Below are 67,005 nucleotides of genomic sequence, written 5' to 3'. Positions count from 1 at the left end.
CCATGTTTGGGGAATTGTTTTCTACAGGACCAGACTCTTACTATGCAAACCTAATAAATGAATTCCAGATGTATCTGTCTGCTTACCTCTTAGCTGGGGAGCCAGACTTCGACCTGCCATGAGACCTTGACCTACAGCAAGGAGAAGAAACACAGCTCAGCAGGGAGCCTGGGGTGCTGCATGTCCTCAGCAAGGCAAACATTCACACAGTGGGTTGGGCTGGAAGGGACCTTAAAGCTCATCCAGTTCCAACTCCCCTGACACGGGCAGGGACACCTCCCACTAGACCAGGTAGCTCCAGGCCTCATCTACCCTTGCACCTCCACAGAGGGACTACATCTACTACTACAGGGTGAGCTTGCAGTTCAGAAGGCAAATCACAGCCTGGGCTGCAGCATTGCCAGCAGAGCCAGAGAGCTGATTCTGACACTTGTGAGACCTCACCTGCAGTACTGTGTGCAGCTCTGGAGCCCTCAGCACAGGAAGGTCATGGACCTGATGGAGAGGGGCCAGAGGAAGGCCAAGAAAATGCTCAGGGGGTTGGAGCAGCTTTGCTATGGGAGAGGCTGAGGGAGCTGGGGGTGTTCAGCCTGGAGAAGAGAAGACTCCAGGCAGACCTAACAGCAGCCTGCCAGGACCTGAAGGGGGCTACGAGAAGGCTGCAGAGGGACTGCTCCCAAAGGCCTGCAGGGACAGGACCAGGGGCAATGGTTTGAAATGAGAGCAGAGCAGAGCAGAGTCTCTTGCACCAGGAGGCTGCTGGAACACTGCAACAGGTTGCCCAGGGAGGTAGTTGAGACCCCACCCCTGGAGATACTCAAGGTGAGGCTGGACAGGGCTGTGGGCAACCTGCTCTAGTGGAGGATGTCCCTGCTGAGTGCAGGGGGTTGGACTGGATGAGCTCTGGAGGTCCCTTCTGGCCTGAACCATTCTATGATTCTATGACTCTACTACAGTTGGAACTGACTGCAGGCAGCATGTTCCACCAAGTCTCTTCTCAGTGCACTTCATCTTAGACATGCACTTCTCCAAACATCTTTTTTACACCTGTCCAGACTTACACCTTGTGAGGAAGTATCCAAACCCTCAGTCTGAGGCAAGACTGCAGCACCATGAGAACAATAATGTCACCTGAAAGAACAACTGAAGTGCTCAAGTGGCTTTGATGCTGTCAAACATCACATCATACCCGTTCAGTCTGTCTCCTTGAGGAACCAAGAGCCTGGCTCTGGGTGCTGTCCATTTGATTCTTCTGTAAGGAAACCACCTTTACATTGCCTCAGGTGGAAGTTTCATAGTGACTTCATGAGCTAAGCATCAACATTTTCCCACTTGTACTGTACTTGTCCATCCCTAATTTCTTCTGAGAGAACAATCCTGGGTGCCTTTAGAATCTGAATTGTTACTCTCAGGGCAGATTTGTTGGTAGGAAATGATTCTGTCAGGCATTGCTATCAAACTTCCTTCAGCTGCTGTGGATTGGTGTGCAACAGAACTAGAAACAGCTGCAACACTCAGGTCACCAGCAAGCCCTTTAGGACTTGCCTGCCTACACACATCAGTAACACCCTGCTGGAAGGGCATCCTGGTTTCTCTGACCGTCTTGTGTACACAAACAGAAAGAATCCAAAACTTTTCATCTTAATTCTCAATGTGTTTGCTAGAGCAGCTGATTGAAACAGTGCCTGTGGTCATGATCAGGACCTGGCTACCAGTGAGGAAGACAAACAACCACTTTCTGCACTGCTTTTTGTAGCTACAGACCCTTGAGTGCACAGATTCACAAAATGGTTTGGGTTGGAAGGGACCTTAAAGCTCATCCAGTTCCAACCCCGCTGCCTGCCATGGGCAGGGACACATCCCCCAGCCCAGGCTGCTCAAGGCCTCATCCAGCCTGGCCTTCAACACCTCCAGGGAGGGGGCCAGAAGTTAGTGCAGAGAAAACAGCACTTCTGAAAAACATTAACAGCCCTCAGAAAGCTTAAGGAGGCTTTCAGGCAACTTGTAGACATAGTCATGGAAAAGATCTTACCTGCTACGGGGCCACGTAACAGATCTGGATCTAGATCTGGATCTTGATCTAGACCTGGAAAGAAAAATCAAAGAAGTCAACTCAACCAGAGGCAAAAGACAATTACAGCACTACTTAGATGAATGCCTATGTGTTGCACCCAAGAGCTACACATTCCCTGGCCACTGTGGACACCAACATTCATCAGGGGATATGCAGCTGGGTTAGCTCTCAAAACTAACCCCATGGCCAGGCCTGGAAGATCAACTTTGTGTGTTCTGGGCACTCCAGCTCAAGAAGGACAGGGATCTGCTGGAGAGAGTCCAAGGATGCTGAAGGGACTGGAGCACTGCCTGGTGAGGAAAGGCTGGGGCCTGGGGCTGTTTAGTCTGGAGAGGGGAAGGCTGAGAGGGATCTGATCAATGTCTATCAATAGCTGAGGGCTGGGGGTCAGGAGGCAGGGGACAGGGACAGGGACAGGCTCTGCTCAGTTGTGCTCTGGGATAGGCCAAGGGGCAATGGATGGAAACTGCAGCACAGGAGGTTCCACCTCAACAGGAGGAGGAACTTCTTCCCTGGGAGGGTCCCAGAGGCCTGGAGCAGGCTGCCCAGAGAGGTTGTGGAATCTCCTTCTCTGGAGACTTCCCAGCCCTGTCTGGATGTGTTCCTGTGTGCCCTGTGCTGGATTCTCTGGTCCTGCTCTGGCAGTGGGCTTGGATTGGAAGCTCTCCAGAGATCCCTTCCAACCCCTAACATCCTGTGAGCCTGTGAACTACTATTTCCAGCAGCTTTTTGAGGCTGACTTCTTGAGGCCAAGGCCTTCTGAAGCCCTACTACCCAGACACCCTTGAAGAAGTTGAAAAAGATCACAAGGCTCTCCAATCTTGTTCCTCAATTACCTGGATCTCTTCAGGGAAGCCGAGCGGGACCGGCGAGGAGACACAGACCGAGACCTACGAGGAGAAATGGAGCGGGACCTGCGATAGGAAGCAGACCTGGACCTGCAGAAAAACATAAACAGCCACAAAAAAATATTAAAAAAGGGCCAACTAAAGAGTTGGCCAAAGCACAGCTTTATGAACATGCTGGAAGGTGTTCAGAGAAGGGCCATGAATACGAGCAGAGGGCTGGAGCTGCTCTGCTTTGGAGACAGCCTGAGAGAGTTGGGGTTGTGCAGGCTGGAGAGGAGAAGGCTCCCAGGAGAACTTCTTGTGGCCTTCCAGGATGTGAAAAGGGCTCCAAGAAAGCTGGGGAGGGACTTTTGAGGGTGTCAAGGAAGGGTAGGACTGGGAGGAATGGAAGAAAATCAGAAGTGGGGAGATTCAGATTGGATGTTAGGAAGAAGTTGCTCCCCATGAGGGTGGTGAGAGCCTGGCAGAGGTTGCCCAGGGTGGTGGAAGCCTCATCCCTGGAGGTTTTTGCAGCCAGGCTGGATGTGGCTGTGAGCAACCTGCTGTACTGTGAGGTGTCCCTGCCCATGGCAGGGGGGTTGGAACTGGCTGAGCCTTGAGGTCCCTTCCAACCTTAACAATTCTGGGATTTATCTAAGCAGAAGAACAAATAGGAATAATAAAAAAAAAACAAAACAAAACAACTAAAGCTCACCTCCTACCCCGACTGCGGCTGCGGGAGCGAGAATACCTCCTGCCACGGGACCTGGAGCGAGATCTAGACCGGGACCTGGGTTTAGGTTAGAGAAAAGAGGTATCAGGAAGCAGCAAGCAGCAGCAGCAAGCTGTGCACGTGAGGCCCTGCTGAAGTCAAAACTGATTTCAGACAACTAAAGAACTAACATCTGTCAGTTGTTGGAAAAAGAAAAAATAAATCATCTCTGGGCCTACTCGTCTTTTGAGCATTTTTACTAGCCTAGAAAAATCGTTTAAAAAAAAGCTGAATGACATTGCAGAATTTAACATTTAGAATAGAAAACACTGTAATGTGGATGTATAAAATAAACCTTGCAAGTTTGCAGGTCGACCCTCTTTGGCCCAAGGTCTAGCAGATCTAGACGGTCTAGAAGTATCTATAGCCGATCGCTGCATCTAGGTGTTCTCTTCAATCTAACGACGATCAAACTGACAGCCCAGAGAGCCAGGGGGAGGCTTGATTGACGCAAGAAGATTTGTCTAGCTGGGCATGTGGTCAATCTGCTGTTCCTCTTTCTAAACCGGAGGGGGGGGCCCCAATTGAAAGCCAAATTTACTGCTACGGCGATCACCGTCTCAAACTTTCTGCCCTCAAAGTATAAGGTGAAGCTACGTGTAGATGGCTCGAGGGGATCTGGCCTCTTATGCTGATCACCTCAAGGTCTAGGAGGATCTTAAGTGTCGGATTTGCAAGGCGCCTCAGCAAGAAATCTTAAGGCTCGTGACATTCTGAATCAAGGCGACTGACTCAAACGAAGAAACCTGAAAGGTTTTGACCAGGTTGATTATTAAGATAGTAACATTCGGTAGAAATAGCAACAAATTGTCATATACACCTATACATTTATTCTAGCATTAAAAAAAAAAAAAAAAGGCTTAAATTAAAAAAAAAAAATAAAAATGGTACAACATTGTCTTCTTTGCTAACAAGAGCTACACACCAGCCGAACTGGCGAAGCAAAGGCGGCCGCGCCGGCCCCACACGTACCTGCTCCTCCTGCGGCGGCTGTAGCGGTGACAGTCGTATGCGTAGTGGCCTTTCTCCCCGCACTCGTAGCATCTGTCGTTAGGGTCGAAGGGGCGCCGCGCAGGAGGCCTGTCGTAACGGGAGCGACGGGGCATGCCCGTCGACACTTCCACCCTGACCCTGGAGCCGCAGATCACCCTGCAACGAGCCCAGGGCGGCCGTTAAGCGTAACGGGGTGGTACCGCTCACGGCACAGCCGCCAAGGAGCGGACGAGCCAGGGGGAAAGCCCAGAGGCCTTTGTCCGGGCTTCAAAGCGCTTGCGGCTCCTGCCGACACCTGAACTGCACACGTACTTCCCATCCAGTCCGCGGACCGCATCCTCGGCATCCCGCGGGTCTTCGAACTCCACGAAGGCGAACCCCGGTGGGTTCCTGGCGATCCACACGGTTCTAAGCGGCCCATAGTAGCTGAAGGCTCTCTCCAGCTCGCCTTTGCCGGCGCCTGTGCCCAGGTTGCCCACGTACACCTTGGTCTCTGCCGGGAGCAAAAGCGCTATCACCGCGGGATCGGACTAAAGCGGCTCGGCCCCCTCCCGTGTGTGAGCCGACACCCCCCCGCGCCCCCGAGGGTGCCGCCATCTTGTCGGCGCGGCCCGTTCCCGCCTTAACCACGAGAAGCGGCACGCGCGGGCGCACCCCCTCCCCCAACGGCCGCTGACGCAAAATGGCGGCGGCGACGACAACGGCGGCCAAGGCCGCCTTGCCTTCCTGCCGCCTCGCCGGCTGCCCCGCTCCCCCGCGGCTATCGCCTCCGCACCTCCTCCCCCCCCCCCTTCCGCAGCCCACCCTCGCATTCCGCTCCGCACGGCCGCCCCGCGGTCGGCGAGACACGAGAGCTCACCGCCTCCATAGCGGCCATAACGCGACATCCTGACGGCCCCTCCGCCCGCCGCTTCGCGCGCACGCGCCACACGCCCCCTGCCCCCCCTCTTGCCCTCCTCCCGCGGCCGGCGGCGCGCATGCGCGCGAGGCGGTGGGGCGCGGGGCGGAGGGGCCGCTGGTTGCCGCGGCGACCGCGGGGTAGGGCCGGGAACGCCCGAGTGGGCGGACCGGGGGCTTGCGGCGGGAGCTGGGTCTGGGTGGTTTCCTCCACGCGTTCTTGTACCCAGCACCACTTCAGGTATTGCCCGGTAGCTGCTGCGTCACCGAGGAGAGCTTCCGGCGGCGGCAACAGGAGGGCCTCGTGGCGAGCGAACGGGACGAGGGCAGGAAGCCGCTTCCCGAGCGGGGGCCACTGCTCCTGCCGGTCTGTCTCTGCCGCGGGGCTGAGGGAAGCGCTTCGGGTCCGCTCCCATGCTCCCGAAAGGGCCGCTGTAAGCTCGCGAAGGCGGTGCGGTATACCGGCAGAGCTGCCCTCCCCGGGAAAGCGCCGAGCTCTTTTTATTTCCCGAATTGCGTATGTGGGACTGGGTCCGCGCCAGGTGCTTGCGCAGCTCTAGCTAAAGCTGCTGGAGCTGGGAGAACGGCACCTCTTCGGGACCGTGATCATGGTTAAACGTACAGAGCCTAGAGACGGCCCACGGTAGTGACCGGTATCCATCACACACGGCTTAGACCGCAGCATCCCAGCGCAGTGGGGTCGGAAGGGACCTCTGGAGATCGTCACCTGCTAGAGCAGGTAAGCTTAGGTAGGTTGTACAGGCAGGTTTGGAAAGTCTCTAGAGAAGGAGACTCCACAATCTCTCTGGGAAACCTGTGGCGGTGCTCTGGCACCCTTGGAAGCTTTCCTTATGTTTAAGTAAAAAGCTCCTGTGTCTTAGTGACTAGCTAGGATAAAATACCAGCTTAAGAACTGCGTGGGTTAGGAAAATTAAATAACCACCCTGGCAGTACCAGAGAAGGAAAAGCCAAAACAGTAGGGAATGAGGCTAGCGGGAATGAAAACCAAAGATGTTTGGAATCTTTTGCTCAAAAGGGACTTTGGAATGAACCACCCTCCACACAGATCCAGAATGGGTCCTTTTAGGAAGCTGTTGGGACAATAAACCACTTTCATTCTTTCCACTACTTCCAACAGAAGCTAAGGGCTTGCATTGTGTTGCTTACTCTGAGAATAAAAGCAATTAGATCTGCTAATCAACAAACTGAAAGGAAAATAGTAGCTGGATACAGTGGCATAGCCTTTCATCAATAGTTCCCATAGTGCTGGATGGTGAACTGAAAAATAGAAACTTCACCAGAAGAAACAAAAAATAACAAAACTCCCCAAAACAAACAAAAAAAGAAAAAAAAAAGAATGAAATTAGCTCTTTGTGCCTGCAAAATAAGACAACCTCATTTTCCACCCTTGATGGTTTTGTTTTATGCTTGCTTTCACTTAAAATTACTGAAATTATGGTGGCTTTGTTTGCTTCAACAAGGGACTTCAACAGGTGGTGTCCCTCAAGGGTCTGAACTGGGAGCCAGTGCCTTCGTCAATGATACAGTGAGGTGGAGGCACCCTCAGTGCATGTGCAGATGGCACCAGGCTGAGTGGTGTGCTTGATAAGGCTGAAGGATGGGATGGGAGCCATCCAGAGGCACCTGGGCAGGCTGCAGAGCTGGGCTGAGGAGAACCTCAGGAGCTTCAAGAAGGCCAAGGGCAAGGTCCTGCACCTAGGGCAGGGCAAGCCTCGGTCCCAATGCAGGTTGGGGGGGATGAGATTGAGAGCAGCCCTGCAGAGAAGGACTTGGGGGGGAGAAGCTGGATAGGAGCCAGCAATGGGCACTGGCAGCACAGAAGGCCAAGGGCAGCCTGGGCTGCAGCCAAAGCAGTGTGGGCAGAGCTGGAGAGAGAGGATCCTGCTCCTCTGCTCTGCTCTGCTCTGGGGAGACCTCACCTGCAGGGCTGTGTCCAGCTCTGGGGCCACCAACACAAGAGAGACCTAGAGCTGCTGGAGAGGGTCCAGAGGAGGCCACAATTCTATGATCTGTAGGAAGCTTTTCATCAGTATTTAGAACAGCTTTCTTGGGGAGGGTGGTGGGGATCTGTGTGTGTCTGGGAACAAAAAGAGCTTATTTTTGTGGAGCTGATACACACATCCATGCCAGTTTACACACAGGTTTTTGGAACAGGCTTGCAGGCTCTTCTAGGCTCTCTACCTGGCTCTGCAAACCCTACTGAAGTGAGGCAGAAGGTGCCAGGTGGCTTTCAGTGCTTTGCCATCCTCCTTTTGCATCCTGGCCCCGTCTATAAAAACCTATCTGATCTCTGTGCACACTCGGGTTTGTGCAGCGCTCCAGACCCGTGCGTTTCTCCGCCTCAGAAGCTTCCCATCTCCTGCTCAAAGCACCCTCCAAGTGCCGCCGCCGAGGTCCCGCCCGGGAACACAGGGCCAGGCGCTCCCCGCCGCCCGCGGTCGGAAGCGGGCGGCTGGCGGACACCGGCTCGGTGAGCGGGCTTGCGGGGGGAACCCCGGGGAGCGACCCCTTCCTGCCGCCGTGGAGCCGGCAGCAGGCGGGCACGGAGGCGGGTGGCAGCGCCAGGGAGCCGGGAGGGCAGATCGCGGAGCTTCTTCCCTCCTTTTGCCTTCCCTGGAGGGCGCTGCCACATTCCTCTCCAGCCCCCTCCGGGGAGGGATCCCGGGATGGAGGCAGTTGAAAAACTGCCAAGCACTCGTGTGAAGGTTTGCTTTTAAAAGCAGACTCTGCTTCAGATCTTTACCTGCAGGTAAAGGCACATCTGATGTGGAAGGAAAAAAAAAAAAAAGGCAAAATGATTCATTGCTTCTGACAACGGTTCTGGCCTGTTTTCTGTGTTCTGGGTGTAGGAAAGATGAATGAGTGGCAGAAGAAAAGCCCTCTGGACTGGGAAAAGTATCTGAACAAAATGGTGAAAGTTGCTGCAGTTGAGAAACTCGACTATGAAGGGTGGGTGGTAACAGTGGATCCAGTTTCTGCCAGGTGAGTATCAAAGCTTGTGTGTTTCTGTAAAGCTAAGAGAAAACAAGGTTGCCAGGAAGAGAAAGATCCCAGGAGTGAAGCAAACCTATTCCGGAGCCAAAGCTGCAAGGAAGGGCTTATGTGCCCTGTTCTTGTAACTGACAAGGTCTAGGAGAAAGCAGTAGAGTCAGAGAACCATAGAATGGGCTGGGCTGGAAACGACCTCCAAAGCTCATCCAGTCTGACCCCTTGCACTCAGCAGGGATATCCTCCACTAGAGCAGGTTGCTCAGGGCCTTGTCCAGCTTCACCTTGAATATCTCCAGGGGTGGGACCCCAAGCACCTCCCTGGGCAACCTGTTGCAGAACTTCTTCCTCACATCCAATCTCAATCTGCTCTGCTCTAGTTTGAAGCCATTGCCCCTGGTCCTGTCCCTGCAGGCCTTTGGGATCAGTCCCTCTGCAGCCTTCTTGTAGCCCCTTCAGGTACTTTCTATTAGGTGTCCCTGGAACCTTCTCCAGGCTGAACAGCCCCAACTCTCCCAGCCTATCCCCACAGCAGAGCTTCTCCAGCCCTCTAAGCATCTCTCTGGCCTCCTCTGGACCCTCTCCATCACATCTATGTCCTTCCTGTGTTGAGGGCTCCAGAGCTGGACGCAGCCCTGCAGGTGAGGTCTCCCCAGAGCAGAGCAGAGGGGCAGGATCCTCTCTCTCCAGCTCTGCCCACACTGCTTTGGCTGCAGCCCAGGCTGCCCTTGGCCTTCTGTGCTGCCAGTGCCCATTGCTGGCTCCTGTCCAGCTTCTCCCCCACGAGCACCCCCAGTATTGTAGCTGATCAGGCCCCTTGTTCTCAACCCACTTTAGTCTCATTCAAACAACTGAGAGTTTTGGGAATGGATGATGAATGGATTCAAGCTGTCTTCATTGTAGACATGAGGTTAGTCCTTTAAATTACATGCACATATTAATGATTGCTTTTAACCCTGCTTCATAAAGGGAGCAGGAATGTTTTTAATGCTAAATGTTGGAATCCTTATACCTCTGTCCCTGATTTTCACCCCTAGCCAGAGGGTTTAGTGCCTGATCTGGAGAGGAATCAGGGAAAATCAACAGGGGCATTGGGCAGATTGTGGTAGCACAGGTTTTTGGTATCTCCAGTGAGTGACTTCACACCAGGGTTTGAAAGGCAGAACACTCCAGGGAATAGGGAGAAGTTTGGCTCCTTGCTGCCAGAGCTTTTTCATAGCTTTTTGATTGTAAACTTGTCCCACATGAGCACAAGATGGAGGCTAGAGACTAAAATACCAGTTTCTGATGTGCTCCAGAAGAATTGGTTGTTACTTCAATTCTGGAATAGCTCCAATACTCTCAAATCTTCTCTTGGAGATGCTTATCATGTTAATAGGAAAGGTGTGTGCAGCTTGGAGTGAGACTGAAGATGGCCCAGGCTAAAATCAAGGCATGTTTCATGGCACTTTTCCAAAAAGTCATTCCACTGTTGCTGGCAGCAGCAGATTAGCAAAGGACTGACATCAAGTTCTAGAAATTTTCTGATCCTCTCTCTTCATATATGGAGTAGAGATCCTAGAAAGCTGCCTTCCTACCTCTGTTTTTTAGGACCTCTGGGATGTAAGTGCCCTTGGGAAAAGACTAAGCTCCCACCACACAAGCCTGAACTGTGCTGTGTTCCTGTTGTGATCCTGAAATAATAGTTTTCAGGTCAGAATCTAGCAACCCTCATTTTAAAGAAAATATATTACTGTTTTAGTAATGACCCATCAGGAAATATTAAGAATTTGTCATTAGAAGGTTCTGATGTTGTTGGCTGCTTTTGAAATGCTGAATGCATCAAGGTATTGTTGGTTTTGAAGTTTCTTCAGCAAGATTGGCAATCCTGCACAAAAATACTCAGCTGGTCAGCCCTGGTTTTAATGTGCACTTTGCTTTTTTAAAGTAACCTGCTGCTGCTTGAGAGCAATTGCACATCCAAGGTCAGAAGTGCCCTCAAAGCCCTTCATGTTCAGTATTTTAAGGGTATAGCAGCATGGATTTCAAGGAAAGGATAGGCCAAGGGGCAGTGGTTTGAAAGTGGAGCAGGGCAGCTTGAGGTTGGAGCTGAGGAGGAAGTTGTGCCCAAGGAGAGTGGTGAGACACTGGCACAGGCTGCCCAGGGCTGTGCTTGAGGCCCCAGCCCTGGAGCCATCCAAGCTCAGCCTGGCTGTGTCCCTGTGCAGCCTGCTCTAGCTGGAGGGGTCCCTGCTGAGTGCAGGGGGGTTGGACAAAATGCGCTGGGAGGCTCCCTCCCAACCCAGTGCAGGCTGTGAGTCTGTGAAAGGTGCTGGGTACTCTATATGGCCTCACTTACGCTGATGCCCCAAGAATCTTGGCCTGTGCTTCTCAGTCTTCAGTTAAGCACAGTGACAATCCCAAACACAAATACAAGCTGGGCTGGGACTGGCTGGAGAGCACCCCTGAGGAGAGGGCCTTGGGGGTGCTGGTGCACGAGAAGCTCAACAGGAGCTGTCAATGTGCACTTGCAGCCCAGAAAGCCAACCAGAGCCTGGGCTGCATCAGGAGAAGTGTGGCCAGCAGGGCCAGGGAGGTGATTTTTCCCCCTCTACTCCACTCTGTGAGACCCCACCTGGAGTACTGTGTCCAGTTCTGGAGCCTCTATTACAAGAGGGATCTGCAGGTGCTGGAAGGTGTCCAGAGAAGGGCCACCAGGATGAGCAGAGGGCTGGAGAACCTCTGCTATGAGGACAGACTGAAAGAGTTGGGGCTGTTTAGTCTGGAGAGGAGAAGGCTCTGAGGTGACCTTCTTGTGGCCTTCCAGTATCTGAAGGAGGCTCCAAGAAAGCTGGGGAGGGACTATTTAGGATCTTAGGTAGCGACAGGACAGGGGGGAATGGAACAAAGCTGGAAGTGGGGAGATTCAGATTGGACGTGAGGAAGAAGTTCTTCCCCATGAGAGTGCTGAGAGCCTGGAATGGGTTGTCCAGGGAGATGGTTGAGGCCCCATCCCTGGAGGTGTTTAAGGCCAGGCTGGATGAGGCTCTGGCCAGCCTGCTGTAGTGTGAGGTGTCCCTGCCCATGGCAGGGGGGTTGGAACTGGATGAGCCTTGTGGTCCCTTCTAACCCTGACTGATTCTATGAAACATCCCTCTTTCCTTGACAGTATTATCCTTGCAACATTCCTAGAGGATGAAAAAGTGTCCATCTCAGTTGTCCTGGGCCACGCCGTGCAGGAGGTCGAGATACTGCAAGAAGGGGACGAGGAAATGAGGCAGAAGCTTTCTACCATCTTCGCACCTGAAGAGAGCAAAGCCTACAGCCCAGAGGAGCTCGAGAAGAGGAAGAACAGCTTGAAGACTTGGTTAGAAACAAACCACATCCCTGTGACAGAGCAAAGCGAGTCAGGAGGGACTCTCTGTGTGGCTGGGGTGCTGACGATTGAGCCACCCTACGGGCCGGAAGCGTGCAGCAGCTCTAACGAAATCATTCTGTCTCGAGTTCAAGGCTTGGTACAGGGCTACCTGGAAAAACAACAGTGATGTCCTCTCTTGCGAGCAGTAGGAATGGGTGTCCCCACCCTGTTTTAGGAACTGTTGGCAAAAATGCTGGGGATTTGGGATGTTTTTATAGGAGTTTTGCAAGGGAAGAATGGGATGAACTAAACGGACAAAGCCTTTTTCCTGCCCTATTCTTTTGTTATCAAAATACAAGCCATGGGCTAATGGTGGTGGATGAAATGACCCTGGTACAGCTTACAGCTTACTCTCTCAGGTTCTTATATCAGCACTAAGTTGATGTAAAAGCTGAGTAAGTATTTTTTGTAACAGTATTGTAAAACAGGAGGATCAACTCGAACCTGTGTTTTTCTTCCACCTTCCTTTCAAGCTGATTCAATATTTTACCTACAGTTTGATTGATCTTGCTTACCAGATACTTTCAGTTAGTTTGTTTGTTTGTTTGTTTTTATTTTTGAAAAAGAATTGTGTCCCTTGGACTTCCCAGATGACAAAAAAAATTGTTCAGAAAGCCTTTTTTTGTTCATTTGGTTGTGTTTTTTTTTTTTTTCCCACAACCATTCTTCTGTTTCAGAACATGAATTAAAATGTAGGTCCAAACTGGTAAAGTTATTAGGGAAAGTTAGCAGGCAAACAGCAGGTTTTAAACCCAGATTTGTTAGTTTAGGGCAGCAGTGATTGAAAGACCTTTGTTCCTCAGAGAATTTCTTACCATTCCAAATGTTTGTGTTCCTTAATGCTTTGTGTTCAGCTTCCAGTGACACACAATGCAGAAGTCACTGTCATTAGATTATTAATCCAGGCAGCAGCAGCCTTTAGAGCCTTCATTTATCTCCTGGGGTATTTGTTCTTGAGATAGCACAAAACCACATCACTGTGCTCAAATGCATTTGAAAAGGCTTTTTAACCCTTGCTAATAAAACACCTTCCTCATTCCTGCTGTGGTTTGTTGGAAATTACTTCAGATCACTCAGGTTCCTGCTGATTTTCCTTTGAAATCCTTTGCTGGAGGTGTGCTGCTGCATGGGTCTCCCTGAAGAGGTTGGCAGGAGGCCTAGAAGAAGGCTGGGAAGGGAGTTTTTATGAGGGCTTGTTGTGATAGGACAATGGGGAATGGGTTGAAGCTTGGGGAGGGCAGATTGAGGCTGGAGATGAGGAAGAAATTCTTGCCAGTGAGGGTGGTGAGACACTGGCACAGGTTGCCCAGGGAGGCTGTGGATGCCTCCTGCCTGGAGGTGTTCAAGGCCAGGCTGGATGAGGCCTTGAGCATCCTGGGCTGGGGGGAGGTGTCCCTGCCCATGCCAGGGGTGGTTGGAACTTCAAGGTCCCTTCCAACCTAATCTATTCTGTGATTCTATGCCAATGTCACAAATTCTTCAGCTCTCCATCTGGATGACAACAGGAACAAATGGTTCTTGTCTCTTCTGCTCTTTCTTTGCACCACTGTTCAAATGATGGTGACAGATTTAGTTAGCTTGGGCATCTGGTGCCACCTCAACAATTTTACCACAACCTAATCACAGAACATTAGGGGTTGGAAGGAACCTCCTGAGATCACCCAGTGCAGCCTGCATGCCAAAGCGAGGTCACCTAGGATGGGTCACACAGGAACACATCCAGGTGGGTTTGGAGCCTGCAGAGAGGGAGACTTCACAACCTGAAGCTTCCCTTTCTGTACCAACAAAGAGTTATCAAAACCAGTGGGAACCAGGTGATAACAGTCAAGATTACAGTGATAGTGCTACCTCCTGATCCTGCACAGCATCCTAATAAACTTGATACATACCTTGTGTCTGTGTGGACCGGACTTTGCACACTGGCTGGAAAATCCGTTTGGGGGGACACCACCGTTTGAGTTAGAATCATAGAATCATTTAAGCTGGAAAAGCCCTTTAAGATCATCCAGTCCAATCATTCTCCAACTCCGCCAAGGCTGGGGCTACACCATGTCCCTCAGCACTGCATCCCTGCCTCTGTGAAACAGCTCCAGGGATGGGCATTCCACCTGGGGAGTCCATTCCAGTCTTTGAGATCTCTTTCAGTCCAAAAGTTTCTGCTGATATTTAACCCTAGCCTCTCTTAGTGCAACTGGAGGCCGTTTTTTCTCCTCCTAGGCTTGAATAGGCTACATTGGTGTTTTAGGGAGGACCACTGCTGTGGGGCTTCATGGTGTAAAGCTGGTCACTGTGGGCCTTGCTAGGAGTATAGCCCCAAAGGGGGGCCGAAAGATTGCTGCCGCCCGTCTGCTGCCGGCAATCCCCACCAGAGTCAAACAGCAGGCGGTAAGAAGGCACCAAGAACATCGAGACCTCGAGGCTGGAGAACTTGCTGTCAAGGGAAGTTTCTCAGCAAACCATGAGGACGTAAAGCTCTTGCACTGCGCTCCCAGTTGCACAACTCCGGCAGCCGGCGGAGCGCCGCCGCCTCTCAGACAGCTCTCGCATTTCTCGCGAGAGCCTCAGTTCTCGCGAGAGCCGCCCGAACCCGCCAAGCTGTGCTAGCCCGGCCCCGCCCGCCCCGCGTTGCCAGGCGCCCGCAGCCCCTCCCCTGAGCGGCAGTCGGCGTGCGCAGCCGCGGCCGTTAGTACCTTCACAGCGGTGGACTGCTCTGCGCTCGGCCTGTTGTCGGCAGCATGTCGCGATACGGACGATACGGTAATGGGGCGCGCGGAGCCGAGCGCGGGAAGTAAGGGGCTGGGCTGCGGCGTTCGAGCCGCGTTGGTGATGGCGGCCCGCGGCCGTCGCTGCGGACGGGCCGCTGTTGCTGGAGAAAGGGAAGCTGAGGAAGAAGGCGGTTGGGGCCAAGCCGTGGCGGCGGGGCCGTGGACAGGCGACCGGAGGAGAGTGGGCCCCGGTGACAGTGCGGGGAGGGAGAAGGCGGCCCCGGCGGGAGCGCCCCAAAATGGAGGCTGTGTCAAAGATGGCGGCAGCGGCGGGAGGGGGAGGGGAGGCGGCGGCCGCGTGTTTGGCGCCGCGGCTGCGCGGGCCGAGCCCTGCGGGCAGGACACGGCCCTGACATGGCAGTGTTCCGGGCAGAGACCAAGGTGTACGTGGGCAACCTGGGCACGGGCGCCGGCAAAGGCGAGCTGGAGAGAGCCTTCAGCTACTACGGGCCGCTGAGAACCGTGTGGATCGCCAGGAACCCGCCGGGGTTCGCCTTCGTGGAGTTCGAAGACCCGCGGGATGCCGAGGATGCTGTGCTGGGCCTTGACGGGAAGTATGTAGCACACCTAAAGCCCTTGATGCTCCGGCTGCGGCTCCGGACCCCAGGCCTTAACGGCTGTCGATATGCATGTCCCGTATGCAACGAATGCAGCGAGTGATAAACGCGTACCGGATCTTGCAGGATAATATGCGGCTCCAGGGTCAGGGTGGAAGTGTCGACGGGCATGCCCCGTCGCTCCCGTTACGACAGGCCTCCTGCGCGGCGCCCCTTCGACCCTAACGACAGATGCTACGAGTGCGGGGAGAAAGGCCACTACGCATACGACTGTCACCGCTACAGCCGCCGCAGGAGGAGCAGGTACGTGTGGGGCCGGCGCGGCCGCCTTTGCTTCGCCAATTCACTTTCGTGTAGCTCTTGTTAGCAAAGAACAGAATATTGCTCCAGTTTTAAACTCTTTAATGTTGTAAGCCGACAGGGTGTATATCGGTTTTTGGGTTTTTTTTCCTTTTTTTTTTAATTTTATTTTCTTTTTGCTAATAACATATCGAATGTTACTATCTTAATAATCAACCTGGTCAAAACCTTTCAGGTTTCTTCGTTTGAGTCAGTCGCCTTGATTCAGAATGTCACGAGCCTTAAGATTTCTTGCTGAGGCGCCTTGCAAATCCGACACTTAAGATCCTCCTAGACCTTGAGGTGATCAGCATAAGAGGCCAGATCCCCTCGAGCCATCTACACGTAGCTTCACCTTATACTTTGAGGGCAGAAAGTTTGAGACGGTGATCGCCGTAGCAGTAAATTTGGCTTTCAATTGGGGCCCCCCCCTCCGGTTTAGAAAGAGGAACAGCAGATTGACCACATGCCCAGCTAGACAAATCTTCTTGCGTCAATCAAGCCTCCCCCTGGCTCTCTGGGCTGTCAGTTTGATCGTCGTTAGATTGAAGAGAACACCTAGATGCAGCGATCGGCTATAGATACTTCTAGACCGTCTAGATCTGCTAGACCTTGGGCCAAAGAGGGTCGACCTGCAAACTTGCAAGGTTTATTTTATACATCCACATTACAGTGTTTTCTATTCTAAATGTTAAATTCTGCAATGTCATTCAGCTTTTTTAAAACGATTTTTCTAGGCTAGTAAAAATGCTCAAAAGATGAGTAGGCCCAGAGATGATTTTTTTTTTTTTCCAGCTGGCAGATGCTGGTGGTGTGGTTTTGTTGGTTTGGCTTTTTTTTTTTTTCCAATTATTTTTTCTTCCCCTCTTCCCCTTCCTCCACACCTTCTCCCCTTCCTCCCCCCTTTTTTTTTTTTAATTCCTTTTTAGTTGTCTGAAATCAGTTTTGACTTCAGCAGGGCCTCACGTGCACAGCTTGCTGCTGCTGCTTGCTGCTTCCTGATACCTCTTTTCTCTAACCTAAACCCAGGTCCCGGTCTAGATCTCGCTCCAGGTCCCGTGGCAGGAGGTATTCTCGCTCCCGCAGCCGCAGTCGGGGTAGGAGGTAAGGTTCTGGCTACTTCGTCTTCATCCTTCTTCTTACTCCTCCCTCTGCTCCACCCCTTTTTGTTGGAGGTGCCTTGCACTGACTTTGGTTGTTTCCCCCACTCCCCTCCTTTGTTTTGTAGATCGAGGTCAGCTTCCTACCGCAGGTCTAGATCAATCTCTCCTCGTAGGTATAGATCGTTCTCGCCCCGCAGATCTCGTTCTGGTTCTTTAAGGAGATCAAGGTAGGGGTTTTTCTGTTGAGCATTTGTTCAAGGGGACTTTTGGAGTGACCATGAAGCCTGTGTTTAGCAGCTCATGTGTCTGCAGGATCCTCTCTGGTATTTCATTTCATCCTGCATCTGGGTCGAGGCAATCCCAAGTGCAAATCCAGGCTGGGCCAGGGACTTGCTGGAGAGCAGCCCTGAAGAAAAGGCCTTGGGGGTGCTGAGGGAGGAGAAGCTCAGCAGGAGCCAGCAGTGAGCACTTGCAGCCCAGAGAGCCAAGCAGAGCCTGGGCTGCAGCAGAAGTGTGGCCAGCAGGGCCAGGGAGGGGATTCTCCCCCTCTGCTCCACTCTGCTGAGACCACACCTGGAGCTCTGGGTCCAGTTCTGGAGCCTCTGTTCCAGGAAGGCTCTGGAGGGGCTGGAAGGTGTCCAGAGAAGGGCCATGAGGATGAGCAGAGGGCTGGAGCACCTCTCCTATGAGGACAGCCTGAGAGAGTTGGGGTTGTGCAGTCTGGAGAGGAGAAGGCTCCCAGGAGACCTTCCAGGATCTGAAGGGGGCTCCAAGAAAGCTGAGGAGGGACTTTTTAGGATATCAGGTAGTGACAGGACCAGGGGGAATGGAACAAAGCTGGAAGTGGGGAGATTCAGACTGGATGTGAGGAAGAAGTTCATCCCCATGAGAGTGGTGAGAGCCTGGAATGGGTTGCCCAGGGCTGTGCTTGAGGCCCCATCCCTGGAGCCATCCAAGCTCAGCCTGGCTGTGTCCCTGTGCAGCCTGCTCTAGCTGGAGGTGTCCCTGCTGAGTGCAGGGGGGGTTGGGCAAGATGCCCTTGGAGGCTCCCTCCCAACCCAGAGCAATCTGTGACCCTGACTTACCCAGTCTCAGCTGTGTAAATCATGCAGTAGTGGTTCAGTGCTCACTTCTTTCCTCCAGGTCTAGATCCAGATCACGCTCAAGGTCTCGGTCTGTTGTGTGGCCTCGAAGCAGGTAAGAGCCTTGTTCCAGTTCAAGCTCAGAACAGTTTTGGGGTTTAGAGGTTTGAGATTTCTTCTTTTTTTTTTAACTTCCTCCGGGGAGTTTGGTGGAAGGGATTAAAAGGTTGTGCAGCATAGCAGTCCCTGCACTTCATGTTAATAATTCATGTCTTTTCACAGACCAAAGGAGTGATTGGTTGCTTGTAATAAACACCAGTGTGATCTGGGGCATGGATGTGATTGGAAGTCTGTGGAGAGAACTTACAGCTAGTTCTGGTGTATGCATGCAGGAAATGCTTGTCCTCAGGAAGTCCAATAAGGACAAGTGCAGACTCCTGCATCTGGGGGGGAACAACAGGAGGCACCAGTACAGACTAGGAGTGATCCTGCTGGGAATTAGCTCCTTGGAGAAAGATCTTGGAGTGGTGATGGGCAGCAAGTTCTGTATGGGACAGCAATATGCCCTTGTGGCCAAGAGGGCCAAGGGCATCCTGGGGTGGAGCAAGAAAAGTGTGGCCAGCAGGGCTAGGGAGGTTCTGCTGCCCCTCTGCTCTAGGAGTACCACACCTGGAATGCTGTGTCCCGTTTTGGTCTCCCCAGTGCAAGAGAGACAGGGACCTGCTGGAGAGAGTCCAGTGGAGGAGGACTGTAGGGCTTGAACATCTCTTCTGTGAAGAAAGGCTGAGAGCCCTGGGGCTGTTCAGTCTGGAGAGAAGAAGGCTGAGAGGGATCTGATCAATGTCTGTCAATAGCTGAGGGCTGGGGGTCAGGATGAAGGTTCCAGGCTCTGTTTGGTGGTGCCCAGGGACAGGACAAGGAACAGGTCCAAGCTGAGGAGAACATGAGGAGGAACTTCTTCAGTGTGAGGCTGCTGGAGGCCTGGAGCAGGCTGCCCAGAGAGGTTGTGGAGTCTCCTTCTCTGGAGCCTTTCCAACCCCACCTGGCTGTGTTCCTGTGTGCCCTGCCCTGGGTGCCCTGCTCTGGCAGGGGGGTTGGGCTGGGTGACCTCTGGAGGTCCCTTCCGACCCCCAACATTCTGTCATTCTGTGACCTTGTGTCCCAGAGGAAAATGCTGCCTAGGTTTTTCTTGGCAGCTCTCAGAAGCTGTGGGCAGGGGAAGAAAGCACTGCACAGGTTGCTGCTCTTGACTGACCATTTTAGTGACAGCTTCTCAGCTTTGTCAGTTGCAGCTCTGAGAGGTGGATCTGATTCCATTGGTGCTGTAGGGTGCTTGACTCTAGGGGGTTTGAGGGCTGAGTGAACAGGACCAGGAGCCCTAATGCTACAGTCTTTGAAGGACTTCCCTTACCTGGAATGCTGGTTTTGTGGATCTGGGTGTTAGCTGTGATGGAAGAGAAGATGGGTATTGACTGCTGGTTGCTGTGTTAGTTTTGACTCTGTCCTTTGTGATCAGCCTTGGTGGGATGAAGAGTGAAAGAGAGGATAAAAATGGGATGGATGTGAGCGCTGTTCAGTTGGACGAAGTTGCCTTTTGGTTTTGCATGAGCATGGAGGAAGAGAAATAGCTTTTAGGCATCTGTCTGCTGCTTTAAGGACTTGCAGTCTGAGCCTGTAAGAGGACAATGATTGTCGTGACTAGAGCTGTCCTGACTTAACTAGTGGTGTGCAGGCCTGTGCTGCAGGAGATGACTAGCTAGGCTGATGGAAGCATTGGGAAAACTCCAGCCTCTGCTGCTGCTGATGCTGCTCCTAGAGATTCTGCTCTGCACTCCTGCTTTGTTGCTGTGCCTCTTGGAAGGAGGATTTGTCAGCAGTTCCTGTAGTAAGCAGGCAGGTCCTGCTTGACCAACCTGATCTCCTCCTATGACCAGGTGACCCACCTGGTGGACATTGTCTACCAGAACTTTAGTAAAGCCTTTCACACCATCTCCCACAGCATTCCCCTTGAGACCCTTGTGGCCCATGGCATGGACAGGTGGACTCTTTGCTGGGTTCAAAACTGGCAAGGAGTTGTGATAAAGGAGTTAAACCCAGCTGGTGGCTGGGCACAGGTGGTGTCCCCCAGGGCTGGGTGCTGGGGTCAGTTCTGTTCAATGTCTTTATCCATCATCTGTTTGAGGGGATCCAGGCACCCTCAGTCAGCTTGCAGATGGCACTGAGCTGGGAGGCAATGTGGAGCTGCTGGAGGGCAGGAAGGCTCTGCAGAGGGACCTGCACAGGCTGCAGCCATGGGATGAGGCCAGTGGGAGGAGATCCAACGAGGCCAAGGGCTGGGTCCTGCTCTTGGGCCACAACAACCCCAGGAAGGCTGCAGGCTTGGGGCAGAGGGGCTGGAAAGTGCCCAGTGGAAAAGGATCTGGGGGTGTTGTGCTAAACATGAGCCAGCAGTGTGCCCAGCAGGCCAAGAAGGTCACCAGCATCCTGGCCTGGATCAAACCCAGTGTGGCCAGCAGGAGCAGGGCAGTGATGGTGTCCCTGTTCTGGGCGTGGGGAGGCCACAGCTTGAGCACTGAGTTCAGTTCTGGGCACCACAGCATGGGAAAGACATTGAGGGGCTGGAGGGTGTCCAGAGGAGGGCAGTGAGGCTGAGAGGGGTTTGGAGGGCATCATATGAGGAGTAGCTGAGGGAGCTTGGGGTTGGTTAGTGTGGAGAAAAGGAGGCTGAGGGGAGACCTCCTTGCTCTCTACAGCTCCCTGAGAGGAGGCTGGAGCCAGGTGAGGGTTGGTCTCTTCTCCCAAGTAACCAGTGACAGGATGAGAGGGAATGGGAGATGTGCCAGGGGAGAGTTAGGTTGGGCATTAGGTGCAATGTCTTTGCTGCAAGAGTGGTCAGGGATTGGCACAGGCTGCCCAGGGAGGTGGTGGAGTCCCCATCCCTGGAGGTGTTGAAGAAGCTGCAGATGTGGTGGTTCAGGATATGGCTTAGTGGTCATGGTAGTTGGGTTCCAGATGGACTGGATCTAAAAGGTCTTCTCCAACCTTCATGATTCTGTGCTAAGAGGCTGCTCTTGTGTGCTGCCTGGCCGTAGCTCTTATCAGCATGAATGACTTCCTTTGGTGCTACAGAATGCAAGCTCTCTGAGCAGCTCCATCCTGTGTGACTGTGAGACAATAACACAGTCCCTGGGTCTGGGAGGGAGGATGGCTCAGCAGTGCCCAGGAAGATTGTCTAAAGCAGTGGAAGGTAGCTGGCTCCATACTGCAAAAGGCCAGGTAAAGGTGAAGCTTGATCCATCACTCTTTGCAAACAGTTTCCAGCAGAAGTAAAGGAAAAGTTTCTTAGGTTTGTTTTTTTTGGCCAAGACATTTAAACAGCTGGGCTGCATCAGCAGCAGTGTGGCCAGCAGATGGAGGGGAGACCTCACTTTGCTCTGCTGAGACCTCATCTGCACTGCTGAGTCCAGCTCTGGAGCCCTCAGCACAGGAAGGACATGGGCCTGATGGAGAGGGGCCAGAGGAGAGGAGACAATGAGAATGCTCAGGGGGTTGGAGCAGCTCTGCTATGGGACAGGCTGAGGGAGCTGGGGGTGTTCAGCCTGGAGAAGAGAAGGCTCCAGGGAGGCCTAACAGCAGCCTGCCAGGACCTGAAGGGGGCTACAAGAAGGCTGCAGAGGGACTGATCCCAAAGGCCTGCATGGACAGCAACAGGGGCAATGGCTTCAAACTAGAGCAGAGCAGATTGAGATTGGATGTGAGGAACAAGTTCTGCAGCAGGAGGCTGCTGGAACACTGCAACAGGTTGCCCAGGGAGGTGGTTGAGGCTCCATGCCTGGAGATATTCAAGGGGAGGCTGGACAGGGCTGTGGGCAACCTGAGGATGTCCCTGCTGAGTGCAGGGGGTTGGACTGGATGAGCTTTGGAGGTCCCTTCCAACCCAGTCCATTTCTGTGCTCAACACTGGGCTCTCAGCTGCTCAGTAGTGGCACACAGCTGGCCCCTGGCCCATGAGAGGCACAAGCAGTTTCTAAATGAAGTCACATGGTCAGCCTTGGAGGAAGGGCTTCCTGGGTGGGCAGATTTGAATTCCTAAGACGAATTTGGGAATATTTGACACATCAGCATGCAGCTGTCAAAAAAGGGAGATGCTGGTTTCATTTGATAACTGATGGCAAAACTTTATGATGCTTGAAGAAAAGATGCTTGATGGAGGAACACATCAGCTCTTCAGCACCTGTGCTTGCCTGTGCCTCACTCCAGGCTCTTAGGGTGCTGGAAACTATGGAAACTCTTCAGTCTGGAGAGGAGAAGGCTCCCAGGAGACCTTCTTGTGGCCTTCCAGGATCTGAAGGGGGCTCCAAGAAAGCTGGGAAGGGACTTTTGAGGGTGTCTGGGAGTGACAGGACTGGGGGGAATGGAGCAAAAGTAGAAGTGGGGAGATTCAGATTGGATATGAGGAAGAAGTTGTTCCCCATGAGGGTGGTGAGAGCCTGGCAGAGGTTGCCCAGGGAGGTGGTGGAAGCCTCATCCCTGGAGGCTTTTACAGCCAGGCTGGATGTGGCTGTGAGCAACCTGCTGTGGTGTGAGGTGTCCCTGGCCATGGCAGGGGGGTTGGAACTGGCTGAGCCTTGAGGTCCCTTCTAAGCCTAACAATTCTGTGAGTCTCTGAAACTGTTACTTATTATTGCTTAGTGTTTGTTATTGAAACTATTGCTTGACACTGTTCTTCCCTTTATGGGGCAGGAAGAGAGTCTGGGAGCCTGCCAGAAGGTCTTTATTTTGTGTTAGCCATAGCTGAAGCTTTGCTGGGCAGCTTCTTATGCTCCTCTTATCTGCTGCTAAGCAGCTCCTCTGCAGCAAGAGCTAAAGGATTCTTCTGCAGCATCCTGAGAGCAACCTGCAGCACCAGAGGCTTCCTCTCTGGTCTGTGCTGCTGTGCAGTGAGGCTTTGCTGCTGGTGGTTCAGCTCATTGTCTGTGCCTGCCTCTGGCTGCTTTGCTGAGCTTTGTTTTTCTCCTGTTGTAGGTCTGGGTCCCATGGTAGATCTAAATCTGGCTTACCTGCTAAAAGGTGAGCATCTAAATACAGGAAGCACTTTGGGGGAGGGGCATTTTTTTGGTAGGGTTTGGTGTTTGCTGGTGGTTTGGTGGGGTTTTGGAGGTGGATTTTTTTTTTTTTTAATATTTTTCCCCTTTCTCCCCCCTTGCCCAAGTTTTAAGTATTTTTGTTACCTTTTTGGCTTTTGTTTTTGTCACTCAAACTACTTGATGGGAGTAGTATATGTGGAAGAGGGTTGGGTTTGTTTGTTTTGTTTTTTTTTTTTCCTACCAGTTGATTGAAAAGTATTTTTCATCCCTGATTTTTATATTAAGGAATTGATTTATCTTTTTTTCCTATCAGAAAAAAAAAAGAGGTGATTTTTTTCAGTGGTAAACCAGAAGCTCCTGCTGCTTTTTGTTGGGGGCAGCAGGCAGTGCTTGCAGAAGGCCTGTGGGCAACATTTGTTGTTGCTGTTTAACCCATGATGGGGACACAATATTTTTGACAGGCTTGGGACATGTATTTCCCTACCTTTTTATTCTCCATCTTCCTGCGTCTCCTCTGCTTGGTTCACTGCTCCTGCTTTGCAGGATTCCTGGGATCATTTTATAGCTGCTTCAAAGCTGTGTGTTGCTCTTTCCCCAAGGATTCCAGCTTTCAGCAGTTTCCTTCTTAACTGCAGCTTCTTGCTTGAAGCAGTTGGGTGTGGTTGCTGTCAGCAGCATTAAGGGTGGTGTGGTTTTGTGTGTTTAACAACATCCAACTCTTCTCACTGTTGTAAATGGGCAAAAGTACCTCCTGGCTCTGCCCAAGGTTCTCACACTGATTTATTTTCTTCTTAACAGTCGCTCCAAGTCCAGATCACCATCTCCAAAGAGAAGGTAAGGAACATCCTCAAAGTGCAGCATGCCAGGCAGCTCCATTGAGCCAAGGGCTGAAGTGGCTGCTGTACAAGTGAACTTGGGCAAGGAGCAAAGCTTGGAAGGGTTTCACTTGTCTTAAGTGAATTATTATGGGGACATCCTGCTATGAAAAGATGACAGGGAAGTGGTGGGGGCCTCATGCCCGGAGATGTTCAAGGTGAGGCTGGACAGGGCTGTGGGCAACCTGATCTAGTGGAGGATGTCCCTGCTGAGTGCAGGGGTTGGACTGGAGGAGCTTTGGAGGTCCCTTCCAGCCCAGAGCATTCTGTGACGTTTTATGGTCACTTCCTAAGTCAGACCTTCATGAGAAAAACTCTCAGGGAACCCACTAGAAGGAAATTTTGAAGGAGAACAGAAAATGTGGGCAGATTTGATTCCACTACCCCAAAGTTGCTGAGGAATTTAGAATCTGGGCAAGAAGAGTAATTTAAGGTATGGAGCAAACGTTGACTATATGGTAGGAATAAATTTTCAGAGGGATTTGGAGAGATTGGAGCCATGGCCAAGGTTACCAGGAGGAGCTGCAACAAAGCCAAGTGCCAGAGCCTGACCTTGGGCCACAACAACCCCAAGCAAGGCTGCAGGCTTGGGGCAGTGTGGCTGGAAAGCTGCTGGCAGAAAGGGACCTGGGGGTGCTGATGGCCAAGCAGCTGAAGAGGAGCCAGCAGTGTGCCCAGGTGGCCAAGAGAGCACAGGAGGAAGAATTGTTCCCAGCAAGAGTGGTCAGGCACTGGGATGAGCTGCCCAGGGAGGTGGTGGAGTCCCCAAGCCTGGAGGTGTTTCAAGGTGGTTTGGGGCTATGGTTCAGGGGTGAGCCTTGCAGAGTAGGGGCAGTGGTTGGACTTGGTGCTCCTGAGGGGCTCTTCCAACCTGAATGGTTCTGTGATTCTGTAAATTGCTGCTGGTGGCTCCTACTCAGTTGCACAGCTGCCAAGTTTCACTATGCACTGTGAAGCAGTAAGGAAGTTTTCCTCTGTAACCAGAGCAGTACCTGCTGGAATGGAGGTGGCCTGAGGCAGTGGCTCATGGCTAGCCTTGAGCTGCAGGCATGCAGGGTAAGGCAGAGCAAGGCTCCCTCTGCACAGCTGGAGCTGCTGCAGCCTCCCTTGGCCAACTTAGAAAAGTGTAAACCAAAACACTTAAGAGTTGATGAATAATGAGAAATGCAAACCCTGTGGGCAGAGGCATGATGAGGAGAGGGGGAGAGAGGGCCCCTGAGCAGAGGAACCCTGGGGTAGCAGTCCCAGTTCCTGTTAGGTTTGCTCTAGGAGCTGCTCATCCTCTGTCTCTTTCCCTTTCAGCCACTCACCATCGGGAAGCCCTTGAAGGAGGAGTGCTGGTCCTGAAAGAATGGATTCAAACTGCAAATGTTTCAGAAGAAAATTTATTTTGTTTACATGACTCTGAAGGGATTTTTTTGTGTGGTGTCTTTATAAATGTGAAGGGCTTCACCTGTTGTTAAGGCTGTTTCTATTGACTAACCATTGGCATGAACCCAGACCTTTGACAAGTCTTACAAGTAGACTGATGCAGACCTTTTCCTTGTGTTCCTGTTGTGTGATCTTGGAGGTGTTGGGCTTTTTTTATTGGCTCATTGAAATAAACTCTGCATTTCTAACGAAGAAGCAGGTTGTGGGCACCCTGCTGCTGCTTTTCTGGTGGGTGGCTGAAGCAGGTCACTGAAAAGCAAGAGGCAGTGACCTGGGGACTTAAGAGTGAGCCAGGAGCACCTCTCCTTCCTGCTCCCTGGGCTTGGCCATTATGGTGATCTGGAGCTTGTGGTTGTTACATTTGTACCTCCTCAGAGCTTAGTGAAGCTGAAAACTGGCTGGAGGTGATTGTCTGACCTAGAGAAGTGTCTACAAAGGGCATGAAGAGATGGAGGATGAATGCTCTTCTGCCTGTCCTGGTGGTTAGAAGCTGAGTGAACTTTCCTCACCTGAAGGCATTTGGAGGATCTTTGGAGGATCTTTGGTATGGGAACTGCTGAAGCCAAGCAAGAGTCCCACAAATATTTCTCCTGCTCATCCAACTAGCACCACAGCTGTGATAGTTGGGCTAAAGTGAGAGTTTTGGTGCAGAAGATGATGCATTTAGATATCATTTCAGGAAATTTGGGCTTTTCTTGCAGATCAAAGGTCACCAGCACCACCTGCAGGACATATGAGGGGGACATCCTACTGAAAAGATGACAGGGAGGTTGCTGGAACACTGCAACAGGTTGCCCAGGGAGGTGGTTGAGGTTCCATGGCTGGAGATCTTCAAGGTGAGGCTGGACAGGGCTCTGGGCAACCTGATCTAGTGGAGGATGTCCCTGCTGAGTGCAGAGGGGTTGGGCTGGATGACTTTGGAAGATCCCTTCTGCCCCAGACCATTGTGTGGTTCTAAGAAGCAGGCCATTGGGGGAATCAAGAATTCCTGTTGCATCTGTCTGACCTGCTCTGCCTGGTCACATCTGCTTTGGCAGTCAAGTGTGCTCAGGGGACTTGCTGTGTCCCCTCAGCTGCTCTGGCAAACTGCACTGCTGCCTGCATGCAGATGGTCCCCAGCTCCCATGGAGGAAGCTGGGGAGAGGGAACCACTCTTAAGTTGCTGCTGGAAGTGATGCTTCTCATACCCCACAGGGAGGCCACTGGTTACTGATAGCTCTGCCACTGTGCTTGGTCTTTGCCCTCTGTGTTTAACTGGGGGGGGGGGGCTCATCCTCCTCTTACAGACTGCTGTACTGTGGAGGGCTTGCAGTGCTCCTCCTGTGCTCTACAGCCAACACAAGCAGCATGTCCCAGAGTCACAGGATCATGGCAGCTGGAAAAGCCCTTTCAGATCAGTGAGTTCCAACCAAGCCTGGGGCTAAGCCATGGCCCTCAGCACCACAGCTCTGCCTCTTTCAAACACCTCCAGGAATGGGCATCAACAACCTCCATTCTTTGAGAACCCTTTCAAGCCAAGAAGTTTCTTCTAACTTCCAACCTGAACCTGCCCTGGGGTACCTTGAGGCCATTTTCTTCTCCTGTGCCTTGTTCCTGGAGAGCACAGCCCAGCCCCCACCTGGCTCCAGCCTCCTCTCAGGGAGCTGCAGAGGGCAATGAGGTCTCCCCTCAGCCTCCTCCACACTGCACACCCCCAGCTCCCTCAGCTGCTCCTCCCCATCCCTCTTCTCCAGACCCTTCCCCAGCTTCCTTGCCCTTCTCTGGACCCTCTACCTCTTACTGGCATGGCTGTGGGACACAGAGAGAGCGAGCTCCTGGCTGCCAGTGCTCTGTGTATGCCCCTGCAGGGCATAAATAACCTCTACAGCTTTTCACTAAAACCCCAGGAAAGCAACAAGTGCAAGCAGTTAGAGCTTGCACTTCCAGGTCCATGGTGCAACTGCTGAGCAACACTAGGCTCCTGCACAGCTTAGGCTCCTGCAGTTGAACCTGCTGAGACCTGCACTGCTCTCTTGGTTTGGGATCTCCACTGTGTTGCTGTGAAACTGCTACAAACATGCAAGTGTGGTTAAAAAAGTATCATTCACAGCCTGCACTGGGTTGGGAGGGAGCCTCCAAGGGCATCTTGTCCAACCCCCCTGCACTCAGCAGGGACACCTCCAGCTAGAGCAGGCTGCACAGGGACACAGCCAGGCTGAGCTTGGATGGCTCCAGGGCTGGGGCCTCAAGCACAGCCCTGGGCAGCCTGTGCCAGTGTCTCACCACTCTCCTTGGGCACAACTTCCTCCTCAGCTCCAACCTCAAGCTGCCCTGCTCCACTTTCAAAGCCCTGCCCCTGGGCCTAGCACTCCAAGCCCTTCTCAACAGTCCCTCCCCAGCCTGCCTGCAGCTCCCCTGCAGACATTGAAATGCAGCTCTGAGCTCTCCCTGCAGCCTTCTCCTCTGCAGGCTCAACAGCCCCAACTCTCCCAGCCTGTCCCCACAGCAGAGCTTCTCCAGCCCTCTCAGCATCTCTCTGGCCTCCTCTGGACCCTCTCCAGCAGCTCCAGGTCTCTCTTGTGTTGGGGGCCCCAGAGCTGGACACAGCCCTGCAGGTGAGGTCTCCCCAGAGCAGAGCAGAGGGGCAGGATCCTCTCTCTCCAGCTCTGCCCACACTGCTTTGGCTGCAGCCCAGGCTGCCCTTGGCCTTCTGTGCTGCCAAGGCTCCTGCCCCTTGTGTTGGGGACCTCAGAGCTGGACACAGCACACTTGAAGGGCTTTGGATTGAGCCACACGTAAGTGAATCTCTGCTGAGCCACGAGTGACCACCTCAGGGAAGAAGTCTTGGCCAAAACGTGGTAAGATGAAACCAATTCAGCAGTCAATGATGGCACTTCCTCCCCCCAGACCTCCTGGAAGCAGCAGGGACTTTTGTGATCAGAAAACAACTACTGGCAGTGTACAGCCCCAGAAGAAAACAACAAAACAAATCAAAGCAGCAAAACCACTTCAGTGACTTATTTGGAGGCTTCTTTCCCTCCTGCCATTTCCCCAGAGGGCTCTGCAGCCTCCCTCCCTTCCAGCAAAGGCAAACCCAACCGAACCCAACCACCCCCCCCCCAGAGACCTGCCACCACCACAGCTGCTGACGTGGGCTGCCAGAGCCCAGCACCGTGCCTGGGGGGGGACACAAATCCCTCGGGGCCCTGCTGCTGCCTGGGCTGTGTGGGCAGCTACTGGGTGGTGACCAGCTTGACGATCATGGAGATGATGCGTGAGCCCCGGGGGCACAGGCACAGGTCCAGGCTGGGCTTCCTGATCTTGTCCTGCAGCAGCTGGTCCAGCTCACAGCGCAGCTCCTTCACCAGCTCTGCCACCTGGCATGGGGTGGGGAGGGGGCAAAGGAGGAACCACAGCTGAGCCGCGGGGCCCCGTGCCCTGCCCCAGCACAGCACTGCAGCTGGGCAGGAGCCATGGAGGGCTGCCAGGAGCCATGCAGGAGCCGTGCAGCACTGCTAGGAGCCTTGCAGCACAGCCAGGAGCCTTGCAGGAGCTGTGCAGCACTGCTATGAGCCTTGCAGCACTGCCAGAAGCCTTGCAGGAGCTGTGCAGCACTGGTAAGAGCTATGCAGGGCTGCCAGGCCCTGTGCTGCAGTGCCGTGAGCCATGCAGGAGCCATGCAGGGCTGGCAGGAGGCATGGAGGGCTGGGGGCAGCAGTGCTCACCTGGTGGGAGGCAGCCACGAAGCGTATCCAGCCATCATCCAGGGAGATGAGGAAGTGGCCGTGGTGCAGCTGCATGTGGACCTGGCCGCCGCCCAGCAGCACCAGGGGGTAGACGGAGACCATGCTGCAGTCCCGGATGAACACCCTGCTGGTCTTCACCTTCTCGTGGTACACCAGGTAGGGGCTCTCAAAGTGCCGAGTCTGCAGCGGGGGAGGGTGGAGGGACTGCAGCACCGCCCCCGGGGACAGCCTGAGAGCCCTGGGGATGCTTAGGGTGGAGAGGAGAAGGCTGAGAGGGATCTGATCAATGTCTATCAATAGCTGAGGGCTGGGGGTCAGGAGGCAGGGGACAGGGACAGGCTCTGGTCGGTCAGAAACGGCCTGGGGGAGGTCTGGGGCAGCCTGGGGGAGGTCTGGGGCAGCCTGAGCTTTTCCAACCAAACCCATTCTATCATTCCAGGTATGAAGACCATCATGAAGGTCTCTGTCTCAGGCATCTAAAGGCACCCCCCTGACCCTCTGCCCTGCTCAAGCCAAGGTGACTTTTGCCCAGAAAGGAGCCTGCAGTGCAGAAAGAGAGGAGCCTGACCTGGTAGTTGACAGAGGAGGGGTGGATGTGGACATAGCCATCGTTTTTGGTAACAAACTTCAGCTCTTCTGCTTTGGGTTGCATTCTGACTGCTCCTGTGCTGGTCTTCTGGAATTTGCCCTCTGGCTTTTTCACCTGCATGGTCAGGTCAAGAGCTAGCAAGCCTGCTGCCACCAGCAAACATTTCCAACTGATGCTCTGGGGCCAGAAATTCTCAAGCAGGACCAGACTCTGGGTGCTGATCTTGCCTGTGTAACCTCAGCCTTCTGCTGGGATTTGAAGTGGCTTCTTCAGAACATTTGCTGCTGGCTTCTGTGTGACACTCAAACCAGCCCCCAGCAGCAGCAGCAGCCTCAAGGAGGACAAACTGGAGCTCAGCTGCCTGGCTCTAACATTGTAAGCAGAGCTTTGGCAACCCAGGCCAGGCTCAGAGCTGACACAGGCACAGCCCAGGCCGGAAGCTGCCTCAGTATCAATCCAGGCTGGGGGACTGGATGCCATCCAGAGGAACCTGGGCAGGGCTGAGGAGAACCTCAGGAGGTTCAAGAAGGCCAAGGGCAAGGTCCTGCACCTAGGTCAGGGCAAGCCTCGGTCCCAATGCAGGCTGGGGGTGAGGAGATTGAGAGCAGCCCTGCAGAGAAGGACTTGGGGGTGCTGGGGGTGGGGAGAAGCTGGAGAGGAGCCAGCAATGGGCAATGGCAGCACAGAAGGCCAAGGGCAGCCTGGGCTGCAGCCAAAGCAGTGTGGGCAGAGCTGGAGAGAGAGGATCCTGCCCCTCTCTGCTCTGCTCTGGGGAGACCTCACCTGCAGGGCTGTGTCCAGCTCTGGGGCCCCCAACACAAGAGAGACCTGGAGCTGCTGGAGAGGGTCCAGAGGAGGCCAGAGAGATGCTGAGAGGGCTGGAGAAGCTCTGCTGTGGGGACAGGCTGGGAGAGTTGGGGCTGTTGAGCCTGCAGAGGAGAAGGCTGCAGGGAGAGCTCAGAGCTGCATTTCAATGTCTGCAGGGGAGCTGCAGGCAGGCTGGGGAGGGACTGTTGAGAAGGGCTTGGAGTGCTAGGCCCAGGGGCAGGGCTTTGAAAGTGGAGCAGGGCAGCTTGAGGTTGGAGCTGAGGAGGAAGTTGTGCCCAAGGAGAGTGGTGAGACACTGGCACAGGCTGCCCAGGGCTGTGCTTGAGGCCCCAGCCCTGGAGCCATCCAAGCTCAGCCTGGCTGTGTCCCTGTGCAGCCTGCTCTAGCTGGAGGTGTCCCTGCTGAGTGCAGGGGGTTGGGCAAGATGCCCTTGGAGGCTCCCTCCCAACCCAGTGCAGGCTGTGAGGCTGTGAGTTGCTGCAGAGCAGCAGCATTCTCTTACCTGGACCACGTTGGGGTAGAGAGCAGCACACAGCATGGCTGAGATCAGCTTGAAGTTCTCTGCATTGGAGTTTGCCTGGGGAATGCAAGCATGCATGAGGCACCATCCAGGTGGGTCTGCAAGGGCAAAGCTTCTGGAATGAGGGAATTCCTGACACTGTTTCATGGGAGAATTCCTGACTCTGCTTAGAATCAGAGAATTGTTAGGGTTGGAAGGGACCTCAAGGCTCAGCCAGTTCCAACCCCCTTGCCATGGGCAGGGACACCTCACACTACAGCAGGTTGCTCACAGCCACCTCCAGCCTGGCTGCAAAAACCTCCAGGGATGAGGCTTCCACCACCTCCCTGGGCAACCTCTACCAGGCTCTCACCACACTCCTAAATTCATGAGGGAATTCCTGACACTGCTTTACTTTTGTAGCTGCCCTGCTGTGCTTCACAGGGCAAGGACCAGGGACTGCTCCTAAGGTCTCAGGTTGGGCCTAGGCAGTGTTCCCCCAGCTATGGATGGAGCAAACTGGACACCAACTGTGTGGACTCAGAGAATTCTTTTGGCTGGGGAAGCTCTCTCAGGTCATGGAGTCCAACCACTGGCCCATCACACCATGGCCACTAAACCATGGCCTCAGGTGCCATGGCCACAGGTTTCTGAACACCTCCAGGAATGGGGACTCCAGCATTGTGGAGATCACAGGCTCACAGGATGTTAGGGGTTGGAAGGGACCTCTGGAGAGCTTCCAGTCCAATCCAGGACCAGAGAATCCTGCACAGGGCACACAGGAACACATCCAGACAGGGCTGCAAAGGCTCCAGAGAAGAAGACTCCACAACCTCTCTGGGCAGCCTGCTCCAGGCCTCTGGGACCCTCCCAGGGAAGAAGTTCCTCCTCCTGTTGAGGTGGAACCTCCTGTGCTGCAGTTTCCATCCATTGCCCCTTGTCCTATCCCAGAGCACAACTGAGCAGAGCCTGTCCCTGTCCCCTCCCTCCTGACCCCCAGCCCTCAGCTATTGATAGACATTGATCAGATCCCTCTCAGCCTTCTCCTCTCCACACTAAACACCCCCAGGGCTCTCAGCCTCTCCTCCCCAGGCAGTGCTCCAGGCCCTTCAGCATCCTTGCAGCCCTCCCTTGCACTCTCTCCAGCAGATCCCTGTCCCTCCTGACCTGGGGAGCCCAGAGCTGGATGCAATATTCCAGGGGAGGTCTCAGCAGGGCAGAGGAGAGGGGGAGGAGAACCTCCCTGGCTCTGCTGGCCACACTCCTCTGAATGCAGCCCAGGCTCCCCTTGGCCTTCTTGGCCCCCAGGGCACATTGCTGTGCCATGCAGAACTTGCTGCCCACCAGCACTCCCAGCTCCTTCCTTCTCCTTGGGGCTGCTCTCCAGCAGATCCCTTCCTAACCATGGACAGGCTGCAGAGGGACTTCTCCTGAGGGTCTCTAGCAGCAGGCCAAGGGGGAATGGTTTGAAGCTGAGGCAGAGCAGGGTCAGACTGGAGCTGAAGAAGAAATTCTTCACTACCAGGTCAGTGAGACTCTGGCACAGGCTGCCCAGGGAGGCTGTGGCTGTGTTCCCTCCCTGGTGGTGTTCAAGGCCAGGCTGGATGAGACCTTGATCAGCCTGGGCTGGTTGAGAGGTGTCCCTGCCCATGGCAGGGGGTTGGAGTAGATGAGCTCTGAGGTCCCTTCCAGGCTGAGCCATTCTGTGATTCTCATCCCATCATGCAGCCCTAGGAGCTCTCTGGCTCTGGAGCTGCTGCCTTCTGCAGGTTGTCTGCAATGCTGACACACCTCCCTGCTGGCTCTGCAGTGTTAACAGAATGTGACCAAACCAAGGCTGCCATTCGATCCCAGCCAGCAGGCAGAGCCCTGCCTTCCCACCCCCTGCTGACTCCTTCCATGTCCAGGCAGCAATGTTTCACTGTCTCAAAGAGCAGCTCTCAGCTCACTCCCACATTTGGGGCTGTTCCTCCTGGGCACACCAGGCCTCATGCAGCTGAGGAGGATCCTAGAATGGCTCAGCTTGGAAGGCACCTCAGAGCTCATCTACTCCAACCCCCTGCCATGGGCAGGGACACCTCTCCACTAGCCCAGGCTGCTCAAGGACTCAGGAAGAAGAGTGCAGGCAGGAGGTGACTGTTGCCAGGGGGGGATTACAAAGCCAAGCTGTGGGGGGTAGCCCAGCAGCCTGGAGCCCACCCAGCAGCCTGGAGCCCACCCAGCCCCCAAGCCAAATGACCAAATGCAGCATTGCTCTCCAGGCCTGCAGAATTACCTCCTCTCCTGTGGCATCCAACACACCATCACCTCCTTGGGACCACTTCTTCTCCATGTCCCTGGCTCTCAAGCCCTCCTTCACAAAGCCAATGTCAGAGAGCAGCTCTGTGAATTGCCTCTTCAGGCTTGCAATTTCCTGCAGGCAGGCAGACAGACAGACAGACAGAGGGCTGTGGTGGGTGCCACATGCTGCCAGCAGAATGCTTCCCTGTGTCACTAGGACTCTGCCAGTGCCTGAAGGAGTCCCTCTGCCAGGTCAGCAAACCAGACTCACCTGAAGAACTCTCCCTGACAAGAAGTTCTCCCTGCAGTAGTTGTAGCTTGCCTGGGAGCCCTCCTGGACACTCAAACGCCAGCCCTAAGCCGGAGGATGAGAGGAAACCTCCCATCAAGTACTGCAGCTGGGCTCCCAGGCAGCTCAGGAAGCCCTGGGGGAGGCTGCTGAGCTGCAGCTCACCTTGTAGGCCTGCAGAAGAGCCAGGTAGTCACTGTTGCCCACTGCAAACTCCAGCTTTTTCCTGTTGGCTTCCTCCCTTTTATCCCACGGTGACACCTAGACGGGTGGAGAGAGCCTGGCTGAAAGTCACCGAAGGGCTCTGCTTGGCAAAGGCCTTTAAGATCTCCTGGAACAACCACTCTGTAACTCTGCCAGGGCTGGGGCTGAACCATGGCCCTCAGCACCACAGCTCTGCCTCTTTCAAACCCCTCCAGGGATGGGGCTTCAGCCACCTCCCTGCTTAAGCATGAGGTCCTCGCCTCGTGCCTTTAGAGAGGCTGCTGAGAGCTGCATGGCACAGAAGCTCTGCAGCTCCCACGGCAGCTCACAGCTTGGAGTCCAAATCTTCTCTGTGGGTAACAGTCAGAGAGTCACAGAATGGTAGGGGGTGGAAGAGATCATCTAGGCCAACCCCCCTGCCAGAGCAGGGGCACCCAGGAACACATCCAGACAGGGCTGGAAAGGCTGCAGAGAAGGAGACTCCACAACCTCTCTGGGCAGCCTGCTCCAGGCCTCCAGCAGCCTCACACCAAAGAAGTTTCTCCTCATGTTGAGGTGGAGCCTCCTGTGACTGAGTTTACTTCATTGTTCCTCATCCTGTCACTGGGCATCACTGAGCAGAGCCTGGCCCCATCCTCCTGACAGCCACCCTGCAGTGTTTGTAGACATTGATCTGATCCCCTCTCAGCCTTCTCCTCTCCAGACTGAACAGTCTCAGGGCTCTCAGCCTTCCCTTGTCAGAGAGATGCTGCAGTCCCTTCAGCATCCTTACAGCCTCTGTGGGACTCTATCCAGTAGTTCCCTGTCCCTCTTGAGCTGGGGAGCCCAGAACTGGACACAGGATTCCAGACATGGTCTAACTAGGGCTGAGTAGAGGGGGAACAGAACCTCCCTGCTGGCCACACTCTTCTTCCTGCCCCTGAGTCTCCTCTTGGCCTTCTTGGCCACCAGGACACATTGCTGTCCCATGGAGAGCTTCTCCTCACCCAGCACTCCCAGGTCCTGCTCTGGGAAGAAGGGAGGTTCTCCTCCCCCTCTCCTCTGCCCTGCTGAGACCTCCCCTGGAATATTGCATCCAGCTCTGGGCTCCCCAGGTCAGGAGGGACAGGGATCTGCTGGAGAGAGTGCAAGGGAGGGCTGCAAGGATGCTGAAGGGCCTGGAGCACTGCCTGGGGAGGAGAGGCTGAGAGCCCTGGGGGTGTTTAGTGTGGAGAGGAGAAGGCTGAGAGGGATCTGATCAATGTCTATCAATAGCTGAGGGCTGGGGGTCAGGAGGCAGGGGACAGGGACAGGCTCTGCTCAGTTGTGCTCTGGGATAGGCCAAGGGGCAATGGATGGAAACTGCACACAGGAGGTTCCACCTCAACAGGAGGAGGAACTTCTTCCCTGGGAGGGTCCCAGAGGCCTGGAGCAGGCTGCCCAGAGAGGTTGTGGAGTCTCCTTCTCTGGAGCCTTCCCAGCCCTGTCTGGATGTGTTCCTGTGTGCCCTGTGCTGAATTCTCTGGTCCTGCTCTGGCAGGGGGCTTGGACTGGAAGCTCTCCAGAGGTCCCTTCCAACCCCTAACCTCCTGTGAGCCTGTGAAGACTCCAACAACATCCCCCTTCAAGAACCACCCCACCTCCTGCCTGCCCAGGCAAACAGGGGCACCCCTGCCCTCTTCCACCCCTGCCCTCTTCCCCCCCTTTCTCTTCCACCCCTGCCCTCTTCCCCCCCTTTCTCTTCCACCCCTGCCCTCTTCCCCCCTTGCCATCTTCTACTCCTGCCCTCTTCCACCCCTGCTCTCTTCCACCCCTGCCCTCTTCTACTCCTGCCCTCTTCCCCCCTTGCCATCTTCTACTCCTGCCCTCTTCCACCCCTGCCTCTTCCCCCCCTGCCCCAGCAGAATCCCAGAATGGTCTGGGTTGGAAGGGACCTCCAAAGGCCATGCAGCCCAAGTCCCTGTGCAGTCAGCAGGGCCACCCTGAGGTGGGTGAGGCTGCCCAGAGCGCCTGGCTGAGCACACTCACGAAGGGGGACTTGAAGGCCAGGCTGGCTGCTATGGTGAGCGCAGGATCCAGGCAGCGGAAGATGGTGCCAAAGAGCATCAGCTTGCCAATCCTGACATCCACAGGCAGGGAGGCCAGGTGGTACCCCAGAGGGGTGAGCTTCTCATCTGCAGTCAGTGCTCCCAGGTCCTGCAGCCGCAGCTTGGAGGCTCGCAGGGACTCGGTTCTGGGCGGCTCGATCAGGCGGGAGAAGACGGAGTGCAGGCTCTGTGCTGAAAACATCTCCAGGATCTTGATTCTTCAGGAGGGAAAAACAAACAAACAACAGCCCTCCCCCCGCCAGAACAACCCAAACAACAAACCAACAACAAACCAAACCAACAAACCCGAAACAAAACCCAAACCGAACCCAACCCCAATCCAAACACCAAACCAACCCAACCAACCCAACCAACCAACCAACCCAACCAACCAACCAACCAACCCAACCCACCAACCAACCCAACCAACCAACCCAACCCAACCAACCCAACCAACCAACCCAACCAACCCAACCCAACCAACCAACCCAACCAACCAACCCAACCAACCCAAACAACCCACCCAACCCACCCACCAACCAACCCAACCCAACCAACCCAACCAACCAACCAACCCAACCCAACCAACCCAACCCAACCAACCCACCCAACCCACCAACCAACAAACCCAACCCAACCAACCAACCCAACCCAACCCAACCAACCCAACCCAACCCAACCAACCAACCCAACCCAACCAACCCAACCCAACCAACCAACCAACCCAACCACCCAACCAACCCAACCAACAAACCCAGCCCAACCACCAACAAACCCAACCCAACCAATAAACCAAACCAACCAACAAACCAAACACCCAAACCAAAACCCCAACCCAAACACCAAACCAAACCAACCAAAACCCAAACCAAAACCCAACCAAAACCCCAACCCAAACACCCAACCAAACCAACCGAAACCCCAACCCAAACCAATACCCCAAACCAAACACCAAACCAAACCAACAAACCCAAACCAAGCAAAACCCCCAAGCCAACCAAAAACCCCAAACCAACCAAAAAAAACCCCAGCCAATCAAAACACCAAATCAAAACCCAACCCAAACCAACCCAAAACCCCAACCCCAAACCAAACCCAAACCCAACCCAAACCCCCAAAACCAAAACAAGCCCCAAACCAACCCAAACACAAAACCCCAAACCAATCCAAAACCCCAACCAACCCAATCCAAACCCCAAACCAACCCAAGCCAACCCAAACCAACCCAAAACCCAAACCAACCCAAAACCCAAACCAACCAAAAAAAACCAAAAACCCAAACCAAAAACAAAAAATGAACCAACCAAAAAAAACAAACCAAACAAAAAACCCCCACCAAACCAAACCCCACAAATAAACAAAACCAACCAACCAACCAAAAAGGACCAAAACCCAAAACAAAACAACAAAGAAAACAGAGAGAGAGGAAAAAAAAAAAAGGAAAATTAATATAGATTAGAACAAAGCAGCTTGATGACAAAGGAAGTACATAAAAAGCAATCTCTCAGACCAACACAGCAACCAACAGGAACAAAGCTTTGAAGGAGAGAGTGGGAGGTGTCCTTGCCTATGGCAGGGGGTTGGAACTGGATGAACTTCAAGGCCCCTTCCAACCCAACCAATTCCATGGATCTATGAATCTGTGTTCCCTAGAAAAAGGTCTGGAATATGTAAATAACAGCTGGGGGAGGGGGGCAGAATACTTCATCCAGAATCACAGAACCATTCCGGCTGGAAGAGCTCCTCAGGAGCTCAACCACTGCCCCTACTCTGCAAGGCTCAGCCCTAAACCATAGCCCCAAACCACCCTGAAACACCTCCAGGCTTGGGGACTCCACCACCTCCCTGGGCAGCTCATCCCAGTGCCTGACCACTCTTGCTGGGAACAATTCTTCCTCCTGTGCAGTCTGCCCCTGCCCTGCTGCAGCTTGAGGCTGTTCCCTCTTGTTGTGTCACTAATCAGCTGGGAGAAGAGACCAGCACCAACCTCTCCACAACCTCCTTCCAGGCAGCTGGAGGGAGCCAGGAGGTCTCCCCTCAGCCTCCTCTCTTTCACACTACCCATCCCCAGCTCCTTCAGTCTCTCTCCATCAGATTTCTTCTCCAGGCCCTTCCCAGCTTCCTTGCCCTCCTCTGCCCTGGCTCCAGCACCTCCACATCTCTCTTGCACTGAGGAGCCCAAAGCTGGACCCAACACTGGAGCTGTGGCCTCCCCAGAGCTGAGTCCAAGAGGACAATCCCCTCCCTGCTCCTGCTGGACACAGCATTCCTGATGCCATCCAGGATGCCTTTGGCTCCCTTGGCCACCTGGGCACACTGCTGGCTCCTCTTCAGCTGCTTGGCCATCAGCACCCCCAGGTCCCTTTCTGCCAGCAGCTTTCCAGCCACACTGCCCCAAGCCTGCAGCCTTGCTTGGGGTTGTTGTGGCCCAAGGTCAGGCCCTGGCACTTGGCCTTGTTGCAGCTCCTCCTGGTAACCTTGGCCATGGCTCCAATCTCTCCAAGTCCCTCTGCAGAGCCTCCCTGCCCTGCTGCAGATCAACACTGCCACCTCACTTGGTGCCATCTGCCAACCTCCTGCTGCCACACTCTGGGTCCTCATCAGGGTCATCAACCAAGATGTGAAACAGAAGCAGTCCCAACACTGAGCCCTGAGGAGCACCACTGGTGCCTGGCTGCCAGCCTCACCAAGTCCCCATGGACAGATAGATCCCTGTTGAGCACAGCAGGGTTTGGAATCAAGCTTTTACTGAAACCAAATAAATGCTGTTGGTTCATTTCCTTTTTGTCCAAAGGGGTGCAGAGTGTGCAGCAGGGATGATCAAAAGGTTTAGTATCCAGGTTGTGACTCTAGAGCACGACCACAGCAACACCACAGCTGGAAAAGACCTCTAAGATCATCCACTCCAACCATTATCTACCTCTACCAGGGCTGTTATTACACCATAGCCTTGGGCACCACATCTTGACAGCTTTTAAATCCCTTCAGGGATGGGCATTCAACCACTTTCCTGAGCAGCCTGCTCCAGTCTTTGAGAACCCTTTCAGTGTGGAAGTTTTTCCTAATGTCTAACCTAAAGTTTGCAGCCTAATGGGACAGAGGCTGGGAGAGTTGGGGCTCTTTGGCCTGGAGAAGAGAAGACTCCAGGAGACCTTAGAGCAGCCTTCCAGTACCTGAAGAGGCTCCAGGAGAGCTGGGGAGGGACTTTTGACAAGGGCTGGGAGTGACAGGAGGAGAGGGAATGGACTGAAGCTTGAGGAGGGCAGACTGAGACTGGAGATGAGGGAAAAATTCTTGGCAGTGAGGGTGGGGAGACACTGGCACAGGTTGCCCAGGGAGGCTGTGGCTGCCTCCTGCCTGGAGGTGTTCAAGGCCAGGCTGGATGAGGCCTTGAGCAAGCTGGGCTGGGGGGAGGTGTCCCTGCCCGTGGCAGGGGTTGGAACTGGATGAGCTTGAAGGTCCCTTCCAACCCAACCCACTCCATGAATCTGTGACCCTCTCATGGCCCCAGATCTGCAGAGCAAGTTTCTTGGTGTCAGGCTGTGAGCAAACCCTGAGGACACAAAACCCCTTGGGGGACAGCACTCCAGGTGCTGCCTGTGACGCAGGAAGGACGTCCTGCAGGGTGGCTCTTCCAGGCCACAGAGGAACAACAGCTCACCTTAGACAGAGCTGCTCCAAGGGCACCCTCTGTATCTCAGGCAGCTGCTGTTTGATCAGCTGGTGGTGGTAGTGATGGCTGCTGAAGAGGTGAAAGCAGACCCCCGAGGCCACGCGGCCTGCTCGCCCCTTCCTCTGCAGGGCGTTGGCCTTGGACACAAAGGTGTCCTCCAGACTCTCCATGCCTTTGCTGGGGTCGTACCTGCAGGGGAGCAAGGCACATGCAGAGTGAGCAAGCTTGTCAAGACAGGCTGTGTCCTGACCCAGGTGCAGGACCTTGCCCTTGGCCTTCTTGAAGCTCCTGAGGTTCTCCTCAGCCCAGCTCTGCAGCCTGCCCAGGTGCCTCTGGATGGCTCCCATCCCATCCTTCAGCCTTACCAAGCACACCACTCAGCCTGGTGCCACCTGCACACTTGCCTTTCTCCACCTTGCAGCAGCTCTCTGCAGGTCTAATCCCACCAAGTTTTTCCCCAGCTCTTTGGAAAGCTGCAGCCTGCAAGCTTAGAGAGCAGCTTGCCAGCCCACAGTCCCCTCCCCCAGGACTCAATCCCAGTACCTTTTCTCTTTCATTTTTCCAGAATCAATCACATAGACCACATCATCAATGGTGACAGAGGTCTCTGCAATGTTTGTAGAGATGATGATTTTGGTAACTCCTGCAGGAGGCCTGAGGAACACAGACTGCTGCTCTTCACTAGACAAGGAGGAGTGCAGGGGGTACACAACACACCTGGAAGGACAACAGGACAGTGTGCTCAGGGCATCTCCAGCCTTTTGCCTCACTGGGAACAGAGGCTGCCCACAGTCACAGAATCCCAGAGTGCTAGGGGCTGGAAGGGACCTCCAGAGATCATCCACTCCAAGCCCCCTGCCAGAGCAGGGCACCCAGGGCAGGGCACACAGGAACACAGCCAGGTGGGGTTGGAAAGGCTCCAGAGAAGGAGACTCCACAACCTCTCTGGGCAGCCTGCTCCAGGCCTCCAGCAGCCTCACACTGACAAAGTTTTGCCTTCTCTTCCCTCCTGTGGCACCTCCTCTGCTCCAGCTTGCCCCCAGTGCCCCTTGTGCTGTCCTTGGCCATCCCTGAGCAGAGCCTGGCTCCAGCCCTGCACAGCTTTCTCCCCAGCAATGAGGGCAGCCCTCAGGCTCCTCTGCTCCAAGCCCCAGAGCTCCCTCAGCCTGGCCTCCCAGGGAGATGTTCCACTGCCTGCAGCAGCTCTGGGGCTCTGTGCTGGGCTCTCTCAAGCAGTTCCCTGAGGTTCTTCTTGACCTGAGGGGCCCAGAACTGGACACAATATTCCAGATGTGGCCTCAGCAGTGCAGAGCAGAGGGGCAGGAGAACCTCCCTAGACCTAGTAACCACAGCCCTTCTGATCCACCCCAGGGCTCCCTTGGCCTTCTTGGCCACCAGGGCACCTTGCTGGCTCCTGGGCATCCTTCTGTCCACCAGGCCCTTTTTCCCTGTGCTGCTCTCCATCAGGTCAGTCAAAACATTCATTCCAATCAAGAGAAACCCAGCAAAGCTCTCTGCCCTGCCCCTTTTAAGTCCTCCTCCAGCACCACAATGTCCTTCTTGTAGTGAGAGGCCCAAAACTCAACAGAGTCCTCCAAGAGCAGCCTCATCAGTGCTGCATGCAAAGGGACAATCACTTTCCTTGCCCACAGCTGGCTATGCTACCTCTGATACCCACAGCGAGGTGGAAAAGATTTAGAGAAGGAACCACAACCAAATGTCCCTCAGCAATCATTATGAGACAGACCAAGGTCTGCTGTGAAGTTTTCCCAGTCCAGTGGCTGATATCAAAGGAGAAAAGAGAGAATGCCCATCACTAGGGGACCCTGAGAGCTTCCACAATTAACCTTCCTGAGCTGAGGAGGGGGTAAAAAAAAAAACAACCAAAAGAGCAAGCAGTAGAAAGAGAGCTACCCTGCCTGGAGTCAAGCCCTTCACACCACAACCTGTCCCACACATTGATCATCTTCATTCATCCTTTGGGCAGGAAGCCACCCCCAAGGACCAATGGTTTTGGAGCTTTCCTTTGCTTACCTCTTGCTGTGCCTGTTATTAAAAAGTGCATTAGACTGGAGCTGCTCATAAAGCATTTTGATTTCTGCTAGGCCAGGCAAAAATATCAACACAGCACCTACACAGGGAGGGAAAAACAAAACAGAGAATGAAAATCACTCACAGAATGGTAGGGGTCAGAAGGGACCTCCAGAGAGCATCCAGCACAAGCCCCCTGCCAGAGCAGGGGCACCCAGGGCAGGGCACACAGGAACACAGCCAGGTGGGGTTGGAAAGGCTCCAGAGAAGGAGACTCCACAACCTCTCTGGCAGCCTGCTCCAGGCCTCCAGCAGCCTCACACCAAGGAAGTTTCTCCTCATGTTGAGGTGGAACCTCCTGGGTTCCAGCTTGGCCCTGTTGTGCCTTGTCCTGTCCCTGGGCACCACCAAACAGAGCCTGGAACCTTCCTCCTGACCCCCAGCCCTCAGCTATTGATAGACATTGATCAGATCCCTCTCAGCCTTCTCCTCTCCAGACTGAACAGCCCCAGGGCTCTCAGCCTCTCTTCTGTGTTCTGCAGTGCTTGTACAACCCCCCAGAGAGGCAGGCAGGCTGCAGCAGTCCCTCACCAAAGGCTTTCCAGAGCAGACAAACCTCTCAGCCTCCCCATCCCATGCCTGCCAGAGGCTCTGCTGCTCAGCTAGAGCATCACTTCCCTTCCACAGCAGTCAGTGAGGAGAGGAAGGCTGCATGCAGAAACATCAACTCTGGGCTGCCTGCAAGCACACAGCCTCCATGAATCTACTTTCCTCTGCCTGTCAAGGACAGCTGCATTACCTGGGGGGTAAGAATGCCTGCCAGCAACTATCCACTCCAGCAAGGCTTCAATCAGCTCCAGGTTAACTTTGTCCAAGTCCATGGCAGACATTGTTTTCAACACAGCTTTGCTCACCCCTGAGGAGAAAGAAAGCAAACAGAGAGTGAGTCCATCTCTGGTGGAAAGCATCTGCCAGGTGCAGCAAAGAAGTGCTGGCTGCACACCCAACCACACCTTGGCTGAACCAGCACCTGCCTTAGGCCAGGCTTAGCTCTGGAAGGGACTCCATGTGGCACATTCCCTCTGTTTCATCTCTCCCCTCCCTTTCTCATGCTTTCTTGGGGCTCACACCTGCCCTGTGCACAGCCTGGATCTATCTATCACAGTGCCCACAGCAGTGATAAGAGAAGCTGAAAACCTGCACATGATCACCTCCAGGACTACCTTCTCAAGTTCCCTCTTCTCCCCAATGTTTCTTACACCAGCTCAAGATGTCTTTCATTTTCTCAGGTGGTTACTATCTAGCAGGAATCTGAAGCAATGACCTCTGAGGTCCCTTCCAGCCTAAGCCATTCTCCCCTGCTCTGCCCTGCTCAGACCACACCTGGAATGCTGTGACCAGTTCTGGGCTCCCCAGTTCAAGAGAGAGACAGACACCTGCTGGAGAGAGTCCAACAGAGAGCTACAAGGAGAATGTAGGGACTTGAACATCTCTGCTGTGAAGAGAGACTGAGAGCCCTGGGGCTGTTCAGTGTGGAGAGGAGAAGGCTGAGAGGGAGCTGATCAATGTCTATCAATAGCTGAGGGCTGGGGGTCAGGAGGAAGGCTCCAGGCTCTGGTTGGTGGTGCCCAGGGACAGGACAAGGCATAGCAGGTCCAAGCTGGAACCCAGGAGGCTCTACCTCAACATGAGGAGAAACTTCTTTGGTGTGAGGCTGCTGGAGGCCTGGAGCAGGCTGCCCAGAGAGGTTGTGGAGTCTCCTTCTCTGGAGCCTTTCCAAGCCCACCTGGCTGTGTTCCTGTGTGCCCTGCCCTGGGTGCCCTGCTCTGGCAGGGGTTTGGGCTGGATGAGCTCTGGAGGTCCCTTCCAACCCCTAGCACTGTGATTCTGTGTCACTTTCAGCCAAGATGTTGGATCCAGTTTACCAGAACCACGGGGTCTCTTTTTTTCCCCTCTTTTTCTTTTCCAAGCTGGCAGGAGCTTTCTGGCCTCCTCTAGAAGCAGTGAGGTGCTGCCCTTGGCAAAGGACAAAGCTCTGCACCAGCTGTGTGTGCCCTCCCCATGCACTATCCCATGCCAACCTCCCCTGCTGGCTGGCACCAGGCTGCGTGCCAGCTCAGGAGACCGAAGGAGGAGCTTCACCTTTGTAGCGTGTCAGGAGCTGCTTCAGAGTTAGTTTTTGGTCTGGGTCTGAGTCTCTGACAACTCTGTCACTGCCCTCTAGCATGCCAGCAGATCTCAGGTCCTCTTCTACTTCTTCAAAGGCAGTTCTCTCATGCCTCCCACTCTGCTTCTCCTGCTTTGCCTTGCGCCTGTAGGGACTGCTGTCCTCCAGCACGTACCTGGGGAGCAGAGCAAGGAATGCTGAGCACAGCAGCCTGGCAGCCACCTGTCTGGGGTGAGCTACAGAGCCCAGGCACCAAAATCACATCTAGAAACCTCAGAGGGGCTTTGGGGAAGTGGGGGGGGGCTGCAAACACAGAGATGCTGTCAAGGTCAAGAGAATCCTTCCAGACTCTCACAGATTGCGTGGGGTTGGAAGGCAGATGGAGAGAGAGGATCCTGCCCCTCTGCTCTGCTCTGCTCTGCTCACACCTCACCTGCAGGGCTGTGTCCAGCTCTGGGGCCCCCAACACAAGAGAGACCTGGAGCTGCTGGAGAGGGTCCAGAGGAGGCCACAGAGATGCTGAGAGGGCTGGAGAAGCTCTGCTGTGGGGACAGGCTGGGAGAGTTGGGGCTGTTGAGCCTGCAGAGGAGAAGGCTGCAGGGAGAGCTCAGAGCTGCATTTCAATGTCTGCAGGGGAGCTGCAGGCAGGCTGGGGAGGGACTGTTGAGAAGGGCTTGGAGTGCTAGGCCCAGGGGCAGGGCTTTGAAAGTGGAGCAGGGCAGCTTGAGGTTGGAGCTGAGGAGGAAGTTGTGCCCAAGGAGAGTGGTGAGACACTGGCACAGGCTGCCCAGGGCTGTGCTTGAGGCCCCAGCCCTGGAGCCATCCAAGCTCAGCCTGGCTGTGTCCCTGTGCAGCCTGCTCTAGCTGGAGGTGTCCCTGCTGAGTGCAGGGGGGTTGGGCAAGATGCCCTTGGAGGCTCCCTCCCAACCCAGTGCAGGCTGTGAGTCTGGCACCTGAGCACCAAGACAGGAATTACAGCAAGGAGCTGCTGAGCATCCTGCATTTTTCACCTTTAGTGCTGAAGTCTGCACTCACATTGCTTTTGCTTTCCAGTGCCTAGCCACCACTGAAAGAAGCAGAAGCACTGAGAAATTCTTCATGGCCAAGCTCACCTTTCCTTGCACAGTGATGTGGTAGCTAATGCAGGAAGGTTTGCTTTGGCATGAGACCCTAGACCCCTCTGTAGCGTAAGAGATGGGTTTGAAGTCAGCACTTCACTGGAACTCAAGAGACTGCAGAGAAGTTCTGAGAGGATTCCATCTTTAAGCCTAGGTAGGGAATTCCTGCAGTCTACAGGCCAAGCACATCTGAGAAGGTTTGGCAGATTCATACCTGGTCATTGCTATCACATCCTCCAGAAAGAACTGATCCACAGGAAACGTTCGACCTGCAAGGAAACAGTAGAGGAACTCCAGGAGCCATCCAGCAGGCAGGAAAGGCAAAGCAGGCAGCAGAGGCTCAGCAGCTCACAGAGCTGAGGCTCTTCACAGCTCTCAGCCACACTGCAATCCTCAGCAGTTATGTCCAGGACAAAGCAGTGGATGCTGTGGGAACATGCCCCCAGAGAAGGGCTGCCACAGGAACACAGCCATCAGGCTGCACCTTCCTGTCAGGGCCTCAGGGTGGAAGGGACCTCAGAACTCATCTACTCCAACCCCCTGCCATGGGCAGGGACACCTCTCAACCAGCCCAGGCTGATCAAGACCTCATCCAGCCTGGCCTTAAACACCCCCAGGCAGGAGGCAGCCACAGCCTCCCTGGGCAGCCTGTGCCAGAGTCTCACCACCCTCACAATGAAGAACTTCTCCCTCAGCTCCACTCTGACCCTGCTCTGCCTCAGCTTCAAACCATTCCCCCTTGGCCTGGCTCTAGACACCCTCAGCAAAAGTCCCTCTGCTGCCTTCCTTAGGACCCCTAGAGGAGCCAAAGGTCTCCTAGGATTGCTTTGAGTGGTCACAGGTGGACTGTGATGCCAACTTCTCCAGGACAGGGATAGGCACTTTCCACTCTTCTATGTATAAGCTGACAGACCTTTAAGGGTGTGAGGGAGTGATAGGACTGGGGGGGTTGAAGCAAAACTAGAAGTGGGGAGATTCAGATTGGATGTTAGGAAGTTGTTCCCCATGAGGGTGGTGAGAGCCTGGCAGAGGTTGCCCAGGGAGGTGGTGGAAGCCTCATCCCTGGAGGTTTTTGCAGCCAGGCTGGATGTGGCTGTGAGCAACCTGCTGTAGTGTGAGGTGTCCCTGCCCATGGGCCTGAATCTCCCTACTTCCAGCTTTTTCCATTCCACCCAGTCCTGTCACTACCTGATACCCTCAAAAGTCCCTCCCCAGCTTTCTTGGAGCCCCCTTCAGATCCTGGAAGGCCACAAGAAGGTCTCCTGGGAGCCTTCTCCTCTCCAGCCTGCACAACCCCAACTCTCTCAGGCTGTCTGCAGAGCAGAGCAGCTCCAGCCCTCTGCTCATCCTCATGACCCTTCTCTGGACACCTTCCAGCCCCTCCAGAGCCTTCCTGGAATAGGCTCCAGAACTGGACAGAGTGCACCTCCAGAGGGGTGCCCATGGCATTTGTGTCTTTTAGGGAAGGAAATTCTGCTGATATAGAGACAGCAGAAAAAAAAACCACCCAAACCCTTCCATTTCCAAGTCTCCTTGCTCCTTGCTCTTTCCTGATGCTGCGCATCAGGGTTCTGGTGTAAACCTTGGCAAATTAGCCTCTTGGCACTTGAAGTGAAGAACACAACCCCTGAAAAAGCAATGCCTGTGACAAAGGTACCAGCCAAGGGCTGCTTCTCACCTGGTATGCTGATAACTGGGCAGGAGTGAAAGTACTGAGAGAAGAGCTCTGCATTGAGGGTGGCACTCATCAGGATGATGCGCAGGTCTGGCCTCTGGGACATGAGATCCTTCAACACCAGCAGCAGGAAGTCACTGAGAAAAGAAGCAAAAAAAGGCAGTGGAATCTCTTCAGCAGCAACTTTCAATGCCTCTTTTTATACTCCCCCCTGACCCCCCTCCCCATTCTGCCCTCTGTGCTGATGGCACAGCAGAGGAGCTTCAGCTTCTCAGTGGTTGGAGGCTAAGGACACAGCAAAGGCAGGCAAAAGTCTCTCTTTTCTTTTCCACCCTCCCCATTCTGCCCATTTCCTGGTGTTTTCAGGAGCACAGAGGAGCCTGAGGTTCTCAGAGTGGCTGGAGGTTAATGGCAGAGCAAAGGGCAAAGTCTATTTCTCCCCCTCCCTATTCTGCCCTCTGTGCTGATGGCACAGCAATGCCAGCAGAGGAGCTTCAGCTTCTCAGTGGTTAGAGGCTAAGGACACAGCAAAGGAAGGCAAAAGTCTCTTTTTTTCCCCCCCCTCCCCATTCTGCCCATTTCCTGGTGTTTTCAGGAACACAGCCATGCCAGCAGAGGAGCCTGAGCTTCTCAGAGGGGCTGGAGGATGATGACACAGCAAAGGAAGGTGATCTGCCATCTTGTGCTTGGCTGCCTTAGATTACATTAATGACAAGACAAGAGGAGCTGGAGCAGAGAATCACAGAAGGGGTTGGGTTGAGAGGGACCTCCAAAGCTCATCCAGTCCAAGCCCCTGCACTCAGCAGGGACATCCTCCACTAGATCAGGTTGCCCACAGCCCTGTCCAGCCTCACCTTGAATATCTCCAGGGGTGGGACCCCAACCACCTCCCTGGGCAACCTGTTGCAGTGTTCCAGCAGCCTCCTGCTGCAGAACTTCCTCCTCACATCCAATCTCAATCTGCTCTGCTCTCATTCCAAACCATTGCCCCTGGTCCTGTCCCTGCAGGCCTTGGGGATCAGTCCCTCTGCAGCCTTCTTGTAGCCCCTTCAGTTACTGGAAGGTGACTATCAGGTCTCCCTGGAGCTTTCTCTTCTCCAGGCTGAACAACCACAGCCCTATTAGGTTTCCCTAGACAACAAATTAAGTCAAAGGAAAGGACGAGCACTCTTTGCTCTTCACAGGCTCACAGGATGTTAGGGGTTGGAAGGGACCTCTGGAGAGCTTCCAGTCCAAGCCCCCTGCCAGAGCAGGACCAGAGAATCCAGCACAGGGCACACAGGAACACATCCAGACAGGGCTGCTAAGGCTCCAGAGAAGGAGACTCCACAACCTCTCTGGGCAGCCTGCTCCAGGCCTCTGGGACCCTCCCAGAGAAGAAGTTCCTCCTCCTGTTGAGGTGGAACCTCCTGTGCTGCAGTTTCCATCCATTGCCCCTTGGCCTATCCCAGAGCACAACTGAGCAGAGCCTGTCCCTGTCCCCTGCCTCCTGACCCCCAGCCCTCAGCTATTGATAGACATTGATCAGATCCCTCTCAGCCTTCTCCTCTCCACACTAAACAGCCCCAGGGCTCTCAGCCTCTCCTCTTCTTCCTCACTTGAGTTATTCAAACTCCCTCAGTCTTCCCTGCTCACTCTGCTTTTCCCTACACATTTTGAGCTTTTAAGGAAGGCTGACCTGAAGTGATTTCAGATGACAAGGAGGAAGAATCCTTGAGAGACACAAACCTTTTCAGAAGGCTGAAGTACAATTTGAGCTCTAGAGTAAGAGGTCAAAGCCAAGTCAAAGCCTCCTGGAAACCCAGGAAGGGAAACATCAAAGGAAAGGATCATAGAATCACAGAATTGTCAGGGTTTGAAAGGACCTCCAGGCTCATCCAGTTCCAACACCCTGCCATGGCCAGGGACACCTCACACTACAGCAGGTTGCTCACAGCCACATCCAGCCTGGCTGCAAAAACCTCCAGGGATGAGGCTTCCACCACCTCCCTGGGCAACCTCTGCCAGGCTCTCACCACCCTCATGGGGAGCAACTTCTTCCTAACATCCAATCTCAATCTCCCCACTTCTAGTTTTGCTCCATTCCCCCCACTCCTATCACTCCCTGACACCCTCAAAAGTTCCTCCCCAGCTTTCTTGCAGCCCCCTTCAGATCCTGGAAGGCCACAAGGTCTCCTGGGAGCCTTCTCCTCTCCAGCCTGCACAACCCCAACTCTCTCAGGCTGTCTCCAGAGCAGAGCAGCTCCAGCCCTCTGCTCATCCTCATGGCCCTTCTCTGGACACCTTCCAGCCCCTCCAGAGCCTTCCTGGAACAGAGGCTCCAGAACTGGACCCAGAGCTCCAGGTGGGGTCTGAGCAGAGTGGAGCAGAGGGGGAGAATCCCCTCCCTGGCCCTGCTGGCCACACTTCTCTTGCTGCAGCCCAGGCTCTGCTTGGCTCTCTGGGCTGCAGGTGCTCACTGCTGGCTCCTGCTGAGCTTCTCCTCCCCCAGCACCCCCAAGGCCTTTTCTTCAGGGCTGCTCTCCAGCCAGTCCCTGCCCAGCCTGGATCTGTGCTTGGCATTGCCCTGACCCAGCTGCAGGACCTTGCCCTTGGCCTTGTTGAACCTCAGGAGGTTGTCATGGGCCCAGCTCTGCAGCCTGCCCAGGTCCCTCTGGATGGATCCCTTCCCTCCAGCCTGCCCAGGTCCCTCTGGATGGATCCCTTCCCTCCAGCCTGTCCATCTCCCTCTGGATGGATCCCTTCCCTCCAGCCTGTCCAGGTCCCTCTGGATGGATCCCTTCCCTCCAGCCTGTCCTGGCCCCTCTGGATGGATCCCTTCCCTCCAGCCTGTCCAGGTCCCTCTGGATGGATCCCTTCCCTCCAGCCTGCCCAGGTCCCTCTGGATGGATCCCTTCCCTCCAGCCTGCCCAGGTCCCTCTGGATGGATCCCTTCCCTCCAGCCTGCCCAGGTCCCTCTGGATGGATCCCTTCCCTCCAGCCTGCCCAGGTCCCTCTGGATGGATCCCTTCCCTCCAGCCTGTCCTGGCCCCTCTGGATGGATCCCTTCCCTCCAGCCTGCCCAGGTCCCTCTGGATGGATCCCTTCCCTCCAGCCTGCCCAGGTCCCTCTGGATGGATCCCTTCCCTCCAGCCTGCCCAGGTCCCTCTGGATGCATCCCTTCCCTCCAGCCTGCCCAGGTCCCTTTGGATGGATCCCTTCCCTCCAGCCTGTCAGCAGCACCACACAGCTTGGTGTCATCACCAAACCTGCTGAGGGTGCACTCAATGCCTCTGTCCATGGCACTGACAAAGATGTTGAACAAGCCTGGTCCCAGCACTGAGCCCTGAGGGACTCCACTTGTCCTACTTCTCCAGGGAATCACCTCGAGGAACAAAGGGCAACCAGAGGTTGATTTTACTAAAGATTCTTGATTTCAAGCAACTCTTCTGAAGCACCACTTGAGAAGCTACCTCCAGGGTCATTCCAGGCTCTCACCACCCTCATGGGGAAGAATTTCTTCCTCACATCCAATCTGAATCTCCCCACTTCTAGTTTTGCTCCCTTCCCCCCACTCCTATCACTCCCTCACACCCTCAGAACTCCCTCCCCAGCTTTCTTGGAGCCCCCTTCAGACAGTGGAAGTTTAGAGAGATTAAGTTTACAGACATTATCTTTTTTTTTTTTTTTTGCCTGGCATCAGCAGGCAAATGGGAGAGAAACTGCAGGAGGCTGGAGCAGGCTAGGATGAGACCACCTAGACCTGGAAGAGAAGCTCAGCACTTGTCCCTTGTAGGTGCTCTGCTGCAGGAGAAATAATCCCCCAAAGGGCATGTGAATGATTGGGGGACTTGGTAAAGGCTGAAAGCAGGGAAGAGGAAGAACCAGACAACTGTGGTTAAAAAAAAAAAAAAAAAGATTTAAAAAAAAGATTTAAGCCTCCAGCCCCAGCTGAAAGCTCTGTTCCAAACCACTGCAAGGTGATGGCAGGCTGGAGGCACAGAAGTCCCCCAGAGACAGACAAACCTCCTGTGCAGGCTGCTGCCACACAGCTTCCCAACTGCCAAAGACAAGAAGCCAGCCTCCTTCCACCATCCCCCAGGACCCAAGGCTGACTTCAGTTACTTCCCCTTTCACCTCTCCCCCACCCCTTAATCCTTCTGGCCCTGCTTCTTCCTTTTGCTGAGGGGGGTCAGGGATTATTTACCTTTCTTCTGTTCTTTCATGAACTTCATCAACAATGACATGTGTGATGCCCTGCAAAGTCAGGTCTGCCTCCAGCCTTCTCAGCAGCACCCCAGTGGTGCAGTACAAGAGCCTGGTAGCTGAGGACTTAACAGAGAGACAAAGGATTCAGCTGACTTGGAGCAGAGTTTTCTCTCCCGATTCCAACTTGGCAACATTCCCCTCTTGCCAAGGGGCACTGCCCTTAGGGGTAAACACAAAACCTGAACTGCTTTCCCTGGGGAAGTTCACAGATTAATAGGTTGGGTTGGGTTGGAAGGGACCTTCAAGCTCATCCAGTTCCAACTCCTCACCATGGGCAGGGACACCTCCCCCCAGCCCAGCTTGCTCAAGGCCTCATCCAGCCTGGCCTTGAACACCTCCAGGGAGGAGGCAGCCACAGCCTCCCTGGGCAACCTGTGCCAGTGTCTCCCCACCCTCATTGTCAAGAATTTCTTCCTCATCTCCAGGCTCAATCTGCCCTCCCCAAGCTTCAATCCATTCCCTCTCCTCCTGGCACTCCCAGCCCTTGTTAAAAGTCCCTCTCCAGCTTTCTTGTAGCTCCCTTCAGGTCCTGGCAGGCTGCTCTAAGATCTCCCTGCAGCCTTCTCTTCTCCAGGCTGAACCTCTCCCAGCCTGTCCCCACAGCAGAGCTTCTCCAGCCCTCTCAGCATCTCTGTGGCCTCCTCTGGACCCTCTCCAGCAGCTCCAGGTCCCTCTCATTCTGGTGGCCCCAGAACTGGAGGCAGTGCTGCAGGTGTGGTGTGAGCAGAGCAGAGCAGAGGTCAGAATCCCCTCCCTGTGCTGCTGCTCTCCCTGCTCTGGATGCAGCTCAGCACACAGCTGCCTGCTGGGCTGCCAGGGACCATTGCTGGCTCCTGGGGACTCTGTCACCACCTGACACCCCCAAGGCCTTCTCCTGCAGGCTGCTCTCCAGCCACTGCTCACCCAGCCTGGCTCTGTGCTTGGCATTGCCCTGACCCAGCTGCAGGACCTTGCCCTTGGCCTTGTTGATTGTCATGATATTGACTTGGGCTCACCTCTCTGCACTGCCCAAGTTTCTTTCTGCTAAATCTGAGTTGTCCCTAGAAAGACGAATCCCTAGAAATTGATTTTTTTTTTTAATTATAACATAACTCTTGGAAAAAAAGCTGCAAGCTGGACAAAATGACATCCAAGACAGCAGTTGGAATTCAACTCCCCCCCCTGCCCCCTGCTTTCAGCTGACTGAAGCTGTACCCTTCAGTCTCCACTTGGGAGAAAAATGGGAATGGAAACAAGTGGAAATGAAGTCAGTAGCCCTTCACAGATTCACAGAATGCTTTGGGTTGGAAGGGACTTTCAAGATCATCCAGTCCCAACCCCCTGCCATGGGCAGGGACACCTCCCCCCAGCCCAGCTTGCTCAAGGCCTCATCCAGCCTGGCCTTGAACACCTCCAGGCAGGAGGCAGCCACAGCCTCCCTGGGCAACCTGTGCCAGTGTCTCCCCAGCCTCACTGCCAAGAATTTCTCCCTCATCTCCAGTCTCAGTTTGGCCTCCTGAAGCCTTCTCTTGGACAGAACTATCTCTCACCCTACCAGCTCCCTTCAGTTGTCTCCACAGAAAGTCCCCAACAGCACAAGCCACACCTCTGCCCTCTCACTGCATACTGTGCCACCTGAGGTGTCATAAAACACAGAATCTAATTCTTCACAGCACAGAAACCCCAGACTTGCAACCTCAGGAAGTTTAATAAGGACAAGTGCAGGTTCCTGCATCTGGGAAGGATTAACACCAGGCACCAGGACAGCCTAGGGGTGATCCTGCTGGAAAGCAGCTCCATGGAGAAAGACCTTGGAGTGCTGGTGGGCAGCAAGTTCTGCATGGGACAGCAATGTGCCCTTGTGGCCAAGAGAGCCAATGGGATCCTGGGGGGCAGCAAGAAAGGTGTCCAGCAGGGCTGGGGAGGTTCTGCTGCCCCTCTGATCTGCTCTGCTGAGACCACCCCTGGAATGCTGTGTCCAGTTCTGGGCTCCCCAGGTCAAGAGAGACAGAGACCTGTTGGAGAGAGTCCAAGGGAGAGCCAGGAGGATGATTTGGGGACTTGAGCATCTCCCCTGTGGGGAGAGGTTGAGAGCCTTGGGGCTGTTTAGTGTGGAGAGGAGAAGGCTGAGAGGGATCTGATCAATGTCTATCAATAGCTGAGGGCTGGGGGTCAAACTCATGAAGTTCAGCAAGACCAAGTGCAAGGTCCTGCATCTGGGTCAGGGCAATCCCAAGCACAAATCCAGGCTGGGCAGGGACTGGCTGGAGAGCAGCCCTGAAGGAAAGGCCGTGGGGATGCTGGGGGAGGAGAAGCTCAGCAGGAGCCAGCAGTGAGCACCTGCAGCCCAGAGAGCCAAGCAGAGCCTGGGCTGCAGCAAGAGAAGTGTGGCCAGCAGGGCCAGGGAGGGGATTCTCCCCCTCTGCTCCACTCTGCTCAGACCACACCTGGAGCTCTGGGTCCAGTTCTGGAGCCTCTGTTCCAGGAATGCTCTGGAGGGGCTGGAAGGTGTCCAGAGAAGGGCCACGAGGATGAGCAGAGGGCTGGAGCTGCTCTGCTCTGGAGACAGCCTGAGAGAGTTGGGGTTGTGCAGGCTGGAGAGGAGAAGGCTCCCAGGAGACCTTCTTGTGGCCTTCCAGGATCTGAAGGGGGCTGCAAGAAAGCTGGGGAGGGACTTTTGAGGGGGTCAGGGAGGGATAGGACTGGAGGGGGTGGAACAAAACTAGAAGTGGGGAGATTGAGATTGGATGTGAGGAAGAAGTTGTTCCCCATGAGGGTGGTGAGAGCCTGGCAGAGGTTGCCCAGGGAGGTGGTGGAAGCCTCATCCCTGGAGGTGTTTAAGGCCAGGCTGCATGAGGCTCTGGCCAACCTGATGTAGTGGGGGGTTGGAACTGGATGATCCTTGTGGTCCCTTCCAACTCTGACTGATTCTATGATTCTGTGTGGAGGGGGCCAGGCTCTTTTGGGGGTGCACAGTGATAAGCCAAGGAACAATGGGTTCAAACTTGAACATAGAAGATTTCAGCTCAACATGAGGAGAAACTTCTTTACAGTGAGGATGACAGAGCCCTGGAACAGGCTGCCCAGGGGGGTTGTGGAGTCTCCTTCTCTGGAGACTTTCCAACCCCACCTGGATGCATTCCTGTGCAGACTGCCCTGGGTGCCCCTGCTCTGGCAGGGTGAGGTTGGACTGAATGATCTCCTGAGGTCCCTTCCCTCTGATAAACTGTGACTCCTTGCACAGGGCAGAGCTGCTGCCTGCTGGAGGAGCAGTGGAGCAGCCCTGCAGGGGGCTGAGGGAGAGGCAGGAAGCAGAGCAGCCCTACCTTGACACTCTCCAGGCGGATCTGGTAGCCCACAGTGAGCCCAACCCTTTCAGTCCTCTCCTTGGCCACCCGCTCGGCCACGGAGATGGCGGAGATCCTGCGGGGCTGAGTGCAGATGATGTTGGCCACGCTGCTGGGGCAGCCTTGCAGGGAAGCATCCAAGATGAACTGAGGGATCTGAGTGGTTTTCCCACAGCTGGGGGGACAAAAGCAGGGATCAGGTAAACCAGGAACCCCACGGCTCCCGGCACGGCACATCCGCCCCGGGGGAGTCTGCTTCAGGTCATTAGCAACAGCCTGCAGGGGAAGGTTGGAGGGGAGAGGAGAGGGAGAGGAGGGGGTTGGGAGAGCAAGGAGGAGGGGGGTGGGAGAGGGAGAGGAGGGGGGTGGGAGAGGGAGAGGAGGGGGGTGGGAGAGGGAGAGGAGGGGGGTGGGAGGGGGAGAGGAGGGGGGTGGGAGGGGGAGAGGAGGGGGGTGGGAGGGGGAGAGGAGGGGGGTGGGAGGGGGAGAGGAGGGGGGTGGGAGGGGGAGAGGGAGAGGGAGAGGGAGAGGGAGAGGGACCAAGGGGGTGGGAGAGGAGGGGGGCAGGAAAAGGAGAGGAGGGATACAGGAGAGTAAGGAAGGCGGGCAGGAGAGCAATGATGGGGAGCAGGAGAGCAAGGATAGAGGGAGGGACAGGGAGAGGAGTGGGGTGGGAGAGGAGGAGGGCAGTAGAGGGAGGGAAGGTGGGCAGGAGAGTGAGGAAGGGGCCAGGAGAGGAAGGAAGGGGCCAGGAGAGGAAGGAAGGGGCCAGGAGAGGAAGGCTCTCTGGGTGATGCCCAATGCCAGCACAAAGGGCAATGGTGGAAACTGAGACATAGGAAGTTCCATGGAAACAGGAGGAAGAATTTTGTCACTGAGGGTGCCAGAGCCCTGGGACAGGCTGCCCAGGGGGGATGTGGAGTCTCCCTCTCTGGAGACTTTCCAACCCCACCTGGCTGTGTTCCTGTGTGCCCTGCCCTGAGTGCCCCTGCTCTGGCAGGCGGCTGGGCTGGATGATCTCTGGAGGTCCCTTCCAACCCCTAACACTCTGTGACTCTGTGACCCTTCTCTGCATGCTCTGACAGATCAGTCTGCACCTGCAACCCCACTCTTACCCTGTCATGCCACTCACAACCAGAACTTGGTGGCTCCTGAGCAGCTCCAGGATCCTGTCTCTCTCTTGCCACGCAGGCAGCTTCTGTCTTTCATACAAGAGGGACTGGAAGTGCCTGGAAGACTTGACACACAAAACCAGACAGCAAGACAGTGAGACCACCACTGGAGTGGAACAGAACTACCTGCAAAGGTGTCCCTGCAGTGAGCATGGCAAGAGCTGCCCTGGGCTGTGCCCTGTACCTTCCTGCGGCGGAACTGGGCACAGATCCTGGCGTTCTCCTGGCACACAGCCCTTGCCTGCACCTCGGACTTCTGGGACTGCTTCTTCCTCAGGTTCACATAGCTCTCCTTCCCCACAACAACTTCCTCAGGCTCATCTTCCTCCTCCTCCTCCTCCTCTTCTTCTTCTTCTTCTTCCACAGGCTCTGCCACAGCTGAGGCTTGAGACAGAGAATGCACAGTTAGGTATTCTGGTTCCAGAGGAACAGCACTGCAGAGAAGAGAGACACCTTGGAACCATAGAATTGTCAGGGCTGGAAGGGACCTCAAGGCTCAGCCAGTCCCAACCCCCCTGCCATGGCCAGGGACACCTCACACTCCAGCAGGTTGCTCACAGCCACATCCAGCCTGGCTGCAAAAACCTCCAGGGATGAGGCTTCCACCACCTCCCTGGGCAACCTCTGCCAGGCTCTCACCACCCTCATGGGGAACAACTTCTTCCTCACATCCAATCTCAATCTCCCCACTTCGAGTTTTGCTCCATCCCCCCCAGTTCTATCACTCCCTGCTGTAGTGTGAGGTGTCCCTGCCCATGGCAGGGGGGTTGGAACTGGCTGAGCCTTGAGGTCTCTTCCAACCCTGCCAGTTCTGTGAGTCTATGACTCTCTGGTGTCACCTGGCCCACAGGCTGTTGGCAAGGTGCTGCTCCTGCAGAGCCTGCCTTGGGATGTGGTGATGAGGATGCAGCCCCACGCATGATGGAGGCTCCTCAGGTGCCAGCCCTGCTGCCCCAGAGTTGGTGCTGGACTTGTGCCAGTGCCCAGGGAAAAGTTCCTGGGGAGCAGTGACCTACAGAGGCTCAGCACCTCTCAGTTCAAGGCTGTTCCCTGCCCACAGCTGCTCCCAGAGTCAGAAGGTCCTGGGTTTGCAGAAACTGAATCCCATTCTTGTTTGCTTTTGAGAGCACTCCTGAGTCAGGGGAGGGGACAAGGTGGTGCTTTGGGTTCAGGGTGGTTCTTGTATGGCTTCAGTGCTGCTTTCATCCCGGGGACAGCTCACCCCAGGCCCTTGCAAAACCCTAACAGATCTGTGATTCTATGACTTCCTGAGGCACAGACAGATGATGGATCTGCCTCACCACATGACCTTTACATCCAGAATCAGATTTGGAACAGGTGCCTGAATTGGGCTCTCTGCCTCCTTATTTTTCCTTTTTTTTTCCCCAATCTTTTTGTCTGTTGGTTTTTTTTTGAGCCTAGAAACCACAGAGGACAATTTGCTTTACCTTCAGCCATTGGATTTGAAGTGGCCACACTATCAGCCTGGAGCTGCACTGCAGGTGTTGCCAGCAGGGCCACAGGAGGAACACTGTACTTGTGGTGAGTGCTTCTGAGGAGTAACTCACTGATCTCCAAGCCATCTTCCAAACAAGTCACTAAGGTGTACACCACTGGCTCCCCAGCCTCTGCAGCCAGCAAGGCCTTGCCAAAGAGCAGCTCAGCAATGTGCAAACGACAAGCAGGAGGCAATTTCTCATCAGTGGAATAAAATGCCACCAGAGGTGCCTGGAGAGGGTATTTGTTTCCTTCAGGAAACCTCACTTCAAGTTCATAGAGAGGACCATCATGGTGAGCCCTCAGGTGAGCACCATCCGCAGAGCTCCCGCCTGGCCTTAGCGGGTGCTTAGGAGGGAGCTCGTGAGCAAACCTGCACTTTGAACCGAACCTGCAGCCTCCTTGGAGATAGAATTTGCATATTTCCTTGGAAGCCTGCTTTCCTGTGTCCTTAGCACAAGCCCCCTTGGGGTTAGATGGGTGGAGTCTGTCTGCCAAGTAGTCCAACTCCAGGGGAAAAGTCCAAACGCGGTTCGGAATTCTTTCGACGAACTTCTCTCCGTAGATTGAGCGGAGGGCGAAAGCCTCTTCATGCCTCTGCTCCAAACACTCCTCTGGGCTGGCTTCAGCAGCTGCTGCAGAAACCTCCAGCTGCTCTCCATACCTGTCAGCAAAGCACTGCAACAGCAAATACTCCAAGGAAGCCCCAATGTTGCCGTTGCAGGATCGCAGCACCGCCCGGCAGCGCTGGCTGTCGAAACCATACCTGCAAGAGAAGAGAGGCAACCGTGCAGCAAGGCAGGGACAGGCACTGCTGTGCAGATGAACTACCACAGGAACTCAAGAGGAGCTCAACAACCACAGGGACTCAAGAGGAGCTCAACAACCACAGGGACTCAAGAGGAGCTCAACAACCACAGGGACTCAAGAGGAGCTAAACAACCACAGGGACTCATGAGGAGCTCAACAACCACAGGAACTCAAGAGGAGCTCAACAACCACAGGGACTGATGTGGAGCTAAATAACCACAGGGACTGCTCTGGAGCTAAATAACCACAGGGACTGATGTGGAGCTAAATAACCACAGGAACTCAAGAGGAGCTAAATAACCACAGGGACTGAAGTGGAGCTAAATAACCACAGGGACTGATGTGGAGCTAAATAACCACAGGGACTGATATGGAGCTAAATAACCACAGGGACTGCTCTGGAGCTAAATAACCACAGGGACTGATGTGGAGCTAAATAACCACAGGGACTGATGTGGAGCTAAATAACCACAGGGACTGATGTGGAGCTAAATAACCACAGGGACTGAGGAGCTAAATAACCACAGGGACTGATGTGGAGCTAAATAACCACAGGGACTGATGTGGAGCTAAATAACCACAGGGACTGATGTGGAGCTAAATAACCACAGGGACTGATGTGGAGCTAAATAACCACAGGGACTGATGTGGAGCTAAATAACCACAGGGACTGATGTGGAGCTAAATAACCACAGGGACTGATGTGGAGCTAAATAACCACAGGGACTGAAGTGGAGCTAAATAACCACAGGGACTGCTCTGGAGCTAAATAACCACAGGGACTGATGTGGAGCTAAATAACCACAGGGACTGATGTGGAGCTAAATAACCACAGGGACTGATGTGGAGCTAAATAACCACAGGGACTGATGTGGAGCTAAATAACCACAGGGACTGATGTGGAGCTAAATAACCACAGGGACTGATGTGGAGCTAAATAACCACAGGGACTGATGTGGAGCTAAATAACCACAGGGACTGATGTGGAGCTAAATAACCACAGGGACTGATGTGGAGCTAAATAACCACAGGGACTGCTCTGGAGCTAAATAACCACAGGGACTGATGTGGAGCTAAATAACCACAGGGACTGATCTGGAGCTAAATAACCACAGGGACTGATGTGGAGCTAAATAACCACAGGGACTGATGTGGAGCTAAATAACCACAGGGACTGATGTGGAGCTAAATAACCACAGGGACTGATGTGGAGCTAAATAACCACAGGGACTGATGTGGAGCTAAATAACCACAGGGACTGATGTGGAGCTAAATAACCACAGGGACTGATGTGGAGCTAAATAACCACAGGGACTGATGTGGAGCTAAATAACCACAGGGACTGAAGTGGAGCTAAATAACCACAGGGACTGCTGTGGAGCTAAATAACCACAGGGACTGATGTGGAGCTAAATAACCACAGGGACTGAAGTGGAGCTAAATAACCACAGGGACTGATGTGGAGCTAAATAACCACAGGGACTGATGTGGAGCTAAATAACCACAGGGACTGCTCTGGAGCTAAATAACCACAGGGACTGCTCTGGAGCTAAATAACCACAGGGACTGAAGTGGAGCTAAATAACCACAGGGACTGCTCTGGAGCTAAATAACCACAGGGACTGATGTGGAGCTAAATAACCACAGGGACTGATGTGGAGCTAAATAACCACAGGGACTGAAGTGGAGCTAAATAACCACAGGGACTGATGTGGAGCTAAATAACCACAGGGACTGATGTGGAGCTAAATAACCACAGGGACTGATGTGGAGCTAAATAACCACAGGGACTGATGTGGAGCTAAATAACCACAGGGACTGCTCTGGAGCTAAATAACCACAGGGACTGATGTGGAGCTAAATAACCACAGGGACTGATGTGGAGCTAAATAACCACAGGGACTGATGTGGAGCTAAATAACCACAGGGACTGAAGTGGAGCTAAATAACCACAGGGACTGAAGTGGAGCTAAATAACCACAGGGACTGCTCTGGAGCTAAATAACCACAGGGACTGAAGTGGAGCTAAATAACCACAGGGACTGAAGTGGAGCTAAATAACCACAGGGACTGCTCTGGAGCTAAATAACCACAGGGACTGATGTGGAGCTAAATAACCACAGGGACTGAAGTGGAGCTAAATAACCACAGGGACTGATGTGGAGCTAAATAACCACAGGGACTGATGTGGAGCTAAATAACCACAGGGACTGATGTGGAGCTAAATAACCACAGGGACTGATGTGGAGCTAAATAACCACAGGGACTGAAGTGGAGCTAAATAACCACAGGGACTGATGTGGAGCTAAATAACCACAGGGACTGAAGTGGAGCTAAATAACCACAGGGACTGAAGTGGAGCTAAATAACCACAGGGACTGAAGTGGAGCTAAACAAACACAGCTCTGCTTCATTAGCCTCACAGGAAGGAAAGACAGAATTACAGCATTGGTTTACTTGGAAGTGAACTCCAAAGCTCATCCAGTCCAAGCTCCTGCACTCAGCAGGGACATCCTCCACTAGATCAGGTTGCCCACAGCCCTGTCCAGCCTCACCTTGAATATCTCCAGGGACAGGGCCCCAACCACCTCCCTGGGCATCCTGTTGCAGTGTTCCAGCAGCCTCCTGCTGCAGAACTTGTTCCTCACATCCAATCTCAACCTGCTCTGCTCTCATTCCAAACCATTGCCCCTGGTGCTGTCCCTGCAGGCCTTTGGGATCAGTCCCTCTGCAGCCTTCCTGTAGCTCCTTCAGGTACTGGCAGGCTGCTGTTAGGTCTGCCTGGAGTCTCCTCTTTTCCAGGCTGAACATCCCCAGCTCCCTCAGCCTGTATGGTAGGAGGCACTCTTACTAATACATGGGGACAGAACAACATCAAACGATTTGAAATGGCAATGGTAAGGAGTAATTTGTTGGCTAGAACTGCTGGTCTGTTCTCTGTAAGGTGACAAATCGAGGAACAAGTTCTGCAGCAGGAGGCTGCTGCAACACTGCAACAGGTTGACCAGGGAGGTGGCTGAGGTCCAATGCCTGCAGATATTCAAGGTGAGGCTGGACAGGGCTGTGGGCAACCTGATCTAGGGGAGGATGTCCCTGTTGAGTGCAGGGGTTGGACTGGATGAGCTTTGGAGGTCCCTTCCAGCCCAGAGCATTCTGTGACTCTAAATTAGTTTAGGAGGCAACTATCTCACACCTGAGAATGCAGCACGTAAGAATTACAGGATCAGATCTCCCAGCTCACAGGAGGTTAGGGGTTGGAAGGGACCTCTGGAGAGCTTCCAGTCCAAGCCCCCTGCCAGAGCAGGACCAGAGAATCCAGCACAGGGCACACAGGAACACATCCAGACAGGGCTGGGAAGGCTCCAGAGAAGGAGACTCCACAACCTCTCTGGGCAGCCTGCTCCAGGCCTCTGGGACCCTCCCAGGGAAGAAGTTCCTCCTCCTGTTGAGGTGGAACCTCCTGTGCTGCAGTTTCCATCCATTGCCCCTTGGCCTATCCCAGAGCACAACTGAGCAGAGCCTGTCCCTGTCCCCTCCCTCCTGACCCCCAGCCCTCAGCTATTGATAGACATTGATCAGATCCCTCTCAGCCTTCTCCTCTCCACACTAAACACCCCCAGGGCTCTCAGCCTCTCCTCCCCAGGCAGTGCTCCAGGCCCTTCAGCATCCTTGCAGCCCTCCCTTGCACTCTCTCCAGCAGATCCCTGTCCCTCCTGACCTGGGGAGCCCAGAGCTGGATGCAATATTCCAGGGGAGGTCTCAGCAGGGCAGAGGAGAGGGGGAGGAGAACCTCCCTGGCTCTGCTGGCCACACTCCTCTGAATGCAGCCCAGGCTCCCCTTGGCCTTCTTGGCCCCCAGGGCACATTGCTGTGCCATGCAGAACTTGCTGCCCACCAGCACTCCCAGCTCCTTCTCCTTGGGGCTGCTCTCCAGCAGATCCCCTCCCACCCTGTCCTGCTGCAGTTTCTTCTTCCTTCCCAGCTGCAGGACTCTGCACTTCTCCTGTTGAACCTCAGCAGGTTCCTCTCTGCCCAGCTCTCAGCCTGTCCAAGTCTCTGCATGGCCTCACAGCCTTCAGGTGTCTCAGCCAAGCCTCCAGTTTGGTCTCATCAGCAAACCTGCTGAGCAGACTCTGTCTGTCTGTCTGTCCCCTCATCAATGTCACTGATGAAGATGCTGAACTATGTAATTTTCATATATCTATATATAATTAAACTCTTCAGTAAAGCTGACTCCTCTCACATATAAAGTACTCCCAAACAAAGCCGAAATGTTAACAAATACTCATACAGGAGCAAAATGGGTGGAGAACACTTCCATGATGCATTAACTACTACAGCCATGCTCCCTGAGCTGTCCTCATTTCATTGTTTTGAAGAAAGAACTGAAAACTACACTTAAAAAAAAAAAAAAAAAGGAAAAGGAAAAAAAAGAGACTGGAGTGATTTATTGTCCATAAAAGCACTATTTAGAATTCATCTACTTAAAAGAAGACATAAACTCCCCAGTTCTGCACACAGAACTTCCCTGAAGGAAAAGTGGTGAGAGCCTGGCAGAGGTTGCCCAGGGAGGTGGTGGAAGCCTCATCCCTGGAGGTTTTTGCAGCCAGGCTGGATGTGGCTGTGAGCAACCTGCTGGAGTGTGAGGTGTCCCTGCCCATGGCAGGGGGGTTGGAACTGGCTGAGCCTTGAGGTCCCTTCCCACCCTGACAATTCTCTAATTCTATGATTCTGTGTCTGCAAGGAAGCAGGCAGAGAAAGGCACAAAGCATAGCAGAGATGAGAGAAGTGCCCAGGGTGCAAAGGACCTGAGTGGCTTTAGGAAGTCCCTGCAGGAGCAGTAGTCCAAGCAGTGTAGCTTGAGGGCCACACACTTCCAACCTGACAGCTTTTCAGGGTGGAGCTCCCAAAGGATGAAGGTGGTGGCACCATCAGGGCCCCTGAGAGGATGATGATGGCAATGCTGAGCACTGGGGAGCTGTGCCAGCAAGGCTTGCCTCTTGAGGTCAGGCTGGGAGTGGCACAGCTGGCAGTAGACCCAGCTGGCTTCTTGCTGAGGGTGTGATGGAGAAGGGTGTGATGGAAGGTTTCTAGCACAGTGCTGGAGGTCCCTTCCAAACCTGACAGCCCTGAGGAGTAGTGACTGACCTCTTCAGGACACAAATGACTCACCTGGACAGCTTGTGCACAGCAAAGGAAGACACTTCACTTTCCATAACCCTCTGCTCAGCTGGCTCAGCAGAGGACCTTGGTGTGAAGTCAGAGGCTTCCTGATCTGTTGCCCAGTACTGTTCATCATCAAGGTAATCAGGTTCTTCATTGTCTTCACCAGAACCAGCTACTCTGATAAAAAACAAGAGTTACCAAATTAACATGAAACAAACCTTGAGCAGACACAAAACTCTGCCTTTGCAGCCTGAAATCCTCCCTTTCAAGGCAAGGTTCTGCTACCCCTTTCCCCCAGAGTTCAGCACTGCAGAGGAACAAAGCAGCCTCAAACCCACAGGATCTGAGATCACATGAAAAGGTGAGGCTTAAAAAGACCACTGAGCTCATTCCCAACAGGATGCCTGTTAAAGGAGAGCCTCAGTTTCAACTAACTCTGATTGAGGAGCCAGCTCCTGCCCTTGAAGCTCTTGAAGAAGTTCTTTCACTCTTCTCTGATTCTCTGATGTCATGTGTATGGTCTGCAGAGGCATTCTTGTCTCAGGGCTGTCTTTAGTTTTGCCTCCTCTTCTGGCAGGGGCATTGGATCTAAAAATTAAAAGAGAACATGACAGTGACTTCTTTGCCTGGCTCAGGTGGCCTTGACTGAATTGGGATGTGTTAGGACCCAAACCTCTCACTCAAAACAGGAAAACCAAAGTAAGACAGGTCATTATCTAAGGACTATTCATGGAATGGTCTGGGTGGGAAGAGACTTCCAAAGGACATCCAGTCCAAACCCCTCTGCACTCAGCAGGGACATCCTGCACCAGAGCAGAGCCTTTTCCAGCCTGACCTTGAATATCTCCAGGCATGGGGCCTCAACCACCTCCCTGGGCAACCTGTTGCAGTGTTCCAGCAGCCTCCTGCTGCAGAACTTCTTCCTCACATCCAATCTCAATCTGCTCTGCTCTCATTCCAAACCATTGCCCTGGTCCTGTCCCTGCAGGCCTTTGGGAGCAGTCCCTCTGCAGCCTTCTTGTAGCCCCTTCAGGTCCTGGCAGGCTGCTGTTAGGTCTCCCTGGAGCCTTCTCTTCCCCAGGCTGCCCAAGCCCAGTTGAGTTCATTCTTACATGAGCAGGGGGTGAGTGTCTGCACCCACACTCACACACAGAGGCACAAATGTATTTTATCCTGAGTCAAAACCACAGTGATTTCATGAACTCTTTGCTAGCTTAAAGCTGTTCTCAGACTCCAGTCAAACCACATATTTCTAAGCTAGACTGCTCACCAGTCATTCAGGAGGCTTAAATTCATTTTAAGTTCACAGGCTCACAGGATGTTAGGGGTTGGAAGGGACCTCTGGAGATCTTCCAGTCCAAGCCCCCTGCCAGAGCAGGACCATAGAGTCCAGCACAGGGCACACAGGAACACATCCAGACAGGGCTGGGAAGGCTCCAGAGAAGGAGACTCCACAACCTCTCTGGGCAGCCTGCTCCAGGCCTCTGGGACCCTCCCAGGGAAGAAGTTCCTCCTCCTGTTGAGGTGGAACCTCCTGTGCTGCAGTTTCCATCCATTGCCCCTTGGCCTATCCCAGAGCACAACTGAGCAGAGCCTGTCCCTGTCCCCTCCCTCCTGACCCCCAGCCCTCAGCTATTGATAGACATTGATCAGATCCCTCTCAGCCTTCTCCTCTCCACACTAAACACCCCCAGGGCTCTCAGCCTCTCCTCCCCAGGCAGTGCTCCAGGCCCTTCAGCATCCTTGCAGCCCTCCCTTGCACTCTCTCCAGCAGATCCCTGTCCCTCCTGACCTGGGGAGCCCAGAGCTGGATGCAATATTCCAGGGGAGGTCTCAGCAGGGCAGAGGAGAGGGGGAGGAGAACCTCCCTGGCTCTGCTGGCCACACTCCTCTGAATGCAGCCCAGGCTCCCCTTGGCCTTCTTGGCCCCCAGGGCACATTGCTGTGCCATGCAGAACTTGCTGCCCACCAGCACTCCCAGCTCCTTCTCCTTGGGGCTGCTCTCCAGCAGATCCCCTCCCACCCTGTCCTGCTGCAGTTTCTTCTTCCTTCCCAGCTGCAGGACTCTGCACTTCTCCTGTTGAACCTCAGCAGGTTCCTCTCTGCCCAGCTCTCAGCCTGTCCAAAGATAAGCAGAGGGCTGGAGCACCTCTCTTATGAGGACAGACTGAGAGAGTTTGGGGCTGTTCAGTCTGGAGAAGAGAAGGCTCCGAGGTGACCTTCTTGTGGCCTTCCAGGATCTGAAGGAGGCTCCAAGAAATCTCAGGAGGGACTTTTTAGGATCTCAGGTAGTGACAGGAGAGGGAGGAACGGAATAAAAGTAGAAGTGGGGAGATTCAGGCTGCACATGAGGAAGAAGTTCTTCCCCATGAGAGTGGTGAGAGCCTGGAATGGGTTGTGCAGGGAGGTGGTTGAGGCCCCATCCCTGGAGGTGTTTAAGGCCAGGCTGGATGAGGCTTTGGCCAGCCTGATCTAGTGTGAGGTGTCCCTGCCCATGGCAGGGGAGTTGGAACTGGATGAGCCTTGTGGTCCCTTCCAACCCTGACTGATTCTGTGATTCTATGATAAGTCAGGCTGGATATCTGCACAGCCTTCAGCTGTATCAGCCAAGCCTCCACCCTGCTCCCTCATCAATGTCATTGATGAAGATGTTCAACAGCACTGCACCCAGCACTGATACCTGGGGGACCCCACTAGTTACAGCTATCCAATTATTTTATACTAACCACTTCTCTTGCTTTATAATACCCAAAAAAAAAAAAATAGCCCATGTTTATTAGTGCTCCTGATCAAGGATGTTCTGAAACTACTTTGGGACCAAAGCAGAAAATCAGAGGTGCTAACCTCTTTAGAAACAACCCCTTCACACTTTCCTAGCTAGAAAATGTTCATAAAAAAAGACACAGTAGTCACAGACTCACAGAGTGGGTTGGGTTGGAAGGGACCTTAAGGATCTTTCAGTTCCGACCCCCCCTGCCGTGGGCAGGGACACCTCCCCCCAGCCCAGCTTGCTCAAGGCCTCATCCAGCCTGGCCTTGAACACCTCCAGGGAGGAGGCAGCCACAGCCTCCCTGGGCAGCCTGTGCCAGTGTTCACAGTGAAACAGCTTCCTCACAGCTTCACCCTTCTGTATGTTCAAAGATGTCCATCCCCAGAGTATCCTAAACACCTCTGTGCCAACATCCCCCCCCCAAAATGAACAGAAAGACCTGGATTCCTGCCTTGGTTCCTTGAAAAGACAAAAGTCATCTCCATCATCCCAGATTTTAGATGAGCATTTCCTGCTTCCACCAGGCTGAGACTTGCTTGAATGGCCACTGCTGCCTCCTCCTCTTCCTCTGCTTCCTCTTCCTCGTCCTCCTCCTCCTCCTCTGTTGGGCCTTCCTCTTTTCCTCCCTGTTGAACTCATATTCTCCTGCTGAGGAAGGGACGAAAAACAAAAAGCAGCCCTTAGTGACCAAGGCGATGAAGTACACTGCAAACATCTGGGCACATACCACATGATTTGTGCTCTCCAGGTGGCACCCTCTGGAACTGTAGTTAATTCTACCTGCACTCTGGTGTATTCCTATGCACCTGAACCAAAGCACATTCTCCTAGAACACTGCTGAACAAGCTCTGTGGGGTTTAAAACTCAAAGCACTGTTCCTCACAGCTGTTCAAGCCACACCTGCAGGATCTCTGGTCAAAGGATGAGCAGAGGGCTGGAGGACAGACTGAGAGAGTTGGGGTTATGCAGGCTGGAGAGGAGAAGGCTCCCAGAAGACCTTCTTGTGGCCTTCCAGGATCTGAAGGGGGCTCCAAGAAAGCTGGGGAGGGACTTTTGAGGGTGTCAGGGAGTGATAGGACTGGGGGAATGGAGCAAAACTAGAAGTGGGGAGATTCAGATTGGATGTTAGGAAGAAGTTGTTCCCCTTGAGGGTGGTGAGAGCCTGGCAGAGGTTGCCCAGGGAGGTGGTGGAAGCCTCATCCCTGGAGGTTTTTGCAGCCAGGCTGGATGTGGCTGTGAGCAACCTGCTGGAGTGTGAGGTGTCCCTGCCCATGGCAGGGGGTTGGAACTGGATGAGCCTTCCAATCCTAACAATACTATCATTCTACCAGCAGTCTACAAGTCTATGATTCTACCAGTGCTGTTCCTCTGACACAGCTTTCTTGGACATGGGAACCCAAAGGACAAACCTTCAGGGGAGCTTTCACAGAAGAAAGCAGCCTGCGCCCTGCCACTTTGCAGCTGGGGGAGTTTGCAGGGCTGAGAGTAGGGGCAGAAGGGAGCTGAAGTCAAAGAATGGGTTTGTTTCCACATTAACCTGCTCCTGACCCATCCCCTTCTCCAAGGTGCTGCACAGGTGGCTGAGGGCTCTGTGGAGCCTGGGCAGGGCTGTGATTTAAGGACATGTCTTGGAAAACAGCAGCCCTCCTCTCATCACAGCAGGAG

General features: G+C 54.1%; 4 protein-coding genes across 9 annotated transcripts in view; 2 read left to right on the top strand and 2 right to left on the bottom strand.

The window, feature by feature from the left end:
- Window positions 1–5,559, bottom strand: part of SRSF7 (serine and arginine rich splicing factor 7) — a 9,184-nt gene extending 3,625 nt beyond the window's left edge. For 2 of the 3 annotated variants that reach the window (XM_054398423.1, XM_054398424.1), the window contains exons 1-6: window positions 5,526–5,559; window positions 4,979–5,159; window positions 4,646–4,822; window positions 3,617–3,691; window positions 2,908–3,012; window positions 2,033–2,092 (exon numbers count right to left, since the gene is read on the bottom strand). In XM_054398423.1, the coding sequence (XP_054254398.1) occupies window positions 2,033–2,092; window positions 2,908–3,012; window positions 3,617–3,691; window positions 4,646–4,822; window positions 4,979–5,159; window positions 5,526–5,553 (626 nt within the window). In that variant the 5' untranslated portion in view covers window positions 5,554–5,559. The remainder of the gene's footprint in view (window positions 1–2,032; window positions 2,093–2,907; window positions 3,013–3,616; window positions 3,692–4,645; window positions 4,823–4,978; window positions 5,160–5,525) is intronic. The other variant, XM_054398422.1, reaches the window with a different exon arrangement.
- A 385-nt stretch (window positions 5,560–5,944) lies between these two features.
- Window positions 5,945–12,992, top strand: GEMIN6 (gem nuclear organelle associated protein 6). Of its 2 annotated transcripts, none has more exons than XM_054398392.1 (3): window positions 5,945–6,302; window positions 8,434–8,566; window positions 11,720–12,992. In XM_054398392.1, exons 2-3 carry the CDS (start codon window positions 8,439–8,441, stop codon window positions 12,093–12,095), a joined length of 504 nt encoding a protein of 167 aa, XP_054254367.1. In that variant the 5' UTR covers window positions 5,945–6,302; window positions 8,434–8,438; the 3' UTR covers window positions 12,096–12,992. The 2 variants fall into 2 exon arrangements, with proteins under 2 accessions (XP_054254367.1, XP_054254368.1); XM_054398393.1 differs by having other exon boundaries at window positions 5,945–6,312.
- A 1,653-nt stretch (window positions 12,993–14,645) lies between these two features.
- On the top strand, window positions 14,646–25,844 carry LOC128979995 (serine/arginine-rich splicing factor 7-like). 3 transcript variants are annotated; one of them, XM_054398398.1, is made up of 8 exons: window positions 14,646–14,733; window positions 15,109–15,287; window positions 15,417–15,593; window positions 16,659–16,733; window positions 16,858–16,959; window positions 17,876–17,929; window positions 23,700–23,735; window positions 25,079–25,844. In XM_054398398.1, the coding sequence occupies exons 1-8, from the start codon at window positions 14,704–14,706 to the stop codon at window positions 25,101–25,103; spliced, it is 678 nt and encodes a 225-aa protein (XP_054254373.1). In that variant the 5' UTR covers window positions 14,646–14,703; the 3' UTR covers window positions 25,104–25,844. The 3 variants fall into 3 exon arrangements, with proteins under 3 accessions (XP_054254373.1, XP_054254374.1, XP_054254375.1); XM_054398399.1 differs by having other exon boundaries at window positions 16,858–16,962; window positions 17,870–17,929; XM_054398400.1 differs by lacking the exon at window positions 23,700–23,735 and having other exon boundaries at window positions 16,858–16,962; window positions 17,870–17,929.
- Window positions 25,845–28,251: 2,407 nt separating this feature from the next.
- DHX57 (DExH-box helicase 57) lies at window positions 28,252–65,979 on the bottom strand. Its single transcript, XM_054398388.1, has 23 exons — window positions 65,780–65,979; window positions 63,006–63,158; window positions 62,577–62,747; window positions 56,546–57,360; window positions 55,282–55,481; window positions 55,041–55,162; window positions 53,905–54,100; window positions 50,538–50,662; window positions 46,355–46,488; window positions 44,891–44,945; window positions 43,534–43,733; window positions 42,191–42,307; window positions 41,395–41,491; window positions 39,904–40,077; window positions 39,349–39,549; window positions 35,629–35,905; window positions 33,583–33,678; window positions 33,400–33,483; window positions 33,124–33,261; window positions 30,852–30,926; window positions 29,501–29,635; window positions 28,912–29,112; window positions 28,252–28,563 (listed from the first exon to the last, which is right to left on the bottom strand). The coding sequence occupies exons 1-23, from the start codon at window positions 65,977–65,979 to the stop codon at window positions 28,420–28,422; spliced, it is 4,110 nt and encodes a 1,369-aa protein (XP_054254363.1). The 3' UTR covers window positions 28,252–28,419.
- Window positions 65,980–67,005: the final 1,026 nt, after the last annotated feature.

Source organism: Indicator indicator, unplaced genomic scaffold (assembly GCF_027791375.1).
Source record: "Indicator indicator isolate 239-I01 unplaced genomic scaffold, UM_Iind_1.1 iindUn_scaffold_52, whole genome shotgun sequence".
NCBI classification, from domain to species: Eukaryota; Metazoa; Chordata; class Aves; order Piciformes; family Indicatoridae; genus Indicator; species Indicator indicator.
This window is presented reverse-complemented; position numbering and strand designations above follow the sequence as displayed.

Coding starts and splice junctions, on each gene's coding strand:
- LOC128979995 (XM_054398399.1), top strand. CDS start 14,704: ATGTCGCGATACGGACGATACGGTAATGGG. Junction 15,594..16,658: donor AGCCGCCGCAGGAGGAGCAG/GTACGTGTGGGG, acceptor ACCTAAACCCAG/GTCCCGGTCTAGATCTCGCT. Junction 16,734..16,857: donor AGCCGCAGTCGGGGTAGGAG/GTAAGGTTCTGG, acceptor TTTGTTTTGTAG/ATCGAGGTCAGCTTCCTACC.
- GEMIN6 (XM_054398392.1), top strand. CDS start 8,439: ATGAATGAGTGGCAGAAGAAAAGCCCTCTGGACTGGGAAAAGTATCTG. Junction 8,567..11,719: donor GTGGATCCAGTTTCTGCCAG/GTGAGTATCAAA, acceptor TTTCCTTGACAG/TATTATCCTTGCAACATTCC.
- DHX57 (XM_054398388.1), bottom strand. CDS start 65,979: ATGAGTTCAACAGGGAGGAAAAGAGGAAGGCCCAACAGAGGAGGAGGA. Junction 57,361..62,576: donor GCTGTGCACAAGCTGTCCAG/GTGAGTCATTTG, acceptor CTTCTCTTGCAG/GTATGGTTTCGACAGCCAGC. Junction 33,679..35,628: donor TGGCCTTCAAGTCCCCCTTC/GTGAGTGTGCTC, acceptor CCACCCGTCTAG/GTGTCACCGTGGGATAAAAG.